The sequence below is a fragment of the Nicotiana tomentosiformis genome, chromosome 2 (genome assembly GCF_000390325.3).
Source record: "Nicotiana tomentosiformis chromosome 2, ASM39032v3, whole genome shotgun sequence".
Lineage (NCBI taxonomy): Eukaryota > Viridiplantae > Streptophyta > Magnoliopsida > Solanales > Solanaceae > Nicotiana > Nicotiana tomentosiformis.
In genome coordinates, this window is record NC_090813.1 from 95,538,624 (window position 1) to 95,610,712 (window position 72,089).

The window sequence follows — 72,089 nt, forward strand, 5'->3', positions numbered from 1 at the left end:
ACCAATTTCTAGGTTTTTCTTCAAAATCCCAAATGTCTACTTATTTCCATTAATTTTCACGCCTAAATTCGTATATAAACCAAGTATTTAACTTGCAATAGGTAGGAATCACTTACCTTGACATAGATGATGAAGATGGAGCTCCAAAATTGCTCCTAGGTCGGCTCCCATGGAGGAAATGAGATGAAATGAGCCAAACCCATTTTTCCAAACTTATACACTACCCAGGCGACCCTTCTTCGCGTTCGCGAGCCCCCCATCGCGTTCGCGATGAACAAAATTCTCAAAAGCCATTTTCAAACTCTTCTCAGACATCCTCTAGTATAATGGTCATAACGTTTTGTACAAAACTCCAAATCACAAATGGTTTGACATTTGCGAACTTCGCATTTGCGAAGCTCAGGTCGCAATTGCGACATCTGCAGCTGAGTAAAAGGGACTTACACGGGATATTTCATCCATTTTTCATATTTTCAAAACCCTAAACCTTAAGAGGCGATTTTTCAAAGACCAAGTCTTCCCCAAATCATAGGTAAGTGATTCCTAACTCTTTTCTTTCAATATTTTACATCTTATAATAAGATTTCAACCTAGAATCTGGAATTTTTATGGTGAAATTAGGATTTTTGGGTAGAACTTAGTAATTTCAAAATTTGAGGATTTAGACCTCAATTTGAGGTCGGATTCCAAAACTAATTATATATTCGGGCTCGGGGGTGAATGGGTAAATGGAATTTGGTCCGAACCTCGGGTTTTAACCAAGCGGGCCCGGGGTCGACTTTTGACTTTTTGGAGGAAAATTTAGGAAATCTAAATTTATGCAATGTAATTGATTCCTTTAGCAAAATTTGATATTATTGAGTCATTTTTTAATAGATACGAGTGGTTTGGAGGTGAATTCCAAAGGAAAAGCTGTGATTGAGAATTAAATGGCCTTCGGAGCAAGATAAGTGTTGTGTCTAACCCTGACTTGAGGAAATTAGGAACTTTAGATTACTTGCTAAGTGAAATTCATGTGAGCGGAGTATATGTGAGGTGACGAGTACTTATGCGCCGCCAATTTACCTATTTTTTCCATGTTTCTCAGTTTTTCTTATATTGTCTCATTTCTATGCCTAATTGCTATGTGTTATACTAGTGTTGTTCAATTTATCGTTCTTATCATGTTTACGAATTTTTTGGTGATAATTGAGTTTTTATTTCAAAGTTGAGATTGATGTTATGGAACCAAATGTTGAAGTAAGGTTTATAATTGTTATTCTATCTCTGTATTGTTATTTCTGCATTGCATTATGGTAAGGGAGAGTGTTAATGCACGAAGGGTGATGCCGTGCCATATTGTGAGTGTTAATGCACGAAGGGTGATGCCGTGCCATATTGTGAATGTTAATGCACGAAGGGTGATGTCGTGCCATATTGTGAGTGTTAATGCACGAAGGGTGATGCCATGCCATGATATGAGAGTTAATGCACAAAGGGTGATGTCGTGCCATTTTTATTAATTTTATGGCGAGATTGAGAGTAAAAGCATGAAGGGTGATGCCGTGCATTTTTCCTTTACTGTTTTCACGATTCCTGTTGATTCATGGTATATTGACTGCTCCGGTTATCATTCTACTGTAGTTCTTTATCTCGTATTTCCCTCAGTATGTTCCCCTCCCGACATTTCCTGTTTAGTTCTTCATTTCTGTTATTTGTATATACACTGTTTAATTGTACAAGTTGATTTGTAGGTGCCTTGCCTTAGCCTCGTCACTACTTCGTCGAGGTTAGGCTCGACACTTACCAGTACATGGGGTCGGTTGTACTGATACTGCACTCTGCACTTTTTATGCAGATTTTGATACCGGCTCGGGTTGATCGAGATTTTTCTATTGGTCCGCTGTCCGGAGATTCAAGGTAGATCTGTTGGCGTTCACAGACCTTGAAGTCCCCGTCTATCTTTTGTGTTCTACTGTTTCTTTCATTCAGACAGTTGTATTTATTTCAGACTATTACTTGTAGTAAACTCTAGAATGCTCGTGAATTTTGACTCCAGATCCGGGTGATAGTAATGAATACAGTTTTATGATATTCCACACTTATTATATTTTATCTTAGTTAATTATTGTTTATCACTGAATGGAAATAAGGAATTGGTTTAATGATTCTCTAACGTTACGCGCCATCACGGTCCCGTCGGTGGAAAATTCCGGGCCGTGACAGATATTTCTTGGAATTACGAATTTTCCGTCTCAAATAATTAATTAAACAAGCTTAAGAAGGAGTGTTAGTATAATTATCAAAATTTGGATTTAATGAAGGCGTTGCCTTATGCTGATTAGTTTTCTATCGCTGTTGATTGTTTTTAAGGTTTTATACACATTGTGTGGAGCCTTGGGCTATTTGTTGTGAAATTAATTGATTTTGTTATATCTTTGGAATTGATTGTTGTCATTGGGCAAATCGTGATATGAATTGATTTTGTTATGTTGCCGTGAGAATATTCCGTGTAAATTGTTGTGCTATTTCAGTTATTATTTTGAGAATATAAGGGTGGAATTCCACTGTTGATATAATGTGGGTATAAGGGTGGCATTTTACTGTTGTTGTGTGTGTTGGGATATTGTCTGGACGGAGCGATAAGTGTGGCTATAGGAGAGATAAGGGTGGCTATAGGAGCGATAAAGGTGGCTATAGGAGAGAAAAGGGTGGCTATAGAAGCAATAAGAGTGGCTATTGATATTGTCAGGGCTGAGGGATAAGGGAGGCTATTATAGGAGTGATAAGGGTGGCTATAGGAGAGATAAGGGTGGCTACTGTCAGGGATGATATGTGATGATGTGGAGTGGTTGGATTGGTGATTTTTATGTGATGTTGTGATTTTTCTTGTGTTTATTTTTATATCTTGTGCAATTTGTCTTGTTGTTAGTAAATTGATAATAGTCTGATTTATGTTGAAATTGGGAGCATGTGGCTATTACCAGGCAGATTATGAAAAGAAATGTGGGCACGAGGTGCCGTGAGTAAATAATGATGATGTTGGCACGTGAATTGTCCGTGTAGTTGAGATATGAAACGTGGGCACGAAGTGCCGGGGAAAATATGATGGTTTTATTATTGGCACGTGAATTGTCTGTGCAGATGTGATATGAAAAGTGGGCACGAGGTGCTGGGAAAATATGATGATTTGATTATGGGCACGGAATGCCGTAAAAATATGAAAGTGAGTTGAGACCCTTGTTTACGAAAAATATGAAATTGGGTTGAGACTCGTACTTTATGATTTTGAAATGAGGTGTCACCGGGTGACTTATATTTGAAAGATATTTATTTGAGGAAGTTATATTTGAAAGAGATTTGTTGAAAGAATTATATTTGAAAGATACTTATTGGAAGAATTAGATTTATTGAAAGAATTATATTTGACAGATATTTATTTGAGAAAATTATAATTGAAAGAGTTATTTGGAAGAATTATAGGTGAAAGATATTTATTTGAAGGACTTGATTTAATTGGATGTACTTGTATTTACTATTTGTTGAGCAATATTAATGGTGTTCTTGTTGCCCTGCTCTGGATATCACTGATTGATTTGTGTTGCCCTTATTGTTATTTGTTTCCTATTATTCTGTATACTATGTTGCACATGTTATTAGACTAGTGAGTGTTTTGACTGTACCTCATCTCTACTCCACTGAGGTTAGTCTTGATACTTACTGGGTACCGACTGTGGTGTACTCATACTACACTTCTGCACATTTATATGTAGAGCCAGGTATTGAAGATATTGGACTCAGACAGAGTTAGAGTGGGATCGCAAGGATTCAAGGTAGAGCTGCTTGGTCGTCGCAGTTCCTTGGAGTCTTTTCATTTTTATTGTACTATTAATTATTATTCAAACAGTATTGAGTATTCGATCCTTGAGATCATTTCATGTATTCAGTTAGAGTTCGTGACTCAGTATTACCAGTCTTGGGAGGTTGTTTGAATATTTCCGCTATTGGTTTCGACATGTGAATTCGATTATCTATTTCAAAAACAAAATGGCTTGAAATATGATTATAATCAGTTTACCTAGTCTTAGAGACTAGGTGCCATCACGACGCATGAGGAGGAATTTTGGGTCGTGAAAACACCATGCTATACTTGCACTATAGAGATTATCTTTGCTCGTTTAATTCTTTTATTTCGCATTATGACTTGAAACTAGACATGCGTAAAGTGATAGACTCGTTATTGTAGAGGCTTCACGAGTTTTATGATTTGTCACGAAATAATTGTACTCCTCTTATGAAATTGTGTCTGCGATATATATGTGTGTGTGTGTGTGTATATATATATATATATATATATATATATATATATATATATATATATATATATATATGTATGTATGTTTCATTGAAAGGTTTTTCATTAAAGAAATTATAACTCACACGTTTATTCGTGAGTGGGGTCAAGGACCCGTTAAAGCTTCATATTCTAATGGGATCGGGCCGTTCGCCTCGGCAGAATTTATGTACCATACTCTCATGGGAGCGGGTCGTTCACCTCGGCAGGTTAATAGATGAATCTATGGTTCGTGTCGTTCGACCCTCAGCAGTGCACAAATTATGATGGGATCGGGCCGTACGCCTCGGCATTTCTATAAAATATCCTCATGAAATTGTGCGTAACATTTGGCAAGAAGCCAGTGTATCTGTGAGTTCTTCCTGATTTGAAGTATAACGACCCATTTTAGTGAGGTCCACTATATATTTATATATATTCTCCGATTGAGGAGGAAATTTGCTAATTGAGAGCTTGAGCCTATTGTAAAGAGGAGAATTGTACCATGTATTTTTACTTGTTTATTTTATTTACTTACTCTGCCTCATATTGGTTCACCTCTTTACCGTACCTGATATTATTAGACTACTAGTGAGTGTCGATGTCGACTCCTCGTCACTACTCCTCCGGGGTTAGGCTAGATACTTACTGGGTACACGTTGATTTACGTACTCATACTACACTTGATGCACATCTTTGTGCAGCTACTTTTCTGTCTGGTGGTCCTTTGGCTGCGGAGGCGCGGATGATGTGGGGACTTACCGTGAGCTGCATTTCATGTTATGATCCGCAACCAGCAGAGTCTCCTTTAGAGTTATTTATATTCTCCTGTACAATTTGTATTCCGGACAGATGTTGTATTTTATTTTACTTGCTAGTAAATGCTCATGCACTTGTGACACCAGATTTTGGGGATGATTATGGGTTGTTCCGTATTGTTGTTGTGAAGATATTATCATCTACTCTGTAAAATTTTATCTCTTACTATTTAATTGAAGGAAATTTACGATTTCAAAAATACTAAAATGAGTAATTAAGTTAAACTTTTATTATTGGCTTGCTTGACAATGGTGTTAGGCGCCATCACGACCTTTTATGAATTTTGGGTCGTGACAGGTCGACACTCAGCTCTTTTTGTTTGCCCTGGCGATGGACGTACTGACGCGCCACATCCAAGGAAAGGTAACGTAGTGCATGCTATTTGCAGATGATATTGCATTGATTGACAAGACGCGAGGCGATGTAAACACGCAGTTAGAGGTATGGAGGCAAACCCTTGAGTCTAAAGGTTTCACGTTGAGCAGCATCAAGACTGAATACTTTGAGTGTAAGTTCAGTGGTGAGACTCAAGGAGGGGAAGGGGAGGTGAGGCTAGACTCGCAAGTCATCTTTAGGAGAGAGATTTTTAAGTACCTTGGGTGGGGAGATTGATGAAGGTGTCACACATCGTATTGGGGCGGGATGGATAAAATAGAGACTCGCTTCAAGTGGTTTGTGTGAAAAAAAGGTGCCACTGAAACTTAAAGGTAAGTTCTAAAGAGTGGTGGTCAGACCGACAATATTTTATAGGGCTGAGTATTGGCTAGTCAAGATCGCTCATGTTGAGAAGATGAAGGTAGCAGAGATGAGGATGTTGAGATACATGTGCGGGCACACTAGGTTAGATAGGATTAGGAATGAGGTTATTCACGACAAGGTGCGTGTGGCAACTATTGAGGACAAGATGCGGAAAGCGCGACTTAGGTGGTTTGGCCATGTGAGGAGGAGGAGCACAAACGCCCCGGTGAGGAGGTGTGAGAGGTTGACATTGGTGGGCCTACAGAGAGGTAGAGGTAGGCCAAAGAAGAGGTAGGGAGAGGTGATTAGGCAAGACATGGCGCATCTTCAGCTGATCGAGGACATGACCCTTGATAGGAAGGTATGGAGGTCGAAGATTAGGGTAGTAGAGTAGGTAATCTCGAGTGTTCATAACAGTAGTATTGGCACGCAGTCTCGCTTTCTGTTGGTAGTATGTTTTTATGACTAACCGTTGTTTTCTTTCATTGTTGATCACATTACTATCTTTTGTTTTTATTCTGCTTTTATATGGCTTTTTGGTGTTGTCCCTTCTTATCTATATTTTCATTAATATGGTGCTTATGCTTTCCTGAGCCGAGGGTGTATTGGAAATATCATCTCTATCCTTACAAGGTAAGAGTAAGGTCTGCGCATGCACTACCCTCCCCAAACCCCACAATGTGGGATAATACTGGGTATGTTGTTGTTGTTATAAAAATAAAAGATAAATAAATAAAACTCAAAAATATTATTGATAAATTTAGACTAATGAAGAATTTTGAAAAATATAATATAAGTATTAAAAAAATAAAAATATTTTCAGAGCAAATATATATATATATATATATATATATATATATATATATATATATATATATATATATGTGTGTGTGTGTGTGTGTGTGTGTGTGTGTGTGTGTGTGTGTGTGTTATTTTAAGAGAGAAATAGTATCAAAATAAGTCAATGACAAGTTAATATAAAGTTACATTAATAAATATATAGTACTATGTACTTGCTAATTTAATCAAGAATAAATAAGGAACAAACAATTTATTTGATTACTATATGATGTGTATCCTTTGATTTTGTATAAATTTTGTTATATTTCTACGCACTATATTAAATAATAAAACAACAACTATGATTTATTAAAATAATATGACATATTAAATTATAATTTTATAAAATTAATATTCTATCAAACTATCCGCGCATCGCTTAACACTAATTAGGTTGAATATAAAGTGAGTGCTTGAATGAAGCAACTAGGGGTGTTCGTCGGTCAGTACGGTACAGTATTTAGACATTTTGGTTCGGTATTTTCGATATTCGATTTCTTAAAATGCTATACCAATACTGTACCTAATTAAATTCGGTATGGTTCGATTTTTTTCTTTTCGGTTTCGGTTTATTCGGTTTGAATACTAACAAGTGCATAGAGTCATAGACTATAATATTCTTAATTAATATACTCAAAGGTACAAAACAGAAAACGTTTGTTGATAAAAGTTTTGTCCAAAACCAGCAAATATCAACCTACAGAGAGAAAACTGCACATAGAGGAATAAATTTAATCATTAGAAATGTTTCTTACTTGCTTAGAGTTAATTGATGAACTTAGAGAATAAAGGAAAGTAAAATTTCGATTTTTTATATTTATATTATAATTAATAATATGTGTTTTGTGTAATATAATATATATTTCGGTACGGTATCGATATTTCGGTATTTCATTTAAAAATATCAAATACCATACCTAATACCATATTTTTTAAAAACTTAAACCAAATACCATACTGAATACCAAAATATCGAATACCAAATACCAAAATTTTCAATTTCGGTACGATAATTCATTATTTATCAAATTATGCACAACCCTAGAAGCAACTACCAATAAAGATCTTAATTACATAGATAATTGTCCCTTATCTTTTCCTTAAGGCTTTAAGGCGGATCGTACGGCGGCGAGAAAGAAAGGCGACATCAACTTCTCTTCTGTCATTGAGAGCAATGAGTATCACATGTTGGCTTTTTTAGCTAGGCTTTAAAGGGTGAAAAAAAGCAACCTTAGTAATCTTGTTGAGTAAGGTTGGCTTTCTTAAAATATTAATGTAACTTATATATTACTCCTATTAGTAATAGTTAAAAAAATATTTAAATAATTTATTAGCTAATTTTGGTTAAAGAAGCATCACACACCAAAGTTTATAATTTAAAATCTTAATGAATTCAAGTCTGTAAAAATTGTGTACACTTTGTAATGATCTAAACATAAAAGCAATGCTTTATGGTATATAAATGTCTGAACTCAACTCCATTTCAAAACGTAATGCAATATAAATGTCTTCCTAAAAGCACAAACTCATATTGATACGATCCGAGATAAGCAAAGCAATGGAATATGAAAATAACAATAATTGAAGTAAAATTAATGGTAGGTTTAATTAAGATAATCGAAAGTAGCCTGAGTAATGAAATATAGAAGACAATCTAGAACCCTAAGTGAATGTCTCAAGCAACAATCGAAAAACTATCGGATCGCCTTCCAAGAACGACAAATTAGAAACTCTAGATATAAAGAAAGGAGAATAAGATTATCCTCAAGAACCTAATTCTTGAAAACAGGTTGTCACGACCCAAACTCCCTCCGTATAACGTCGTGACAGCACCTAGTCTCTACGACTAGGTAAGCCTAATAAATTGCGTAAATATAACAAAAACGAAAGTAAAACTTGACAACTAACAACAGTGGATAACTAAATAACTAATAACAATGCCGCTCGGCATGTACAATAACCAATACTCTATAATACACAGTCTTCCCAAAACTCGGAACATCGTAAGTCACAAGTTACAGAAGAAAACTAGTATCTCTATACACCAGAGTCTAACAAAAGAAGTACGAAAGGTAAATGACATAGAAGAGAATAGGGGGGGACTCCGAGGTCTGCGGACACGGCAGATGTACCTTGAAGTCTCTGTACAACAGCAAGCACTCTCAGCAAGTAGCAGGGCTGATAAGGAGCACCTGAATCTGCACACAAAAATATATGCAGAAGAGTAGCATGAGTACACCACAGCGGTACCCAGTAAGTGCCAAGCCTAACCTCGGTAGAGTAGTGACGAGGTCAGGTCAGGCCCACTGGCATATAATAAATAGAGCAGAAAAATATAACAGTATAACAAGAGACTGGAATTTAACAAAAAGAAAATACAATGATATAACAATGCAACACACAGGGATAAACAACAGGGGATCTCCCGAGATACCGTTTCGTAGTCCCAAAATAAATATGCAGGGAGAACTCCCGAGGTACCGCCTCATAGTCTCAAAAGTAAATATACAGGGAGAACTCCCGAAGAACCGCCTCGTAGTCTCAAAAGTAAATGTGCAGGGAGAACTCCCGAGAAATCGTCTCGTAGTCTCAAAAGTAAATGTGCAGGGAGAACTCCCGAGAAACTGCCTCGTAGTCTAAAAATTAAATATGCAGGGAGAACTCCCGAGGAACCACCTTGTAGTCTCAAAAGTAAACACATAGCTCAACCGATAAATACCAAAGTTAACAGCAAGAATTCTACAGTTAAGGCTGATAAAGAACAAGGAAAAATAGGAAATCAACTAGGCATGCTTTACAGAGTTCAAATAAGCAGTTAAAGCACGTAGACATGCGATATTAGGCTAATCAGGATAACTACGCATGTTGGAATAGCTCAATTAAGAATGAAAACAGACTAATATTCATTTAAACGATATAACTCAAATTAAAGGAAAAACATGTTACTACTCAGTAAAATAAATCAGGTTTTTCAATAAATAGCCCGTGTACGTACTCGTCACCTCACGTAGACGGCGCTCACATATCACGACACTACCAAATCCTAAGGGGATTTCCCCCACACAAGGTTAGGCAAGCCACTTACCTCGAACCAAGCTCAATCAATCGGTAACAATGCCTTTTCCATGAATATCCGACTCCGAATATCCCAAATCTAGCCAAAAATAATTACATATCATAAATACAAGTATAATAGACTAATCTAATTAATTAAATCAAGACTTTAACAAAAATTCCAAAATTCATCCTAAAACGTCGACCCGGGCCCACGTTTCAAAATCGGGCAAAAATTACAAAATTCAAAAGCACATTCACGCACGAGTCTGACCATACCAAATTTATCAAAATACGACCTCGAATGACCACTCAAAATCCAAAATCAAACTCTTCAAATCCCTAGCCTCAAACTCCCAAACTCCACCTTAAATACACACTAACTAGGTGAAAAAATAAATGGGGAAGCAAGATTATTGATCAAAAATAAGCACAATGGACTTACCTCAAGATATCCCTCAAAAATGCTCTTAAGAAATCGCCAAACCCGAGCTCAAAATGTCAAAAATGAGCAAAAATCGCAAACCCTTACATTTAAGTGTTCTGTCCAGAAATTTCGCACCTGCGGACCTCTAGTTGTACCTACGATGCAGCACCAGCGGAATTTTTATCGTAGGTGTAGAAATGACTTAAAGGGACTGGGTCTGCATCTGCGAGCAATGGGCCGCACCTACGTGCCAGCTCTTGCGGAATATTTCCGCTTCTGCGATCCATTATGCCCTGGCCCCCTTCCGCTTCTATGCTCCATCTTCCGCATCTGCGGATGCGCAAATGTGGTTATACCTCCGTGCCTGCGACCCCTGGTCTCTTCCTTCAAAACCTCACCTGCGTCAATTGGCTCGCTTCTACGGGCTCGCACATGCGGTCAATGTTGCGCAGGTGCGATCATACCAGGTGCAGCAGCTTCAGCTATTCTTCCAAAATCGAATTTGATCCGTTAACCATCCGAAATCAACTTGAGGCCCCCGGGACCTCAACCAAACATACCAACTAATCCTAAATCACCATACGGATTTAGTCGAGCCCTTAAATCACATCAAACGACGCTAAAAACATGAATCACCCTCCAATTCAAACTTAATGAATTTTGAAACTTCAAACTTCTACAACCGACGCCGAAACCTATCAAATCACGTCCGATTGATTCCAAATTTTGCACATAAGTCATATTCGACATTACGGGCCCACTCCAACTTCCGGTATAAGATTCCGACCCCGATATCAAAAAGTTCACTACCGGTCAAAATCTCCAAAAATTTGACTTTCTCCATTTCAAGCCTAAATCAGCTACCGACCTCCAAAACACAATCCGGATACGCCCCTAAGTCTAAAATCACCCAACGGAGCTAACGGAACCGACGAAACCCCATTCCAGAGTCGTCTTCATACAGTTCTGACTACGGTCAAAATCCTAAGACTTAAGCTTCCGTTTTATGGATTAAGTGTCCCAACTCACTCCAAAACTAAAAACAAGACCTCCCGGCAAGTCACATAAACGGAAAAGATATGGGGAAAGCAGTTAATAGGGTATCGGGGCTATTACTCTCAAAACGACCGGCCAGGTCGTTACACAGGTAATCCAAAGTTGAACTCGAACCAGAGGTTCCAAATCTCTCTCAAGAGTTTTCTTATGTCAAAATATGCTAAGTTGCTAATGAAATCACTCTAGGCTATTATAAATACCAAATGGGTAAAATAGGAAAAGATCCAAAGTTAATTTTCCAAATAAACTCGCCAGGACACATTGTAACCTCAACCGTAACACACAGCTAAACCGTGTCGAATTCCAGAAGCTTAATGTCTTTAGCTCTTCAGGCCCTCTTGAACCTTTGAAACCATGTCACACGGTTTGGCTTGGGGTCTTGATTCTTCAATTCTCAAGACTCCAAATTAAATATGGTATTCTTTGCATGAATCCTCCAAGTGGCTCTCCAAACATCTTCTAGTCAATTGTTCAAGATCATGCAGCTCACATGCATCCCTCGGGTATTCTTGAACTTGGAGCGAGTCAACAATCTACTAGATAATTCGGAGTCATCTTCAATATTCTCGGTTCTGCTCGGGCTATCTAGAATCGTATTAGTACGTCGTTGTCTGTTAAAAAAATTGAATAAGGGATACACGTCTCAACTTAAAGAGAGAAATAAACCTCTTAAAATTTTTGATGTTCTCCTCTTGAATAATAATTACTTTCTTATAGAATGAAGACGAATTGAAATGAAATTTTACTCATTGTTGACTTTTCACCCATTTTGTCCGTTCCACTCAATGATTAGGGGAGTCGATCAGTTCTTCGAGCTATCTTCGCCAGCAGCTTATGTTGAAAGTACTGAAATCAAAATATGTTTAAAAGATAGTTTGGACCAGCTTATAAGCTTATCCAAACACTCTTTATGTCGTCTTTCCAATTCGTGATGAATTGAGCCTGCCATTTATTCAATAATAATCACTATGTGATATCATGTCTCTAATCCCATGAGTCCAGTGTGTTTTCTGGAAATATAATAATAGTGAAAAGTTTGATTATCAAACGAAAGACAAAGGTGTGTATTGAAGCTTGAAAATTTGATTGATTTACACCGATCAATGCATTGGCTAATTAACATACAAGAGTCCTGATTTTGCTATTCAACACAATTCTTATGTAGAATGGTCTTGTTTCAACCCAACTCCTAGACTGTTGAAACTGTGAATAACTTGAACTCCTTGGCAAATTTGAAGTCCTGTTGCCTAAGATGATGAAGAGAGAAGACCAATCCCTTAGAGTGTTTTGCCTGTTTGGTATGGGGGGAAATATTTTTGGATCTTTTTATTTTTTATTTTTTATATTTGTTTGGTCAAAATTATTCTTTCTCTAAGAAAATAAAATTTCTTAAAAATCATAAAACTCGGTGGGAGTACGGTAAATAAGCTCCATAAGTGGTATTTTATGTTGATTGTCTCCTTGCCAACTCCTGTCACGATCCGAAATTTTCGCCGTCGGGATCATGATGGCGCCTAACATTTCACTTGCTAGGCAAGCCAACGTTGGAATAATTTATACATTTTAACGATTTAAATTTAATTAATGAAGAAGAACTGATTTAACTGCAATAATCCAAATATAAATGCGGAAGCTAAAACCGTAAAAAAAAATATCTGTTACAAATTCCTAAATCCGGTATCACAAGTGCACGAGCTTCTAGAGTAATACATACAATGGTCTAAAATAAATATAAAGTTGTCTAAATGAAAATACACAGCTAAATAAAAATAAAGACGGGGGCTTCAGGAGATGCGGTTGCTGAGCAGTTGTACCTCAAGTCTCTGTAGGCTGTCCGTCACGACCCAAAATCCGTTAAAGGTCATCATGGTGCCGGACACCACTGTCAGGCAAGACAACACTAAATAGTTAATTAAATTCTCGTTTTAATATTTTTGAAATCGTAAATTTATTTCAATTTATCTAGTAAACGATGAATCTACAGAATAATAACAATGTTTTCCAATTTCAATACTGAACATCCCATAATCATCCCAGAACCCGGTGTCACAAGTGCATGAGCATTTTCTAGAAATTTAAAATAAAATACAATAACTATCCGGAATACAAATTTGGACAAGAAAAAAAATACAATACTCTGAAGGAGACTCTGCTGGCTGCGGGTCGTACATAAGATGCAGCTCACCTAAGTCCCCGTAATAATCGTGCCTTTGCGCCCACAAGGATACTAGTCATATATATACCTGCACAAAATGTGCAGCAAGTGTAGTATGAGTACGTAAATCAACGCATACCCAGTAAGTATCTCGCCTAACCTCGAAGAAGTAGTGACGAGGGGTCGACTTCGACACTTACTGCGACCATCAATAATATAATTGGTCGTGGATTTATTAAAAATGACAGTAAACTCAAGAAAATCATGAATCAAGTAAACAATTCCTTTGTTAATAAGAGGTTACCAAACTCACATATCATTATTTATCAATTTATCTCCGACCAGGAAGGCAATATCATTATTTATAAATTTCAAGGCAGACAATACAAGCATGCGCAAATCATGTCGAGGTCGTACGGCCCGATTCAACAAATATTTAAACTGTGCACTGCTAGAGGGTCGAATGGCGCGAACCATAGATGCATCTATTTAATCTGCCGAAGCGAACGACCGGCTCCCATGAGAGTAATAGGAAATAACCCGCTCGCGAATCATACGTGCGACGCGGTCAAACATAATTTAACATTAAAATCATATCTCTTTCTTGATTCTTTTCAAAATAAGGGAAATTCAACTTGTAGCTCTTTAAGGAAATTACTCCACTCGCAAAATATACATACGACACGGTTACACATAGAATTCTTCAGTTATTATATTATTCCTCAATTCTTTTCGAAATTACGAAGTCCAAATGAAACCTTTTAAATCTTAAGTTCTTCAATTTCAACTCCATTCAAAACATTTAATAAGAAGACTCAATCTTTCTCCCTCTCAAGGCAAACAATAAACATAAATCAATAATAATATCAACAAGGCATGATGTGGGCCTAAAACTACCCGGACGTAGGCATAGCTAGTAGCTACGTATGGACTCTCGTCATCTCGTGCGTACGTAGCCCCCACAAATAGAAGCACATAATAATTTAGTTCACCTATGTGGTTAATTCCCTCTTACAAGGTTAGAAAGAAGACTTACCTCGCTCTGAAGTTCGATAACCGGCTCTAACGCTACTCTAACACCTCAAACCGATGCCTAGCGCTCCAAAAACAAGCCAAATTATGCGCAAACCAATGAAAATATACTCTAATACTCATAAGAATTCAATTTACTACAATTTCCAACTCCGCTTGAAAAATCGGTAAAATCACCCTCGGCTTACGTGCCCGGATTACAAAAATTTTCGAAGATAAATATCACCCATAGCATTACGAACTCAAATATATAATTTGTTCTCAGTTCCTTACCCAAATTCGTGGTCAAATTCCAAAAATACCAATTTCTAGGTTTTTCTTCAAAATTCCAAATTTCTACAAATTTTCATGTCTAAATCCATATATAAACCATGTATTTAACTTGCAATAGAGGGGATGCACTTACCTTGACATAAACGATGAAGATGGAGCTCCAACATCGCTCCAAGACCGGCTCCCATGGAAGAAATGAAGTAAAAATGGCCAAAATCCCGTTTTTTAAAAACTACACTGCCCAGGCGACCTTCTTCGCGATCGCGGGAACACCTTCGCAATCGCGAAGACCAAATTCAGTTGTCCCAACTTCTCTTCTACGCGAACGCGACAACGGAGATGCGATCGCGAACCTCTGCCTGATCAACCTATGCGAACGCGAGCCCAGCTCCGCAAATGCGAAGGCCAAACCTTCGTGCCTCAGATCAATGCCTTTCGCGATCGCGTACTTTCCCCTGCGATCGCGAAGAACAACTTCGCCAGCTCCCATTCAGCACTATGCGATCGCGTGCCCATCTACGCGATCGCGATGAACAACCCAAACACCAGAAACCAGCAATCATAAACAATGGGAATTTTGGTTCGAAACCATCCCGAAACACACCCGGGGCCCCCGGGACCCCAATCAATCATACCAACCAGTCCCATAACACAACACAAACTTTCTCGAGACCTCAAATCATATCAAACAACATCGAAATCATGAATCGCACACCAATTCAAACTTAATGAACTTTGAAAATTCAACTTCTATAATCGATGCCGAATCGGATTCCGACCCCGATAACAAAAAGTCCACTTCCTGTCAAACTTCTTAAAAACCTTCCAATTTCTAACTTTCGCCAAATGGCCCCAAAATGACCTCCGGACCTCCGAATCCACTTCCGGACGCGCTCCCAACACCAGAATTACCATACAGAGCTATTCCCAGGTTGGAATCCCAAACAGACATTGATAACATTGAAATGCACTTCAACTCAAATTTATGAAATTCTTCCAAAATGCCAATTTCCATAATAGGCGCTGAAATGCTCCCAAGTCATCCAAAACCTGATCCGGACATACGCCCAAGTCCGAAATCATCATACGAACCTGTTAGAACCTTCAAATCCCAATTCCGAGATCGTTTACTCAAAATCAACCCTTAGTCATATTCTTCCAACTTAAAGCTTCCGAAATGAAAATTTTCTTTCCAAATCAACTCTGAACTCCCTGAATCTCAATTTCGACTATGCGTACAAGTCATAATACCTGAAGTGAAGTTGTTCATGGCCTCAAGCTGTTCGTTACATTCTCTCCCACTTAAACATACGTTCGTCCTCGAACGTGCTAAGAACTGCGTTGGAGTTGTCTGAAATCATTGTTTAATACCTCGTGCACCTACCTATGCTACCACGACCCAGCTGAGCACATTAGCTTGAGCAAACCCAAAAATCCTCCTTTTTATCTAGTCAAATAAGCCTCAGAGCCAAATTCCAACATCTGAATCATCTACCAGGTCTGTTTCCAACATACGAACACCGTATCCATCACTACACGATGTACCAATATATGATTGTATACTCTCACTGAATTCACACCATGCACACATTATTCACATGCCCACAATGACATCCCCTGACAACAATAGCCGAAATTTCACGAATCCGATGCTCACAATGCACCTCATGGCATATATAAGTCTTGTTCCAACTCTTGAAATGCTACGACAGAGGAGATGTGTAGAACTCATAGCCACCTGCCGAATTACAATTTATGGAGTATCTCCTGCCGACAAGAACCATTACCTCACTCTGGACTGAATAACAATATTTACTCTTTAATATGCTTCATATAAATCTGATCGCACTGATCTCAGGTCCAATAATCTAGTCTCACCCAGTACAAGTTGCTCAGGCAATAAGCCACCTCAGACACTGCCAAAAGTCTCATATGATGCCACAATGTGCCAACAAGCTACAAACCCGAATGTGATACATAAGGAATCGAACTCTGGAAGGAACCACTCAACCCACGTAACTAATTTAAATAACCGTAAGGATGTTATGAATCTTCCTCAGAAAATGAGAAGCAAAACAAACAATAATAGATAGGGGAAACTGTACTCAATACCACATTATTGCGGTGTGCAACCCGATCCAAACAACATACCCATGGTGGCGTGCCACCCGATCCATACATAAAATCTAAATAAGGAGATACTTACCGAGCTAGAATGCTCATTATTACAAAATACACGAATATTGGCCACAAGCATGCTAAGTGCATAATATCATCCCTGGGGAGACAGATAGCGCCATACGCTACAAATTTCAGGCACAACTAAGGTGCGATATATGATCTGAATCTCGCGAGCCATCCTGCTCACATAACATCATTGTTACGCAGAACCTCAGCACATGTGAAATGTATCAAGCCATTTCACAACTCACACGGCACAATATAGCATTACATGAAAAAGCCGACGATGAAATGACATCCAACATCCGAATACTCCTCCATAAGGAGCACTATGCTAAAATGAACACATCCAGTCTGATACAGAGTCCATATTCATATTTAAGTCCTTTCATGGACCTCAAGTCGATTCTGACCGCACCGTACCAGGCTAATAACCTTTCAACGGTCCATAATAACACGTTTTCCCATAACACATAAGAACAACCATCATAACCGGGACAAGCTTCCACAGTCCACCACCAGACGAACTGAGCGTCCTCCAGGCACGAATTCCCAATTAGCGATATTACCACAATCTTCATACTTGGTTTCCATTCTTCAATCAATCAAGTGACTACACGTCACACTTATACAATCTTCCCGTGGGATATGCTCCCATGACGTTCCGCTCCAGGTAACAAGTCTGTACATTCATACTACCGGCCATACCAACGTTGTAAAGTGATTCAAGAATCTGTATTCAGTATGTAAAGCCTCTTCACACCAGGCACCTATCTCAGGTGACGCCAAAAACAATGCCAGCTGACTCTAACCATCTCAGTCATTTCTCGCCCATCTGAGCTTGTGACATTCTTGTCAACACCGAACCACAACCTTGATCCTCAACTTCTAAATCCCATGCTAATCACCGCACTTAATCGTGCCATTGCGCAAGAGCACCAAAAATTTCATCATAACTCTGGAACTACTAATAGGGTAAACACTTCATCATATAGAAATATTTTACTTAGCTCATTTCAAGAGAACCATTGCAATACGCAACCAAATTCCCATGACCACAGAAAATACAAACCTCGAGTAGTGGTTTAAACCACCATAATCCTTTCGGGATCCGTCTACACATAACATGCCATAATGCTCGAATGTCCCCAAATAAAATCAATTACGGCGGCCGTCAAACCTCGCACGTACCGCCACAAATAACATGCACAACTCAACACGCTGAAGGAGCTGATCATTGCCATCATCATGCCATTTCAATCATTGCTAACCAAACCCGACTTCTCTTAATTTAATCTGGATCTTCCTTAGAAATATAACAGCTCCTTTATCAATATAACAAACTCAATCCGCACTCATCCCGAGTGACCCCATTTCACAAGACCACATTATCTCAAAGCCCACGAACCATTTCATACCCTCCTTGTACGCATAATCGTGTCTTCAACTGATATACCCATTCTGGTGATTTTTTTTTCTATAAATCCAAAGTTACATACTCCCATTCCTCTCATGATACCCCATAGACCAAAGATAACACGGAACACTCCAAGCTCCTTTATCATAATCCGCTGCAAAGGCTCGATATTCAACCATACTATGGACTCGAAATTCTTAGAAACCACACCTTAACTTTTGAATCTACTAGGACCGTTATTGAAAGTCACCCACTCTGACTTGGTCCCGAATATAATCAACTCCAAGGCTCTGCTAGCACATGAGCACCCTCTCAAAGAAGCACATGGCCGAATCATCTTCCTTGTAACTCGCCTCTACACGAAGCAAAAATCTTGAGTCTTCCCAAAGCCTGAGCATGAATCGATAAGGCCAACTATAGCACACATTCCTCAAATCGCTTGCTCAAATTACCACTGATGTTCTCTTTCCTTAGTCGTAATAACCCATCAATATGCCGATAACCAGAAATCTTACAAATAGACGACCATGCAATCCAATTGTGGGCGGTGGGATTCTCCCACTTAGCTTGAAGCTACTATTGCATAAACTTGAAACCCACCAAGATTCTTCCTTCATCGACATGATCTAGCACAATCAACCCGCCAAATTCCTCAAAATTCTTTTTGTTAAACACTTCATGAATACTCTGAATCACTAGCCACATGCACATATTTGACCTCTTCCTAGATAGTCAGTAGAAATTCTCCGTAGGAGCTTCGTCAACACCATGCAACTGCTAACCCGCTCACAGGATATGACCCACCCATGGAAACTATATGCCGACATATTCCAACGTCGCTGCACTGGTATAATTACTACGAAATCAGTAGATCATCCTACCACCGAACCCATATGCTACCTTACCACTTTGGTCAAACACTCTCCTTTAAGCAACTACTCGACTTCTGTTTCTCACACTTGGCCTTCAATAAGTTTATCCACCGCAAGGCACCTCCCACATGTCCTTCCTCATCTTTCGCTGCCTAGTTGTTGCCTTAAATGAAAATCTACCTCTGTAGCACTTGAACCGATAGATCGCTACCAACTTTAAACCTTTTCGAAAATCATCTTTCTCGAGCCGTCAATACCAGGAATGCCGATTCGATCCAGAACCCCTGCACACTGCGACCTCTGATAGTTGCTATCTCAATACCATTTATAATACTCTGCCCCAAGGAGAATTGAAGGAAACCATAACACCGGCGAACTTAACACATTAAAACCAATCAAGGACGATGACGCCACGTCACAGGCGAAGATTCCACCACACTTGAAAATATCGAGTCCCGCTACTCCATCAACCCAAGTCTGAACATTCTTAGTTCGATTGCCTTTCCTTCGTCAGAAGTAAAATACTGAATCTCTGAACCATGCACCGAGCAAACCTCCTTTCAAGTCATTCACTGCCCCGAGACATAGGCAAGCATCCTACCATCACATCAATACTGTGCGATAACAACTTATGAGCATCATAGAAACCTGTGCATAGCCTCAAAGCTCTCAAAAGTACAGCTACTGAGCTGAAATGACAGAATATCCTTCCATAAGGCGACGACAATAGTCCAATCAACTACGCAGGGAGGAACATCCCGCACCACATCTGTAGTACCATTATAATTCATCAATTCTTGATCGATAGCAAGCGCTTCACGTCGCATAAGATTGAATGAAAAGGAAATGAAGGCATAAGCCTCAAAGGAATCAAATCGCACGATGAGGAATCAAGAAGGGAAGTGCTCCTAACAGCCCTGTAGCCTCTCGAAGATAAGTACAGATGTCTCTGTACCGATCCGCAAGACTCTACTAGACTCGCTCATGACTCGTGAGACCTACGTGAACCTAGTGCTCTGATACCATGTTGTCACGACCAAAATCCGTTAAAGGTTATGATGGCGCCGGACACTACTGTCAGGCAAGCCAACACTAAATAGTTAATTAAATTCTCATTTTAATATTTTTGAAATCGTAAATTTACTTCAATTTATCTAGTAAAAGATGAATTTACAGAATGATAACAATGTTTTCCAATTTCAATACTGAACATCCCATAATCATCCCAGAACCAGGTGTCACAAGTGCATGAGCATTTTTTAAGAATTTAAAATAAAATACAACAACTGTTCGGAATACGAATTTGGACAGGAAAAAAAATACAATACTCTAAAGGAGACTCTGCTGGCTGCGGGTCATACATAAGATGCAGCTCACCTAAGTCCCCATAATAACTGCGCCTCTGCGCCCTCAATTTGTGCAGCAAGTGTAGTATGAGTACGTAAATCAACGCGTACCCAGTAAATATCCCGCCTAACCTCGAAGAAGTAGTGACGAGGGGTCGACTTCGACACTAACTGCGGTCATCAATAATATAATTGGTCGTAGATTTATTAAAAACGGCAGTAAACTCAAGAAAATCATGAATCAAGTAAACAATTCCTTTGTTAATAAGAGGTTTCCAAATTCACATTTCATCATTTATCAATTTATCTCCGACCAGGGAGGCAATATCATTATTTATAAATTTCAAGGCAAACAATACAAGCATGCACAAATCATGCCATAGTCGTACGGCCCGATCTAACAAATATTTAAACTGTGCACTACTAGTGGGTCGAATGGCGCGAACCATAGATGCATCTATTTAATCTGTCGAGGCGAATGGCCCGCTCCCATGAGAGTAGTAGGAAATACCCCGCTCGCGAATCATACGTGCGACACGGTCAAACATAATTTAACATTAAAATCATATCTCTTTCTTGATTCTTTTCAAAATAAGGGAAATTCAGCTTGTAGCTTTTTGAGAAAATTACCCCGCTCGCGAAACATACATGCGATGAGGTTACACATAGATTTCTTCAGTAATTATATTATTTCTCAATTCTTTTCGAAATTACGAAGTCCAAATGAAAACTTTTAAATCTTAAGTTCTTCAATTTCAACTCCTTTCAAAACATTTAATAAGCAGATTCAATCTCGCTCCCTCTCAAGGCAAACAATAAAAATAAATCAATAATAATATCAACAAGGCATGATGTGGGCCTAAAACTACCCGGACGTAGGCATAGCTAGTAGTTATGTAAGGACTCTCGTCACCTCGTGCGTACGTAGATCCTACAAATAGAAGCACATAATAATTTAGTTCACCTATGGGGTTAATTCCCTCTTACAAGGTTAGAAAGGAGACTTACCTCGCTCCGAAGTTCCGTAATTGGTTCCAACGCCACTCTAACACCTCAAACCGATGCCCAACTCTCCAAAACTAACCAAACAATGCGCAAACCAATGAAAATATACTCTAATACTCATAACATTTCAATTTACTACAATTTCTAACTCCGCTCAAAAATCGGTAAAATCACCCTCGGCCCACGTGCCCGGATTCCGAAAATTTTCGAAGTTAAACATCACCCATAGCATTACGAACTCAAATATATAATTTGTTCTCAGTTCCTTACCCAAATTCGTGGTCAAATTCCAAAAATACCAATTTTTAGGTTTTTCTTCAGAATTCAAAATTTCTAAAAAGTTTCATATCTAAATCCATATATAAACCAAGTATTTAACTTGCAATAGGTGGGAATCATTTACCTTGACATAGATGATGAAGATGGAGCTCCAAAATCGCTCCAAGACCGGCTCCCATGGAAGAAATGAAGTAAAAATGGCCAAAAACCCCTTTTTTAAAAAACTCCATTGCCCAGGCGACCTTCTTCGCGATCGCGGGAACACCTTCGCAATCGCGAAGACCAAATTCAGTTGTCCCAACTTCTCTTCTACGCGAACGCGACAACTGAGATGTGATCGCGAACCTCTGCCTGATCAACCTACGCGAACGCGAAGGCCAAACCATCGTGCCTCAGACCAATGCCTTCCGCGATCGCGTACTTTCCCCTGCAATCGCGAAGAACAACTTCGCTAGCTCCCAGTCAGCACTATATGATCGCGTGCCCATCTACGCTATCGCGATGAACAACCCAAACACCAGAATCCAGCAATCATAAACAAGGGGAATTTGGTCTGAAAACATGCCGAAACACACCAGGGGCCCCGGGGACCCCCAACCAGTCCCATAACACAACACAAACTTGCTTGAGACCTCAAATCACATCAAACAACATCGAAATCATGAATCACACCCCAATTCAAACTTAATGAACTTTGAAACATCAACTTCTACAATTGATGCCGAAACCTATCAAATCACGTACGATTGTCCTCTAATTTTGCATACAAGTCACATTTGACATTACGGTTCTATTCCAACTTCCAGAATCGGATTTCGACCCCGATATCAAAAAGTCCATTTCTTGTCAAATTTCTTAAAAATCTTCCAATTTCTAACTTTGGCCAAATGGCCCCAAAATGACCTCCGGACCTCCGAATCCACTTCCGGACGCGCTCCCAACACCAGAATCACCATACGGATTTATTTCCAGGCTCGGAATCCCAAAAGGACATTGATAACATTGAAATGCACTTCAACTCAAATTTATGAAATTATTCCAAAATGCCAATTTCCACAATAGGCGCAGAAATGCTCCCGGGTCATCCAAAACCCGATCCAGATATACGTCCAAGTCCGAAATCATCATACAAACCTGTTTTAACCTTCAAATCCCGATTCTGAGATTGTTTACTCGAAATCAACCTTAGTCAGATTGTTCCAACTTAAAGCTTCCGAAATAAAAATTTTATTTCCAAATCAACTTTGAACTCCCTGAATCTCAATTCCGACTACGCGTACAAGTCATAATACCTGAAGTGAAGTTGTCATGGCCGCAAACCGCCTGAACGACGTGCTAGAGCTCAAAATAACCGATCGAGTCATTACAGTTCTATCCGAGCTCTCTAGTAGCCACCGCTGGGATCGACTCTAAAATCTGCACAGTGTGTAGAGTGTAATATTAGTACAACCGACCCCATGTATTGGTAAGTGCCGAGCCTAACCTCGATGAAGTAGTGACGAGGCTAAGGCGGGTCACCTACGCTACCACCTGAACGCAGTATATAATAATGACAGAAAATGAGAATACTGAACAGAATTAAACAGCCAACTAAAAATAATAATCACATCCTCAAGAATAAACCAGTGTCGACCAGAATTTACCAATATTTAATAATTCAGAGACAAATACCGAAAAAACCAACACAACTCAAGAAATGGAAACATATAGGTTGTTGCGGCGCGCAACCCAATCATACTAGACAACACAAAATCCTCCCTTATTTCACCGTAACGATATCAACAACATTAAATAATATATATATGTTGCGGCGCGCAACCCGATCCCACCATATATCAATATCAGTATCATAATTCATCTTTATTTCAACATGTCAATCCACCCTTATTCCACATATTGCGGCGAGCAACCCGATCCCACCGTATAGTACAAATTTACCCTTATTCCACCATATCAATCCACCTTTATTACACTTGCTACAGCGTTCAGCCCGATCCCACCATATCAGTACCATGTACTCAATGCACAGTTATATCAACTGTTCAGACCACAATAATCTTTACGATCAACAAATACCAAACTGAACCAAGTGGAAACCTAGTACAATATAGAAAATCTACATGAGTAGTACTACACAGCGAGACGAATCCGGTAATTGACAATTAGAATGTGCAAATAAGTCAATTTAAGCAAATAGAAGGGAATCATGAAACTATGTAAGAACTAACGTCGTGAACAGGAGAAGATTTTGAATAACAAGTAGCAATTAAGAATGGAAGGCATTTAGAGCATATAACAGTTAAGACATGAAAGGAAATAATTAAGGAAAAACGGTAAATCGGGGAAAACAGATAACTCGACGGCGTAAGCAGTCGTCACCTCGCATATACGTCGCTCACATGGGAATCACATAGCACATAGTCCGAGGGTTCCTAATTTCCTTAAGTCAAGGTTAGACACAACACTTACCTCGCTTCTAAGATCACCCAAAGCTCAACTACAGCTTTGCCTTTCAAACCAGCCTCCGAACCAACAATATCTTGCAAATTACCAACCAAACGATTCAAAATAAGCCTTCGGAAAGACCCACGATTGTAAAAGATTCAATTTAGGTCATTATTGAAAAAGTCAACAAAAGTCAACATCCTGGCCCGCTTTGTCCAAACCCGAAATTCGAACAAACACCCGATTACTCATTCACCTCCGAGCCCGGTTATGTAATTTATTTTGGAATCCGACCTCAATTTGAGGTTTAAATCCCTATTTTTCAAAAAATCCTAATTCTATCAAAAACCCACCAATTCCCACCGTGAAAACTCTAGATTTTAGGTTAAAATCTTAAGAAAAGTAGTGAAAGATTGAAAGAAACTAGTTTAGAATCACTTACCAATATTTTGGGGAAGAAAAGTTCTTTGGAAAATCGGCTCTAGGGTTCTTGAGTTTGAAAATTTGAAGAATGAACCAAAAATCTTGTCTACGTCATATCAAAAATGATAGACACTGGCAAACCATGAAGACAAACAATCTTACGGATGTAAATCTCTGCCAACCGCTCTAAAGAATAGGTAACTGCCATAGGAATGAAATACGCTGACTTGGTCAGTATATCCACAATGACCCAAACTGCGTCGAACTTCCTCTGAGTCTGTGGGAGTCCAACAACGAAATCCATAGTGATACGCTCCCACTTTCACTCAGGAATCTCTATTTTCTGAAGCAAACCGCCGGGTTTCTGATGCTTATACTTTACTTGCTGACAATTTAGACAGCGAGCTACATAAGCAACTATATCCTTCTTCATCCTCCTCCACCAATAATGCTGCCGCAAGTCCTGATACATCTTGGCGGCGCCCGGATTAATAGAATTCAGGGAACTGTAGGCCTCCTCAAGAATCAACTCACGAAGTCCATCCACATTAGGCACACAAACAAGACCCTGTATCCTCAAAACTCCGTCATTTCCAGCAGTAACCTGCTTGGCACCACCGTGCCACACTATGTCCCTAAGGACCAACAAATGAAGGTCGTCATACTGCCGATCTCTGATGTGCTCAAACAAAGAAGACCAAGCAACTGTACAAGCTAGAACATGGCTGGGCTTAGAAATATCCAACCTCACAAACTGGTTGGCTAAAGTCTGAAAATCTGATGTAAGCGGCCTCTCACCGACTAGAATGAACGCAAGGCTGCCCGTACTCGTTGCCTTTCTACTCAAGGCGTCGGCCACCACATTGGCCTTCCCGGGATGATACAAGATGGTGATATCATAGTCTTTCAATAGCTCCAACCACCTCATTTACCTCAAATTGAGATCCTTTTGCTTGAACACATACTGAAGGCTCCGATGATCCGTGAAAACCTCACACGACACGCCGTAAAGATAGTGCCTCCAAATCATCAGTGCATGAACAATGGCTGGCAACTCTAAGTCATGGACAGGGTAATTCTTCTCGTGAACCTTCAACTGTCGTGATGCATATGCAATCACCCTGCCCTCCTGCATCAAAACCGCACCGAGCCCTACACGGGATGCATCACAATATACTGTATAAGATCCTGAACCTGTGGGCAACACCAACATCAGCGTTGTAGTCAAAGAAGTCTTGAGCTTCTGAAAGCTCACCTCACACTTGTCTGACCATCTGAACGAGGCACCCTTCTGGGTCAACCTGGTCAACGGGGTTGCTATAGATGAAAACCCCTCCACAAATCGACGGTAACAGCCTGCCAAACCCAAGAAACTCCTGATCTCCGTGGCTGAAGTGGGTCTAGGCCAGTTCTGAACTGCCTCAATCTTCTTAGGATCTACCTGAATTCCCTCTACTGATACAATGTGCCCCAAGAAAGTGACTAAATCCAACCAAAACTCGCACTTTAAAAACTTAGCATACAACTTGTTGGCTCTCAGAGTCTGAAGTACAATCCTAAGATGGTGCTCATACTCCTCTTGACTGTGGGAGTAGATCAATATATCGTCAATAAACACAATCACAAAGGAGTCCAAATAAGGCTTGAACACTCGATTCATCAAATCCATGAATGTTGCGGGGTTATTTGTCAACCCAAAGGATATCACTAGAAACTCATAATGCTCGTACCGAGTCTGAAAGGCTGTCTTAGGGACATCGGATGCCCTAATCCTCGACTGATGGTAGCCAGATCTCAAATCAATCTTCGAAAATACCTTGGCACCCTGAAGCTGATCAAATAAATCATCAATCCTCTACAATGGATACTTGTTCTTGCTGGTGACTTTGTTCAACTGCGGATAATCTATGCACATCCTCATCGATCCATCCTTCTTCTTCACGAACAACACAGGTGCACCCCAGGGCGAGACACCAGGTCTAATGAAGCCCTTATCAAGCAAATCTTGCAACTGTTCCTTCAATTCTTTCAACTCCGGCGGAGCCATACTATATGGCGGAATAGAATTGGGGTGAGTTCCCGGAGCCAAATCAATATCCCTGTCGGGTGACATCCTCGACAGGTCTGCAGGAAACACCTCTGGAAACTCACGAACAACTGGTACTGAATCCATGGAAGGAACCTCCGCACTAGACTCGCGAACATAAGCCAAATAAGCTAGACACCCCTTCTCGACCATACGCCGAGCCTTCATATAAGAGATAACCCTCCTAGTAGAATGGCCAAGATTCCCCCTCCACTCTAATCGAGGCAACCCCGTCAAGGCTAAGGTTACCATCTTAGCATGACAATCCAATATAGCATGATCAGGTGACAGCCAATCCATACCCAAGATAACATCAAAATCGACCATATCGAGAAGTAGAAGATCTACACTAGTCTCAAGACTCCCAATGGTGACCACACACGAATGATAAACACGATTTACAATAAAAGCATCCCTTACAGGTGTGGACACATACACAGAAGCACTAAAAGAATCGTGAGGCACAACCAAATATGAAGCAAAATAGGATGATACATAGGAGTAAGTAGAACCTGGATAAAATAGAACTAAAGCATCTCTACTGCAAACTGAAACAGTACCTGTGATAACAGCGTTAGATAACTCAGCCTCAGGCCTGGCTGGAAAAGCATAAAATCGAGGCTAGGCCCCACCACCCTGAACTACGTCCCGGGGACAACCTCTAGCTGCTGGCCTCTACCTCTAACGGCTTGAGCTCCACCTCTAACATTCTGGCCTCTACCTCTGGCTGCCTGACCCCTGCCTCTAGCTGGCTAAGTAGGTAGTACAGCAACTGGTGCCGAAACCATGGCACGAGAGCCCTGATGCTGTGATGGGATGCCTAATAATCTCGGACAGGCCCTCCTGATATGACCATAACCACCACACTCGAAGCATCCATCTTGCTACTGTGGTTGCGGAAACTGAGACTGACCTGAACGGGCCGGATAACCACGGTAGTAACTTTGAATAGGAGGTGCACTGATAGGAGCTGGTGGTGCACTGTAGGCTGGGTGTCCAGAATGAGGCACATAAGGACCACGACTCCTTGAAGCACTGTGGGATGCCTGAAGCGCTGAATGAAATGGCCTGGGAGGATGGCCTCTACCAAAAGTACCCCTGCCTCCAGACGAGGCACCGCTGAACCCACCGAAATGACGAGAACTCTTGTCAAACCCCTGACCTCCTTGTGTAAGAACCATCTTGACTCACCTGGCGACATTAGTAGCCGCCTGAAAAGAAATCTCACTCCCAGTCTCCTTAGCCATCTGCAATCTGATAGGCTGAGCAATCCCCTCAATAAACCTCCTGACCCTCTCTCTCTCTCTCTCTCTCTCTCTCTCTCTCTCTCTCTCTCTCTCTCTCTCTCTCTCTCTTGGTAGGAAGTAGAAGAAGAGCATGACGGGCCAAATCTACAAAACGAGTCTCATACTGACTAACAGTCATACTGCCCTGCTGGAGATGCTCGAACTGACGATGATGCTCCCCCTTCAATGTGATAGGGAGAAACTTCTCTAAGAAGAGCTGAGAGAACTGGTCCCAAGTAAGAGCAGGCAATTCAGCTGGTCTGGTCAATAAATAATCTCTCCACCATTTCTTGGCAGAACCTGACATCTGAAATGCAGCAACCGGCTGAACTACTCCGATTGGATGAGCTACTGGAGTCTGATACTGGGGAGCCATCTGCTCCGGAGTGTGAGTAGCAGGAGTCAGTGCTCCTCCTCCAGCCTGAGAGACGGTTGGTGCCACAAGAAATGTACCGGCCTGGGCCACACTCTCCATAAGGCCCACCAAACGGACCAAAGCATCCTGAAGCACTGGGGTGACGATGAACCCCTCTGGGACCTGAGCTAGTCCGTCAGGCACAGCCTGGGCTGGAACCTCCTCATCAAACTCTATCTGAGGCTCCACTGCTGGTGCTGCTGCTCGAGCTCTTGGCTGAGCTCTGCCCCTGCCTCAGCCTCTAGCACGACCTCGGCCTCGACCTCTCCCCCTCGTAGGAGCTGCCACTGGGGGCTCTGGCTGCTGCTCAGCTGAAGATGCGGTATGCGTTCTCGCCATCTGCGAGAGAACAGAATATAAGGGTCCAATCAGCAATGATAGAATAAAATCGCACGACATAGAAGAATAAAAGTGAAATTGTTCCTAACTCCATAGCCTCCGAAAGATAAGTACAGACGTCTCCGTACCGATCCTCCAGACTCTACTAAGTTTGCTCATGACTCGTGAGACCTATGTAACCTAATTCTCTGATACCAACTGTCACGACCCGAAATTTCCACTGTCGGAACCGTGATGGAGCCTAACATTTCACTTGCTAGACAAGCCAACGTTGGAACAATTTATCCATTTTAACGATTTAAATTTAATTAACGAAGAAGAACTGATTTAACTACAATAATCCAAATATAAATGCGGAAGCTAAAACCGTAAAAAAAACATTTGTTACAAATTCCTAAATCCGGTTTCACAAGTGCACGAACTTCTAGAGTAATACATACAAGGGTCTGGAATAAATACAAATTTGTCTGAATGAAAATACATAGCTAAATAAAAATAAAGACGGGGACTTCAGGAGCTGCGGGCACTGAGCAGTTATACCTCAAATCTCCGGAGGCTGTCCAATTCGAGCTCTCTAGTAGCCGCCGCTAGGACCGATTCTAAAATCTGCAAGTGTGCAGAGTGTAGTATCAGTACAATCGACCCCGTGTACTGGTAAGTGCCGAGCCTAACCTCGACAAAGTAGTGACGAGGCTAAGGCGGGTCACCTACGCTACCACCTGAACGCAGTATATAATAATGACAGAAAATGGAAAGAACTGAACAGAATTAAACAGTCAACTGAAAATAATAGCCACAGCCTCAAGAATAAACCAGTGTCCTACAGAATTTACCAATCTTTAATAATTCAGATACAAATACCGAAAAAACCAACATAGCTCAAGAAATGGAAACATATAGGTTGTTGCGGCGCGCAACCCGATCCCACCAAACAACACAAAATTCTCCCTTATTTCACCGTAACGATATCAACAACAGTAAATAATATATATATATATATATATGTTGCGGCGCGCAACCCGATCCCACCATATGTCAATATCAGTATCATAATTCACCCTTATTTCACCATGTCAATCCACCCTTATTCCACCTGTTGCGGCGTGCAACCCGATCCTACCGTATAGTACAAACTCACCCTTATTCTACCACATCAATCCACCCTTATTACACCTGTTGCGGCGTGCAACCCGATCCCACCATATCAGTACCATGTACTCAGTAAACAGTCAAATCAACAATTCAGACCACAATAATCTTTACGATCAACAAATACCAAACTGAACCAAATGAAAACCTAGTACAATATAAAAAATCTACACGAGTTCTACACAGCGAGACGAATCTAGTAGTTGACAATTAGAAGGTGCAAGTAAGTCAATTTAAGCAAATAGCAGGGAATCATAAAACTATGGAAGAACTAACGTCGTGGACAGGAGAATATTTTGAATAACAAGTAGCAATTAAGCATGGAAGGCATTTAGAGCATATAACAGTTAAGATAGGAAAGGAAATAATTAAGGAAAAATGGTAAATCAGGGAAAACAAATAATTCGGAAGCGTATAAACACTCGTCACTTCGCATATACGCCGCTCACATTGCACATAGTCTGAGGGTTCCTAATTCCGTCAAGTCAAGATTAGACACAATACTTACCTCGCTTTAAAGACCATTCAAAGCTCAACCACAGCTTTGCCTTTCAAACCAGCCTCCGAACCAACAATATCTAAGCAAATTATCAACCAAACGATTCAAAATAAGCCTTAGGAATCACTCACAATTGCAAAAGATTTAATTTAGGTCATTATTGAAAAAGTCAACAAAAGTCAATACTTGGGCTCGCTTAGTCCAAACCCGAAATTTGGACCAACACCCGATTACTCATTCACCTCCGAGCCCGGTTATATAATTTGTTTTGGAATCCGACCTCAATTTGAGGTTTAAATCCCTATTTTTCAAAAAATCCTAATTCTATCAAAAACTCACCAATTCCTACCGTGAAAACTCTAGATTTTAAGTTGAAATCTTAAGAAAAGTAGTGAAAGATTGAAAGAAACTAGTTTAGAATCACTTACCAATATTTTGGGGGAAAAAAGTTCTTTGGAAAATCGCCTCTAGGGTTCTTGAGTTTGAAAATTTGAAGAATGAACCAAAAATCCCGTTTACGTCATATTTGACTAGTTGTAGATGTCGCATTTGCGACCTAGGGTTCGCAAATGCGAAGAACTCATCGCAAATACGAGAATCATCACACCTCTGCTTTCTTCGCAAATGCGAAGAATAGTTCGCAAATGCGAAATCTCGCTTGATTGCAAATGCGACCCAGTGATCACAAATGCGAAGAATCCCCCTCCCAGCTCCCATCGCAAATGCGAAACATTATTCGCAAATGCGAACTCTAGCCTCCCCAGCTACTCTTCACAAATGCGATGAGTAGATCACAAATGCGAACCCAACAATGGTCGCAAATGCGATGATTGATCTCGCAATTGCGAGATCTGATGCCTGCACCAAAAACTGAAGCACACTAGTAATGTTTTAAGTCAAAACCTATCCGAAACTCACTCGAGCCCTCGGGGCTCCAAACCAAACATGCACGCAAGTCCTAAAGCATCATACGAACTCGCTCCCTCGATCAAATCATCAAAATAATGCCTAGAACTACGAATCGGACACCAAATCAAAGAAAATTTTCAAGAAAACTTTAAAACTTCTATTTTCACAACTGGACGTCTGAATCACGTCAAACCAACTCCGTTTCTCACCAAATTTTACAGACAAGTCAAAAATATGGTATTGGACCTATATCGGGTTGTGGAACCAAAATACAGACCCCTTATCTAAAAGTCAACTATGGGTCAAACATTTCAAATTCATTAAGCCAAAGTCCGATATCTCAGGTTAGGTACTTTCGAATTCGATTTTGGGCATACGCCCAAGTCCCAAATCACGATACGGACCCACCGAGACCGTCAAAATATAAATCCGGGTCCGTTTGCTCAAAACGTTGATCAAAATCAACTCAAACAGTTTTCAAAGCAAAATTTCATATTTTTCACAGTTTTTAACATAAAAACTTTTCGGACACATGCCCGGACTGCGCGCGCAAATCGAGAAGGATAAAAATAAAAATTTTAAAACTTCGCATCACAGAATTAGGTTTTTAAAATATAAGATGACCTATCGGGTCATCACAACTCCCAACACCCCTACCCGACCCCTTTCACCCACCCCTGATAAATGATAAGTAGAAAAGTGATACGGACCAAAATAAATAGTGCAGTGGTAACAAATGCAAAAAATATTTACTTCCATAATCTCATCGATTTTTTATTTTGCAATAACTCATGATTTAATCCCATGTTGATGATAAATCTTTGGCATGTAAATTCAGTGGATGAATATTACCTCTCAATGATCTTAAATCGAATCCCCTATGCCAACCCCTTCAACCGCGACCCAACTCACCCCAGCCCCCTCACACCACCCTATCACCTCCCCTCACCCTACCTTGCTTCCACCTCTATCCCATAGTTTCTACCTATATTATATATATAAATATTTCTAAAATAATGTTTTCTGCTTATTTACCGAACACTAAAAAAAAGATAAAAAATTATTTGTTTCCAATAAATATTTTACCAAACGCACCTTTAATATGTTTCAAATAAGATCATTAATTATTTGCTTTATTATGTTGGTTCGTAAAAGGAGAAAATTTGGGAAACCACATAACAAATCGAAAAAGAAAAGAGAACTTATTAAAACATACTCCCTTCTAGTTTGAAAAAAGTACATTTTGTCCCATTACCACAGTTTGATACCGAGAGAGCAAATGCTAATGGACATGACTGTCATTTCAATCAGGTTTGAAGCCCAAAATGGCATTCTTCTTCTCTTTCACTTCTATCACGCCTATTTTTTTCTCTCTTGAGAATGACTTCATCTTGGCCTATTCCCTTGTTTCTTTATTTCATTTTCTTAGATTAGAAACTTTTTGCTATGAAAACTCCTTATCGATTTTACGTGGCTTATAGAGGTTTTGCTTTCCCTTCTCAGTTGAGTAGGAATAAGTCAGTGGATTTTGTGCACGCTTTCACCATTTGATTTTCTGTCAAGAAAATTTCTCGTTGATGATTATATATGATATTATTAGCTTGGACAAAAAAGTTCTTGCACCAGTTATCAACCTCTATTTTGAAAGTGTCCGACTCCATAAAAAAGAAGCTTTTTAAGAAAACATATTTTTAGAACAATAGTTAAGTTTAATAAGTTTGGAGGAAGATAATAATAAAATATTTCTTATCATGAACAAATGCATTATAATATTTAGTTTACTTGTTTTAGTTGATGACCAATATTTAGGTGTATTTGCTCATTGCAGGCAAATTCAGGATTCTAAGTTTAATATGTACTATAAGCTAGTCGCTTGTGTTATTCAAGCCAGTCATTTGTGTCAATACAATACCTTGGTTCTGTTGTCAAAAAATTTATTGATATAGATACGAAGATTTGAGTAGTTTAATTCAAAATTCTAAAATATTAGACAAGGTTTAAAACTTGAAAAATAAAATAATAGCTTAAAAACTTGAAAATGAACTTACTACAAATTCTTGTGGCCTCGAATGTGATGACTGATGAGCCTTGTCGCATCGCTAGCTTATAGGTATTTGTTTGCGCATGGTCAGGATCTAGTAGTTAGAGTTCGGATTCTGTTTCTAATCATCTAATTAAATCTGCTTGGTGAAGATGAGCAACCTGATGATAAATCTGCTCTTCATCAGATTTATGTTAAAGTTTACGAATTTAGAAATGTCCAGAGAAGGGATGTTGCCCTTTTGTTGAAGTGTTTACGCCAGTCAATATCAAAGCGTTTCATATTTAATCTGTAATTTCTTTGAAAGGTCTGCTTACAAGTGCTTGTTGAACCGCCCAAAATAGTAGTCCCATCGAACTATCCGCCCATGAGTTACCAACGGTAAACAAGATTTGTAATAGGTGACCTACCTTATTTCTAAGACTATATATTTCATTTATGATGAAAAAGTACTTATAGTTATCTTTGGGTAAAAATATTTTTAAGTCGTTAGTGTATATAATTTAATGTCATTTAAATAAAGTTTCAGGAAATGAGCGAATGACAGAGGAATTTTTTTTCGCGGACCTCTCTTTGAGTGGCGTTCTATAGATAAGGTGAGTTTAGGATACCTTTTGGGAGTGTGTGTTTTGTATTTTTTATTGGGAAAAGGCCCAAAAATGATTTTGTGGTATTTGAAATGGATCAATTATAACTCCCGTTTAAATTTGAATCCAAAAATGACCCTGCCGTTATAAAATGGGTCTAATAATGCCCTTGTGTTATTCAAAATGGATCAATAATGCCCTGGAATTTTATTTTTTTTAAAAATACTTTTAAAAACTGAAAAATATATATTCTGTAAAAACTAAAAAAAGAAAGAAATTTGTAAAATATATATTTTTAAGTCTTTTCGGGTTTTTTAAAGTATTTGTTTTGTAAAAATTAGAAAAAAAATATTTTTTAAAAAAACTAAAAAAAAAACTCTACTAAAGCAGTGGACTACATATGCATTAGTTTTAAAAAAATAAAAATATTTTGCAAAATCTTTTTTTTTCAATTTGACGGTTCAATATTTTTTCGGTTTATTTTTATACCGACATATAACTGTAAATGAATATTTAAAAACCGACTAAACCGGCATAATAGTACCGTGCCGAACCAATTTTTAGTTTTTTTTAATAAAACCGTATATTTTTTATATAAATCTATAACTGTACCGATAATTATGGTAGATTTTTTATTTTATAAAAATAAATCAAAAAAAATATTGAACCGTCAAATTGAAAAAAAAAAGATTTTGCAAATTTTTTTTATTTTTTTAAAACTAATGCATATGTAGTCCACTGCAAAACAAATAGTTTTTTTTCCCAGTTTTTTAATTATTTTTTTTTTCAGTTTTTACAAAACAAATACTTTAAAAAAAACTGAAAAGATTTAAAAATATATATTTTGCAAATTCCTTTCTTTTTCTAGTTTTTACATAATATATATTTTTCAGTTTTTAAAAGTATTTTTAGAAAATAAAATTCCAGGGCATTATTGATCCATTTTGAATAACACAAGGGCATTATTAGACCCATTTTATAACGGTAGGGTTATTTTTGAATTCAAATTTAACCGGGGATTATAATTGATCCATTTCGAATACCACAAGGTCATTTTTGGGCCTTTTCCCTTTTTTATTTTCTGTTCCTTTTCTCTCTTTCCCTGAATTTCATTTAAGACTGGGCTTTTGGGTTGGTGAGGAAACAGTAGTAAGTGGGCTGGGGAAGTGAGCTAGAAAAAGCTGATAGGAGAGCTTTACAACGTCTTGTTAAACGGGCGCTATAACAAACTGTGAAACGAACAGTTTGTTGTGGTTCAAAATAATTGATTTTTTGTTTTATTAGTATACGTAGATTTGTTATAAAATTTAAATTTAAATACGAATAAAATTTTTTTCGAAAATATAGTTATAAATGGTAAATTCAGTGTATATGTTTGTTGTGTCGCATAATTTGTTAATCAATATTATTATTATTATATAATTTTTAAAACACTTTTTAAAATAATTTTAATCATAAAAAAAAGGTTATTTATAGTACTATTATGTAGTACTATTTATAGTATATTGATTTTCGTACTTCAAATTTTGTCATTATTTTTTTAAAGGACTTAATTTATATACACTAACAACTTACCCTTATATTATCAGTGAGTTTACTCGTTATGCCAAGTTATATGTCTGTCAAGTTACTAATCTTATTTATTATGAACAGTTACGTACACATAATTATCATTTATGTGATGTGATAATAAAAAATTATTTTATTTTGTCTATACATAAAATTAAACTTTTTTTTTTGAATGATAAGAGTACCATGGCTGACCCAGCATGTGATTTATATCATTCACGTGGGGAGTTATCCTTTATTGCTTCACATTTTACACTTGAAACATGTGATGAAATACAACAAGTGGACCAAAATTGTGTGGAGTTTATTTCGTATGACTTTCGCACTGTGAAAGCCCACAACAATATTCCTCTTTCATTTTCTGTGGTATGACCTACCAAGATTCGTAACTTTTCCATGTCTTCTTCTCATTCAAACTGTGTTCTTTCAATGAAAAGTTTAGCTGTGATCTTGAATTCTCTTTCTTTTTCCACTTTGCCTCTTCTTTCCTAAATGAAGAACGTTGAAATATGTGAATATCTTATCCGGAAGCTTAAAGCTTTTCATACGCCAAACATTCGAAAATTCTTTTTATGCAGTAGTGAGATTCGAATGCATGGTCACTTTTAATTACCTGCTCTTCTCTGGTATCATAGTTGATTTGTGTGACTATTTCTTTAAAAATTTAAATTATTGAAAATCAAAAGCAACTGTAATTAATTTAATTATTATACCTTTAACAAAGAAAACTCTAAAATTTCCTTTTTTCTAAATATGTGAGTGTAATTAAGGGGAGTATACGCATTGTGGAAAGTGTATATGCTAATCAAATTCATCTTCTAACAGCCAGCCAATTCTTGTGTAGATAGACTATACGACAATAATGTAAAAAGAAACAACTAATGAATCAAGACAATTGTCCAACAATGATCAACTTATGCTACATAAAACGACAAATGACGTGAAAGATCCTTCCTAAATAAGTATCAAACTAAACATCAAGTATGTGTAAGTCAATGAAGTGCCAAAGTGGGTTGTTTTTTCCATTAGTACATTAGCTGCGCGTAAAAAAGTTACACTGATGGATAAGCATACTTTTGATTAATAGGGCATGCAAATTTTGAGGGTGGAATAAGGATTTAAACGTTACGAGTTCTAAAGTGTAGGATAGTGACTTTAGGTATTTAATTTGGATTCTAAATTTAATTTTTGTACATATTTAATGACTTTCTTAATATCAATACAGAATTTAAACTAAAGCTATTGAATTCGATGTACCATACATAACCTTATCTCTGCCCCTAATTACTTACTAATCAAAATGATGAAGCAACGTGTTATGAAAGTTGATGTGAACTGATAGAGACCATGTGAAGACTTCCTTCTAAATACTTAAAAGTTAGGCTCACGTCGGACTTCATACATGCAAAGCCATGCACAGATATAGTTAATTGTGGAAAGCCAAAGATTGAAATTTCTCAAAATAGCTTGCCTTTCCACACGTCCATTTCTTGTGAATTCAGTTCGGTATATGTTGGCAGCCCGTACATATTAGTAATTATGAGTGATTTTACGTTGAATTTAATTTATATATTGATACTGTACGAAAATTTTACTCTAGGTAACGTATTTCACTTTTTGTAATTTACTCTTTATTGCCTTTCCCCGTTCATTTCCTGTTTTATTTTTTAGTTTACTAATTTCATTTTGATGGATGGTAATACAATTTTCTTTTACAATGACAACATATAATACATGTCCCATACTTCTTTTGCAGACATGCATGTATGAATAGATGTGGATTCAGAATTTAAACTTTATCGGTTTAAATTTAGAATTCTATCACATCCCATCGAATTTAATGAGTTCAAATTCGATCAAAATATATTATTTGTACATATTAAATAATTTTTTAAAATATATATACAAAGTTTAAGCCGAAATGATGGATTCGGTGGAACTCATAGCGTCTATTCTAGCTACGCCCATGTGCATGAATCATGATGCATGCATGTGTCCCTGCGCCCATTCAAATGGATACCGTGCACAGCTACCATTCCTTCTACAGAAACTAACTCTAGAGGTCCCGAGAAATAAAACAAGATCAAATTAAACCTCTCAAGTGATTACCACAGGTTCGCATCACATTTTCGATCTAGAGGCAGATTAAGACAAACATAATTATTGCATGTTTGTTTTAGGAAAAACTATCCATAGTATAATTAGAAAAAAAAGGAAGGAACTAAACCCTTTTCCAAGTGTTCATGATTTGATGGATTAGCTGATCACCGTCATTTCCCTTAATTACATTTTCCCTACTTCTAGAATCCCCCTCTAGCATGCTCGATACACAATACTGTAAAGATATTTTACAATAATACTAATGTATAGTTTAACATGTGATAGCAAGTTAGTTGTGCATCATTTTTATCAAGTTACAAAATAGTGGAGTAATTCTTATCATAGAAATTTATCTGTAATTACCTTGTACTTAAGTAACTTGATTGTGTATCTATTTACAATACTGTTAAAACATAAAAGTTAAACTCATAAGTTTTATAGTTGTATTACACAGTGACTCATGAAGCAGGAGAGACATGGGAATATGATTCGGAATTTTTAACGCTTTACATATATAGCTATATATTAGTTGGTTGCATCATTAAGCAATTGCATGGACCAAAGGTCCTCCATGCTCCAAATATTTTCATTTGTTTCAGCTGGAAAATTGGCCTGAAAATTAGTAGTGCCCATATTATTTCCATTGTAAGATGGTGGAGAGTAGGTTTCAATGGTATTATTTCCAGTAGAAGCTTGGCTTGTGCTTGCTTGCTGATGATGGTTGTGCTCAGAATTTGATGATGGTCTAATATTCATGCTTTGATCTGCTTGCTTAATGTGCTTTTGAATCCTTGTCCTCCAGTAGTTCTTTATCTCATTATCTGTTCTTCCTGGTAAATGCTTTGCAATTTTTGACCACCTATTCAAAAGGATTAGTTTAAATTCTTTACACTATATAAGTATATAAAGTATTTGTACAAAAGTCACTTAATTATAAGGTAATTACAGATAAACCTGTATGATAAACGTTACATAGTTACGCTGGTAACCCGATAAAAATGATAACATGTCATAGTACTAGGTTAACTTAATTACATTAGTAGTGTCAAAAATATTATAAAGTATTTGTACAAAAGTCACTTAATTATAAGGTAATTACAGATAAACCTGTATGATAAACGTTACATAGTTACGCTGGTAACCCGATAACATGTCATAGTACTAGGTTTTATATATATATATATATATATATATATATATATATATATATATATATATATATATATATATATATATATATGGTGGATCTACGTTTAAGGTTATGGGTGGTTGTGCTCAAGCACCCATTAACTTTGGAACTAAACACTAATATTTAGATATAAAAGAAATTGGTAATTTATCTAAATATATTAACTGAACACCCAATGTCAATAGCAAATTTAGAGGAAAAATAGTTAAGCACCCATGACTTAAAAATTATGAATCCACCACCAATATATGGGATCTTCTAAGATTTTGGTAATTATTTATAGCAATATGGCTGTGGAATGGAAATTAGAACACTAGAATACTCCACATTGATACACTCCCTCCGTTTCAATTCATGTGAGTTTGTTTGACTGAGTATGAAGTTTAAGAAAAAATAAAGATTTTTGGAATTTGTGGTCCTAAACAAGTCAAAAAGGGGGTCCTGAGTATTTGTGTGATTATAAAAGCTTCTCGTTAAGGATAAAATTGAAAGTTTAAGCTAAATTGTTTCCAAATTTAAAAATGAATCATTTTTTTTGGAACGGACCAAAAAGAAAATAAGTTCATATAAACTGTAACGGACGGAGTAAGTGTTTTCAGTCACGTTTAATTTGTTGTTGAAAATTAAGGGTGTGTCCATGTTCTGTGGCTGAAATTCAAGTCTAATTTTGCCTCCACTTCTTATATATAAAGGAAACTCAACAATCAAAATAACTTTGATACTAAGGAAAGCCACAAAAACCCCAACTTCCAAGTAAATTCTCACTTCTTATATTCTCTTATTCCTCCAGAAGAATAAAGAGTTCAACAAAATACATTACGATAAGAGTCAGCGGCCCTGGTTGATGAACGTCAGCAATGGAGACAATATAAATTGGTTAGCTTATAACCTTTTGGTAACGTAAATTATACATTAGTACTAGACACATGATACGATAATTAGTTCTAGTGTTTTATCTAAAAACATATAATATTAGAGAAGATATATTTTTAGTTATTTAATTACGTCTTAAACATCCTTTCACGTGTGAGCTTGAATATTTCATGGCACTAAGCACGTGAAATTTCTTTTATAATATGTGAAGGTAAGAATAGAACGCATCCTAGTAATACCGGCCACCCACTTAAAATATTGGTCCAAAAACTAGGAAATAGAATGATCTGCGAACAATTAAAAAATGAAGAATTAATGAACCTCCTTGGGGCTCCCGACAACACAAAGGAAAAGAATACTTTCACCGATAAGTAAAAAGAGTTTAAGTGCTAATTAACAATAAACAATATTAATATAATCAATTAATTTTTTGATAATTACTACTTAATTGATAATTTAATAAAAATAATAACTAACCTGTCATTAATAGAAAGCCAAGCAAGAAATTTAGTTCACACTGAATGATTTTTGTGGGTCAATCTTGTTAATTCTTTCTCCACTTTTCTATCTTCTCTTTCAAGAATATCAAAGCAAGAAGTCAATGTGACTCTTCCTAATCTCGCCTTAATCTGAGCTTTAGCTAGTTTTATCCAATCTTCCCACCCCAGGCATTCGAGCTAAAGGTTTCTTATTTAACAGCTAACGATCTACTATTTTTGAAACTTACTGCTTTTCTTTTTTACTTCATTTCTAGGACCCGGTTCATATTGGCAGAGCTAGAATTTTTATCAAGAGGTGTCAAAATATAAATAGTTAGATATATCTAAAAGTTAAGGGGAGTCAACGTATAGTAAATATATATCAAATAAAAAATATTATTTAGCAATATATTGTAATTTTCCGGCAAAAGGGTGTCTGACACCCTTGATTTAATGTGGCTCCGCCACTGGTCCTGAGAATTATAATCTTGAAAGTAAAATATGTTACCTACAACACATAAATTCTTTACAACCACGTGTATATAACTTAAACTGAGACTGAAAAAACCTAGGGTAGGAAGAGGGGGCCCTTGTCTTCATAAAAAGCCAAAAGAATAAGGTAGCTGTCTGCTTCAATCAAAGCAACTTAGAGAAAGAGCTGCTGCTTCGATCTTTCAACTCATAGATCAAAGGCCGTAGCATGTGGTTCAATGGGTTCTTCTTTAAATGGAAACTACTATCCTTTGGCTCAGCTCGTTCACAATATGTCATGGGTTTAATTAAAATACTAACAATATTAGAGAACTTTGGGGCACTTAAAAAATAATCATATGTAATTATGCATTAAAAAGTGAGATTAGTAATCTAAAACATAAGATGATAATACAAAAATATACTGATAGTGTAAAAATGTATGAAATCAATAAGTCATATCCACTGGTATAATGCAAGGCTGTATCCCTGTCTTTGTTTAGTATTTATAGTGGCCAAATGAATTTGTAATTAATCATATTATTTTTCTTTGTATATTGTAAAGCATAGTAATAAATTAATGTAATTACTGCAAAAGTGACAACGGTTTGTACTTTCATGTTAATCAACCTGGACGGAATACCCTTTACGTGATTAATCTTAAAGCATTTTAGACTGTCAAATCAAGCCGTAATCCCAAAAATGGTTGAGGAAAAGTAATTCAAATCTTCCCAAAAATAGAAAATATTAGAAGATCGATGTACGAAGTTACATCTGTAGAATAAAATCTTTGAACACAACTTACACGTCGTATGACTAATAATTAAGTCCGTCAGAAGTTATATGTATATTCTTTTTCATACTGTAAATTAAAAAAAAACAATTTCTTGGTATTAGATTCCGCACGTTGCGAATTCTTCCTCACTCTCTCACATGCCGAATCTAGTTCTATGAACAGGTTATGGACTTAAGAGATTTTAGGCTACGAGTTCATAACCAAATTGGGAAAATTTCTCTTTGTCCACTCAACACAAAAGACACACATATGGGAGAATCAAAAAACTTGAAGGAGAAAATTCCACCACTTTTTTATAATTTTCTACTCAACTATATATATATATATATATATATATATATATATATATATATATATATTTCACTTGATGTAATAATCAAAACACTAGAAGCAAATTTATTAATTAACTCACTTATTTCCCCATTTGGCATGCAGTTCCATAATCAAGAGTTGTTCTTCAGGTGTAATATTTCCCCTCCGAACATCCGGCCGGAGATAGTTTAGCCACCGGAGTCTACAACTTTTTCCAGTACGCTTGAGACCTACCACAATTTAAAAAAGTAACATTTAATATATGTAAACTCAAGAAAAAAATATTAGGAACTACTAAAGTTATGGTCTAGAGGTATATATATTAGTGGGAGGGAGTCTTCTAGCCACATAATAGGTGTAAGTTCAATTTACACCAGAGATGGAGCCAGAGTATATATGAATTCACGGGAATCCAATAACTTTCGTCTATATCTTGTATATATACCAATTAAGATATTCATTAAATATATTTAGTTGTAAATTCAATTATTATTGTAGATTAACTTGAGGCCGTTGTAAGAACCTATAAATTTCAAATCCTTGATCTGTCTCCTATTTACACTATTCTTTCCCTTTACCCAACCCTGATTCTCGTGTAAGAAAATTTTCTTTTAATAAAAGGAAGAAATAAAAGAGAGGAAGAACAAGTGTACATGACGAAACGGTATTTAGGGTTCTTTTTAATAAAAAAAAAAGTTAGTCCTAGTTAATTAATTTACCAGCAGATCGAGCAAGGGAATTCCAAACACCATCACCATGATTAGCTATGTAATTGATGAGAATCAAATCTTCTTCCATAGTCCAAGGACCTTTCCTAACTTCAACATCTTGAGAATTGCATGTTCTTTTATCCATTTTTTATGAGATTGGGAAAAGGGGAAAATAAAGGAGAGAAGAGAGATAGGGTGGTTTTTAGATGTGGGATTTTGACGAGGAACTAATGTTAGTTGGACTGATATTTATAGGGGCCAACTAAGATGAGATTTTGTACTAGTAATTCAGTCTTTAATCAGCCAGGCACAAAATAACTTTTGGCCTAAGTTGCTCTAAATAAATTTCTAGGTGCCTTAATATACTTAATTGATACTGCTAAAATATAGAATTAAATTATACGTGCATAAATAACAGTCATTGATGTGTGCATGCATGGTCTGAGCTTAATTACTAAACACAAAACAAATTAAAACAATATTCTGATAATTTAATTTTTTATTTTTACTATATATATATATATATATATATATATATATATATATATATACACATACTTTTGAAGTAGTCTTTCATTAAGTTATATCAATATCAGAATAAATAAAACTCTGCACGTGCATGCTTATGCCTACGTGTTAGTTCATCATTGATCGCGGTGCAAATTAAAACTTCGTCCAACCATAGTTTCCTAGTTTCCGAAGAATAAAGTGACAGCGCGTTCTATATATATATATATATATATATATATATATATATATATATATATATATATATGATCGCCAAATTTGATGCCCCAACTTATATTTTATTGTAGCATATTACGTTATTCAATTGCATTCGAAATGTATCTATTGTTGTTCTTTATCATGTTTTACATTTCAAGAGTTTAGTCTCACTAGATTGCTAACAGGAATTAAATGAATTGGAGAAAATTTGAAGTTCCCAAAGAACATTAGATTATTACTATATAGAATCCAACGCAAACAAAGCCTCAATTAAAATATTGCTAACAGGAATTAAACGGATAAAGATACTCGTTGACCGCAAATGCACCAAAATCTACCAATAAGCCCAAATTTTGTCAGTTTTTTGAAATCGATCCCCATCATTTAGATTTAGATCCTAAAAACACAACGGACCAAAGTCGTATTGATTAATAATAATTGCAATTACTATGCAGTATATAAGGTTCGTACTCTCCAAAATGTTTATTAGTCTTTGTCTGTTAATAAAATGATTGAGGTATTAGTTGAGAGGTTATAAAGAATCTGACAGTCTGTGTTCAAAACAGGAAAATTTTGGTAAGAGGTGCATGTTAATTAAATAAGATTCCCTTTAATTTGTTTTTAAAGCTCGTAGTAACCTGCAATTGAATTAATTTACAGACACGCACCACTAAAATTTGCAATGGGATGGATAAAATCCCTCCACTCGTAAATAAAAGTCTCAAATTCGAGTTATGGAAGTAGAATCCGGATTAGTCAGATCCAATGAGAATATTAAAAACCGAGTAAAAATTATACAGACACGCGTAGTGCTGCAAAAGATCCAAATGATTTGTGATGACTCTATATATATACTTTGCAAATGATGCATTGAACTCCAATCAAGACCTATTTCTGGTAATCTTGTACAAACCAAATTCCTCTCCGTGATTTGCCGTTGTTCCTTCTATCATTATGCTTTTGAGTTTTGTGAGTTTTTCTACTCCATGTGCAAAAGCCTCCTACTATTTAAGAGAAGTTTTCGTGTTGATTACATATTTTATTCTACATGCCAAAGTCGATCTGATTGACGAATCGATTTGAGAGATAAGAGCTGATATAGCTTATTGGTAATGAGTGTAACGATAATACTCACATCATACTAACTCCTCTTTGTTTTATAGGTTTGCCTAAGTTCGATCTTAGGCCTTTGGAAGGGAACGAGGACGTATCCTAGTCCGTTGATCCCCCCATTACGGGACAGCCGGGGGCTGCCGCGGAGGAAAAGAAGGAAAGGAAAAGAAAAGCTTTGGGCTCCCCGGGTCCTGAGGTGAAATCAAAGAAGAGGGTGGCTCGCAAGCCCAAGAAGAGCACCAGCTCCAGGGTGCCAGACTCCGATTCGCTTCTCCAGCTCAGGGATGAGCCGGAAGAAAACGACATTTTTATTATCCACGGATCGCCCCCTCCCGGGGAGCAGGAGGCAGCCGAGGGGGAGACTCGTGAGGCCGACCTCCCTCAGATTCGAGAGGTCGACATGGAGACCGGGGGTGGGACCCCCCGAGATGCTGGCCCACTCCGAAGGAAGCGCCCAATGTAATAGAGATTATAAGGGCGCCCTCCTACACTGAGTCCATGCTCGAGGAGGCCCAAGCAGGGAAAGAGAAATCCAATAAAGGGGTTCATGGCGTGGATGATCCTCTTCATTCTTTCTTTGATGGCGTAGATTCGTCTACTTTGGAAGATTTTTCTAGGCTGGGAGACCTGGAAGACCTGAAGAAGGATACATCATCAGAAGCTGGAGACGAGTTTGAGCCCAAAACTGATTAATTAGTTCCTTGCTCTGAGTGTGGACCTCGGTCGCAAGAGATCGGTTATCCTCACTGTTCTGGAGGATGCCCGGGTTTTATCTGTTCCCGTGAGAGTAGCCAGTTACCTCCGATGCATGACGATCGAGGAGGACCAGGAAAAAATGAAAAAGGTGGACGTGCCGTGTCTTTTCAACGAGGTGCAGCAGGCGCTGAACTGGGTAAGGCGTCATTACATCTTTTTGAAATTTACTTAGGTTTGGATATTTCTCACGACTTTCTTTGTTTTGAAGGCCTCGGTACTTCATCATGAAAGATTCCTCCGGTACTGTGTCAAGGTCAATCAACTCGAGCTTGAGCTCAAGGAGCAGGCTCAGAAAAGGGATACGTACAAGATCCTCATCGAGCAACAAGACGGGGTCATTAAGGACCTTCAGGCCGAGCTGGATAGAGCTCAGAAAGAGGCATCGGTCCTGAGGCATGAGCATGCCGATTTGGTTAAAAAGGTAAATGTCTTTGAAGTTATAAACGAGGAACTAGTCGTAGTGGCTAATGACAAAATATCGCAGGTCCAGCAGAAGATCGACCAAATCGACCAACTCCGAAAGGAGATGGATGAGATCCAAGTCATGCTCGATGGGTGGAAGAGCAAGATTGATATGCTGGCCTCAGAGAAGGAAACCGCCTAGGCAAAGCTGTCTTCAGTAGAGGTTCAACATCGGGTGGTGAAGGAGAAGGCTGATAAACAGGCTTAGCTAAATGAAGATCTCCGAGCACAACTGAGCTCGGCCTCCGCAGAACAGGATGCCCTTGGTAGAGAGCTCGAAACAACAAGGTCCAAGCTGGAGAAAACCTCTTCCGATGCCAAAGAAATAGTGGCCCAATACAAGGCCGATATTGAAGCAGCAAAGGTCCTCCTGAAGACCAATACCGAATATGTGAGGCGTGTGCCTCGAACGGAGACCCTCGAAGAAATTCACGCCCGAGGCTTCGATTTGTCGGCCGAGATTAAGGAAGAAATAAAGCTCGAGGCCAAGGCAAAGAAACTTTTCGAGCCCGAAGGTGCAGAGGGATCCGAAGGCTCCGGTGGTTCTGGCGGCGAATCGGGCACCGACGAAGATCAGGCATAAATGCCTCAGAACTTTTTTAGTTCTTGTATTGTGTATATTTTTTATTTATTTTGATGTCATTTTTTATTGGCCTTTGTAAAGACATTCCGGAATATATAAATTTTTCCTTTTTGGCAATTTCAAGTCTCTACTTCATTAGCATCTTTTCATAATTTCTATTCTTGCAAATGCCTTAACATAGAATCTAATGTAGTAATAAGTCATTTGTTTTTCGGAGGTCCGAACAGAGCCTGACTTCGATGCAATTTTTATTTGCTCGAAGCTTTGAAAACTCGGAGAGACCGGAATTTTTCCTAAGATGCTTAAGTATTTTTAGACGATGCTTTTGCCGAGGGTAACCTTTTGGCAGGTTTTGAATTTTTATTGAAGGCCTTATGTTTTGATCACGGGTTTTAGACGTCTCCGAGCCGTTTTTAGGGTTGTCATAGCATTTTAGGTTTAGGCACTACGTAATGGTTTTTGTGCTTTGGGGATTTGATAGCCTGAGTTTCCCGAACGTATTTCAGACGACAGTCCCCGAGTGGGGGTAGCCCTTGGGCTCGATAATCCCCGCATAGGGATATTCCTTAGGCTCGGGTAGGGGTAGCCATTGGGCTTGATAGTCCCCGAATAGGGATAGCCCTTAGGCTCGATGCTTTAAGAGGAAAAAATACGTAATAGCAAGGTGGAACCATTCTTTCATTTTTGTGTGTAAACTACATGATCGAAAGCATGTAAAAACTTGTATTATGGCTAAAGTGGCCTACGCGGGTACTATTCACTTGACCGTTTGGCCTTTACAATAAATCCTACCCACCAAGCCTAGGTTGTTTAAGTATAAAGTTGTTTTCTTTTCTTGCTAAGAAGCTTAACCAGAGGGTGATGGCCCCCAGTATTCGAGGTCGATCTTGAGAGGGCTCGGATACTATTAATTCAACCATTGACTCCGATTTAAAACTGGTCTTCGAATCTAAGTTAGCACGATTTACTATTGCCTCGTTAAAAACCTTGCAGGAAAACCCTTTTGGGACAAAACCGGTTCAAGAAAAAAAGAGTGTTACGCGTGATTTAAGACCTAATAGTCACATTCTTCTTTGGTCGTTGCCTGCAAGTGTTAGTCCGATTCATAATTTTATAAAAAGCTAAATGAGATCGTACCTTAGTAGTAGTACCGTTTTAAGTGCTTCACGTTCCAGTTGTTCGGTAGTTGTGCATCGTTTCCTGTTTCGAGCTGTAATCTCGATGACTCGATATAGTCCTTCCCAATTCGGCCCAGCTTCCCCTCGTTCTGATTCTGGGTATGTAGTGTTACTTTTCTTAACACTAAGTCCACGATCTTGAAGTATTGGAGGTTGGCTTTTCGGTTGTAATATCTTTCTATCTGTTATTTCTGGGCGACCAACCGGACTAGGGCGGCCTCGCGCCTTTCATCCAATAGTTCCAGGCTCATGCTCATGGCCTCACTATTTGATTCTTCTGTCGCATATCAGAACCCGAGGCTCGGTTCTCCCACTTTGATCGGTATTAGCGCTTCAAGGTTGTATGGTATGCCCTCAAGACTTCGGGCACAATTTCTTTCCACTTCCCTTTGGCATCGGTCAATCTCTTTTTCAAGTTTTGGAGTATGGTCTTGTTTGTAGATTCTGCTTGTCCGTTCCTACTAGGGTGATAGGGTGTGGAGAGTATCTTTTTAATTTTGTGGTCTTCGAAAAACTTGTTTACCTTGCTGCCGATGAATTCTTTCCCATTATCGCACACGATCTCGGCAGGTATCCCGAACCGGCATATTATGTGGTCCCAAATAAAGTTAATGACTTCTTTTTCCCGGACTTTATCGAATTCTTGAGCTTCGACCCATTTAGAGAAATAATCAGTCTTAAACAGTATGAATTGAGCCTTACCAGGTGCCCATGTAGGGGACCGACGATGTCCATTCCCCATTTCATGAATGACCATGGGGACAAGACCGAATGAAGTAGCTCTCTAGGTTGATGGATCATCAGTGTGTGTCTTTGGCAGTCGTCGCATCTTCGTACAAAGTCATTTGCATCTTTCTCCATGTCGATCTAGTCATAGCGGGCCCTGATTATCTTACGAACTAAAGATTCTGCCCCATAATGGTTTCCGCAGGTGCCTTCATGGACTTCTCTCAAAACATATTCGGTATCTCCCGGTCCCAAGCATATGACGAGCGGGCCGTCGAATGTTCTTCTAACATAGTCCTTTCAGACAGGCTGAACCTGGCCTCCTTCGTGCGTAGAGCTCTCGATTCTTTAGGATCCGGGGGCAACTTCCCAGTATTCAAATAGTCTATGTATTTGTTTCTCCAATCCCAAGTTAAACGTGTTGAGTTTATTTCGGCATGACCTTCCTCCACTACCGATTTTATGAGTTGTACGACCATTCCTGAGCTGAATTGATCCTCATCAACCGATAACCCCAAGTTAGCCAAAGAATCGGTCTCGCTATTTTGATCTCGGGGTACGTGATGTGGGGTCCACTCCTTGAATTGATGCAGCATTACCTATAATATGTTTAAATACATTCGCATTCGTTCGTCTTTTACTTCGAACGACCCTTTGACTTGATTTACCATAAGGAGGGAGTCGTAGTTGGCTTCGACCACCTCCGCCCCAAGGTTTTTAGCCAATTCGAGACCTGCAATCATGGCCTCATACTCGGCCTCATTGTTAGTTAATTTTACATTTCTAATAGATTGCCTAACTACGTTACCCGTAGGCGACTTCAGCACGATGCCAAGTCCGGACCCTTTTGCGTTCGAGACACCGTCCGTAAAGAGGGTCTAGACCCCCTAGGAAGTCCCCGAGGATAACAATAATTCCTTTTTGACTTCGGGTCTTAAGGCCGACGTAAATTATAGTCGGCCACGAAGTCTGCCAAATTTTATGATTTGATGGCAGTTCGGGGTCGATTTTCGATATTGTACCTGCTAATTTCTACGACCCATTTAGCCAACTAGCCCAAAAGCTCGGGTTTGTGCATTATGTTCCTTAGTGGGTAAGAAGTTACGACACATATGGGGGTGGCATTAAAAATATGACTTTAACTTTTTGGAGGCTCTTAGCAAAGCGAGCGCCAATTTTTCCATGTGAGGATTCCTTATTTCGGCCTCGCCTAGAGTTCTACTAACATAATAGATAGAAAATTGCGTACCTTCCTCTTCTCGGACTAAGACTTGACTTACCACTACCTCGGATACCGCTAAGTACAGGTACAACTGCTTATCCGCCTTCGGAGTATGGAGCAAGGGTGGACTCGAAAGGTATCGTTTGAGTTCTTCTAAAGCTTGTTGGCATTTCGGGGTCAAAGATAAGTTATTCTTATTCTTCAATAATGAGAAGAACCGGTGGCTCTTATCGGAAGACCTCGATATGAAGCAGCCCAGGGAGGCTATGCGCTCGACTAGCCTTTGAACGGCCTTGACACTGTCCACCACGGTGATGTCTTCTATAGCTTTGATTTTATCGTGATTGTTCTCAATCCCTCGGTTGGACACCATGAATCCAAGGAATTTTCCGGATCCGACCCTGAATGTATATTTCTCCGGGTTCAGCTTCATATTGTATCTCTTTAGTATGTTAAAGGTTTCCTGCAAATGTTTCAAATGGTCATTTGCTCGCAGGGACTTAACTAACATGTCGTCAATATAAACTTCTATTGACTTTCCTATTTGTTCTTCGAACATCCGATTTACTAGACGTTGATAGGTGGCACCGGCGATCTTTAGTCCGAACGACATTACGTTATAACAATAAGTGCCGAATTTAGTGATAAAGGAAGTTTTTTCTTGATCGCCCGTGCCCACCAGGATTTGGTTGTACCTGGAATAGGCGTCGAGAAAGCTGAGTATCTCGTGCCCGACCGTCGCATCGATCATGAGATCGATGTTAGGCATAGGAAAAGAGTCCTTAGGGCATGCCCTGTTCAAGTCTTTGTAATCTACGCACATTCTTAACTTATTCCCCTTTTTAGACACTACCACTACGTTAGCTAACCAATCCGGGTACTTAACTTCCCGAATGGAACCTATTTTAAGGAGTTTGGATAGCTCGTCTTTGATGAATGCATGCTTGACTACGGACTGAGGACTCCTCTTCTGTTTAACCGGGTAGAACTTCGGATCCAAGCTCAGCTTATGAGTGGTTATTTCTGGCGGGATCCCTGTCATATCAAGATGGGACCAAGGAAATAATCTATGTTAGTTATAAGGAATTCAATGAGTTTTTTTCTGAGCTCGAGAGTTAAACCTGTGCCCATGTATACCTTCCGATCTGGCAAGTGTTCGATCAATATGACTTGCTGTAGCTCCTCGACCGTTGATTTTATGGCATCAGAATCATGAGGGGTGATGAACGACCTAGGGATTCCGTAATCATCATCCTCGCCTGCTTCTTGCTTCTCCAGTTCGGTCGGGGCCGGTATTGGTGATTGCTATTTAGTTTCTTCCTTCCTAACCGACTTCGTGTTCTTTGATGTCGAGAGTGCGGACAGCGAAATCACCTCATCGACCGCGAACATTTCTTTTGCGGTTGACTGCTCCCCGTAAACCGTCTTGATTCCTCCCAGTGTGGGGAACTTCAGTGCCCGGTGTAGTGTCGATGGTACTGTCCTCATGTTGTGAATCCATGGTCTACCGAATAGAACATTATATGTCATATCCTCCTTGATCACATAGAATTTTGTTTCCTGAATGGTCTCGGTTGTGTTCACTGGTAGGGTTATTTCCCCTTTAGTAGTTTCGCATGCCATGTTGAATCCTTTCAAAACCCGGTCTACCGGCACTATTTGGTCTTGTAGACCCAACTGCTCTACTACCCTAATTGTTTGGCTCGCAACCGAGCCCGAACTCGGTACTACTACTGGTTTGGCCATTTATTCTATCTTTAATTTGAATCATTTAACGCTGCTAATCACTTGTATTGAATTGGTCCACATATCCTTAAAACCGCGTATAAATTTAATTATTTAAAGTTAAATTTTTTGGATTATAATTTGACCTAGTTTGCATCCATCATAAGTTTCTTCTCCTGGTACATCCCGTCAAAAATAGTGTCTGTAGAGTCAACATCAACTTTTTTCACCACTACTAAAACAAATCATGGATTTGAAAGAAACTCATTCGTCCTTCATTGAACAGTGCCCAATAATTAATTGGGGACAGTCCTTTTGAAATTACATTTAGACAAACAAACATTCTGTCGACGTCCCTATTTAAGTGTCGAGTTTCGCTGATTAAGGATAATTGAAATTCTATTTTATTGGGTGGCTTCACAAGGGAGAGAAAGTCAGCATTTTGAAGAATTTTAGTTTTCCTTTAGTGAAACAGCTGAGCCTAATGATACCTTTCTGACGAAAATACATTGATACTTTTTGATAAAACGATAATTCCTTCGGTTCAATTTAATTAATTTTTTAGTATTTTATTGTGTGGTTCATAATATTTGATTTTTCAAATATCAAGAAAAAATTAACTTAGGAGTATTTATTATATTTTCAATGAACTAATTAAGGCTAATATGGTCAATTTCATTATTAATTAATTCTAAAAAGTGAATTTCTTAATATGTGTAAAAACAAAAAAAAAATCAATTAAAGTGGACGGTAGGAAATATTTAAGGAAACTAAACACAGATGTAAGAGCATACATAATAGAAAGCAAGGAAAAGATGTTCTTTATTAACAGTTTGGATCTTCCTTATTTACTGTCATTTACTAATAAAACATGTAGGAATAATATGTCCTATTTTTCTTAATTCAAAATACTAAATAAGAAACAAAAATAAAGGAATCTTTATGTCGTTTTACCCGTTTCAAAAAATGTACGCCCTCTGGGAACTTTACCAGGACTAACTTAAGATATTGATTGATGATCAGCACAGAAACAGCCAATTCCTCATCTAAGTGCTGGCAATTATATTAAGGGGACAAGAGAAATGAAGAAGAAAGCTTGATTTTGATATATAATTTTGTGGCAAACCATGTTTCCTTCGCTTCTCTAAATTTTCGTTTTCCTTAAAATAAAGTTTGGCATGCATGAAAAGTATTGGAGTATAATTTATGTTGCTTAACAATCTTTCTCCGCCATATGAATTAAGAAATAAACATAAATTGCTTTCAATTAAAACCTTAATTAGTTGCGTCTTTATAGTACTTACTTTAACCTATTTAACGTTAGCTGTGTTTTAAAGTACAACCACTTAACGAAGGCCCATAGAAGGTAAAATCTAAGACCTTCGGTCCTGTAGATGCGGCAAATAACACAGGCTAGCCAGCTTTCGGACTGATAATTAAAAAATAGTTAGCGTTTACAAAGTCATTGAAAATAGTCAATATTTTGCTGGAACACGAAAAGTTCCAGCATAATATGCGAGATTATGAAGCTCATGCTTATAAACTTGCAGCATATTATGTTGGAACTCCAACACTTTATGCTGGAAGCTCATACGTAAAAAATTCGAACTCTAGCACATTATGCTGGAATATTTCCGGATTTTTATGGGTGTTTTTGTTCAGATTTTATTTTTACATGAAAAAGTGACTAAATTTTGATTACTTTTGAAACTGTGGCTATTTTTCAATTACCAATGGTAAATCTAACTATTTTTTTATTTTTTCCGGAATTCTCAAAAAATAATTAGATTTGAAGACTTCAACTTGATCGGTCAATATTTCTTTAGCGACGAGACGACCCTTAGTTAGAGTTAGATAATTCATGTCTTCATACTACTCTAACAAACTTTTAAAATTTTGACAAGTGACTTAAAAGTCTTCTCCAATGAAATAAAATCTTTCTAATTTAGTTCAGTGGTAAGTTCTCTTGAGCAGTCTTAGTCCTAGTAGATCTTTAGATGATTGATTAAGTGCACTTGGAGTTTGTGGAATTAGGTATAATCATTTGTCATCCACACAGAAATTTTATCAAAGAAAAACAAGAAAGGGACAAAATAGAAACAATACAATTGACAAAAGTATGGTTTACACTAAATTAATGAATCTTCATTACAAGACTAGTTCCTAACAAATCTCACCCCTTAAATGGTCCTCCCCTTGGATAATTAATACATCATCAACCACTCATTAACTTTAAAATTATCGTATGGACCTATCTTCTTAATCTTCCTATTCCAAACTATATAGAGCTTGACACTTCCTTTCTAAAGTTTTTTGGAAGCAATACTACTCTCAGCTAAGCCTTTTTTTTTTTTTTTTTTGGTGACCATAACTTAATGTGATGTCTTTGTAGGATATGCGATTATTATTTGGATATAACTAAGGCCACATATTTCTCTAATAACAATTTTTTATATATTAAAAGTTTTGTTGAATTATCTTTCCTTAAGCCAGTTTAAAGGGAAAAGAAAAATGACTAAATCACGGAAGAAATCCACCTTTAATGCTTGAAAACGACACATTATAAGAGTTTGTTTTTTCCAATTGCTTGTTAACTCTGATGAATGCGTTTATTTAAATATAACTAAAATTTAAGGACTAGCAATTCTGAGTAACGGACACATTTTGACAAAGCAAGAAGAAAACAGAGAAAATAAAAATTAGTTTGGGGCAGAAAGCATGCAACATGAAGGTTAAAAAAAAAAGAAAAAACTTTTTTGCTCTGAGGAATGAGTTTATCTAAAATTATTATTTTTAAAAAGATAAATAAAGATAAAGCAATTCTGAGTAAACGAATCATGACTTGTTTTGACAAATTCGAGAAGGGAAAGGAGAAGAGAAAAAAAGAAATAGAAATGGGGATAAAGCAGCAAAAGCGTGTGAAGGTCAGCGTGAGGCTGACACGTGGATGATATGACGTGTTGCACTCGAGACCAAGACTACTTACAATTCGTACCAATAGCGGCTTACAACTCGTACCAATAGCGGCACTGAGCGGCCGGAGATTGATTGAAAAGGCAGGCTCAGCCGGCCCTCTCCCCTCTCCGCCCCTATTTCTTAAAGCTACGACATCCCACCAATTCCCGAATCGGTTCTGCTAGTTGGATCTACGGTCCCTTGGAGCGAAGGGTTAGGTAGGTAGTATGGGCCCTCTGATTTCCAATTATGTGTTGTGCGGCTCCCGCGAAGCGAATGAAGCAAAGCTCGAATTGGAGTGTTACTAAGATTACATCTTAACCTTAATACATGCAAATTTTAACGTTATCTTAGTGCTTTGTAGCGGTTAAGTAGAAATTGGGGTGTCCTTAGATATAAAGCGAACGAAATAAAACCCATAAATAAAGTAAGGCCATAGAAAATGAGATGTTTAATCGATAAGGGTGCACACTGCATTTGCCTTTAATTCAAAGATATTGTAAAAGTTTGGGCAAAATACATAAGTTGTCACCTCTGACCTATGGCCCAAATCTCCGTTACATATTTTTTCGGAACGAATATTACTTTACATATCCAACCTTTTTCAAAGTGTATCTAAAACACAATACTTTTTTCTTAACCAGTTTTTCAGAATATGTGTAATATCACGCACCAATCAAACAGTGACACGTGTTATTTTAAAAATAAAATAATTAAAATTACAGTTATACCTCTCATCTTCCCATCTAAACTACCATGGTTGTCTTACTCCTCTCTTCACCATCAAACAACATAGCCTCTTCCTCCACCTTTTACTTAATAACAAAGCCATCATTAACTAACAAAAATCACCAGAAAACATACCCAAAACTTCAACTTTTCCGCTGAAATTGAATCAAGCTTTAATGGTTGGAAATAATTTCGAAAAATTCTTGCTTCCGAAAAATTCGGCTTCGCCATAGGTAAAGCTCAAGTTAAGCTTCTCTTCAAAAAAAGAAAAGATCTTTTATGCAAAAGGTTGAGGCAAGCTTTTGGCGGAGTTACATAAAGTTTTAACTGCTGAATCTAATCTAAATTTCTCGATAAAAGATCTGGAAAAAAAAAATTAAAAATTAATCAACGAGAAGAGATATAAGAAATCGTGCTATGTCTATTTGAGAAGAAGAAGATCGGGTGGTGGAGCTCAAGGAGTAGCCATGGCAGAATTTAAAAAAAGGAAGAAGATGACTCAATTTAAAATATTAAAAAACTTAAAAAATTGACATCTGACACAAAATTCTTCTGTTCACGCGACTCATTCGTTGGGAAAACACGCATTGTCCACGTGGGCAAAGTAGTATGTCTTAGATACACTTTGAAAAGGTTGAATGTGTAAAGTAATATTCGTTCCCAAAAAGTATGTAACAGGGATTTGGGTCATAGTTCGGGGGTTAAGTTATGTATTTTGCCTAAAATTTTGCAATATGAAGTCTTTAATCTTGGCCTCTTATATATTTTGTGGCTAAGCTAATACACGCTTTACATGTATATAAGAGTTGGAATATTCAGTGGAATTGAAGAAAGCACATGGACAATTAAGAATGGAACTATAAACCACAAGCTATAAGAAGTCTCTAATTAATTGAGCTTTTTGCTGGTTAACTCTTAAATGTCAAGTATTTAATTAGTATCGAGACGTAGAAGTCATCCTTCTAATAAGGAGATGAAGAACACTTTATGATGGCAATTTGTAAAAATTATGTTGAAAGAAACAGATATAGAAGATTCAAGTAGTCTTCAAATTGAAACATAGTTGATTGATTATTATGTTCATTGTGTTGAAATACTACAAAGAGCTTTCTATAGAGGATCCTCTACCTCCAATGATTTTGAATTGAAATATAGTTGATTGATTGTTATGTTGATTGCGTTGAAATATGATTTTAACTATGCAAGTATTAATTATCTCAAGAGTGAAGTTGTTGGTGCCGTGGCCGCTCTCAAGAGTCAAATTTTTAGCATAAAAACAGAACTAGCTCTCGACGTTTCTTTGTATGATTTCTCACTTTGGGTTCACATCAACACTTCAACGTGTCCAAAGAATTAAATATAGTCTTCTAGAAGTCACTCATAATGAAACCTATGCATCATAACTCAATTATTTTCTAAGTCAAAGAAGTTAATTTAGAAACTCACCGTAGAGAAAAAATGAGGTACAATAAGAAAGAAGATTAGAGGAGCTCATTGCTCATTCCTCTGGTGCATGTTTATTCATATGTGTTTTCATATCAAAACTGCTTTATAGTTAGAGAAGCAAGTTTTCCAATACATGTGGATATAGTTTTTAAAATTTTCATATTTGACCTGTTGCAAGTAGGCAAGTACATATAAAATTGATCAGTAAATATGCATATATAGATTTACTTAACCCAGTAGGCAGATCTTGCTTGTTAGCAATACACAAGCAAATTTGCATTCCTTGCTTCATCATGTGACAAGGTCATGGGCCTTATTAGAATTCATTCTTATTTAAGCCCTTTTACCAGTTCATTACCATGCCAATACAACCAACCTAGTGGAAAGAATACGCCAAACCTAAGGATGGAGATTACCACCTATGTCTTATATCTGGAATTCCTACTAATCAAAGAAGGGTGCTCAATCAATCAATTTGTATATATGATACTTTTTCCTATATGAAAAACATAGTGCTTCTGTCTAAAAATAAGAAGTGATTGAGCACCCAGTGGAGTCTATATATGTAGGTTTGCCGTTTCACCTATTCACTGTAGAATGTTGATACCTCTCCCATTTTAAGTACTTATATTGCGTCAAATTACATAAATGACTAACGACATAGGTATAAAACTACATCTGCAGGCAAGGTGACAACACGATTAGTTGCAGTCAGAAGGTAAGAGAGATGGCATATCTGCCGATTGAGCAACTCAGACATGCACAAAGATGGATGAACACAACCTTTGATCAGATCACTCTTCTATGGAATGACTGCAGGAAATTTAACCAAGACAAAAGACCTGTTGAGATCTAGAACCTTCAATCAAGTTTAGGAGCAGAAATGGAAAAGTTGAATTGAGCAGAGAATGAACTCATTTTTCTTTTATTGAAATCAACCGTATCTCATTCGTGTACAGTAGCTATGTACAAGTAACTAACTTCCACTAACTCTCTCTATTAACTTAGGTGGTGACAACTGTCACCTAACAATTTTAACTGACTAACTGAATTAACTAATGAAGCCACTTAACAGACGTGACTCCTATACGATCCTTCAACACCCTCCCTCAAGCTGAGGGTTGAAATACATCTTTCAACCCCAGCTTGGATAGCAGATAATCATGTTGTGGCTTTCCTGGACTCTTAGTAAGTAGATCAGCTTGCTGTTCTTTTGTAGAAACATGTTGCGTCTTCACCATTCATTGAACAATTTTTTCACTAACAAAGTGACAATCTATGTCAATGTGTTTGGTGCGTTCATGAAATATGGGATTGGCTGTAATTTGGATTGTAGCCTTGCTGTCACAGTATAGATCAATAGCCAATTGAATCTCCACTCCTAGCTCTTTGTGTAGGTGATGTTTCATTGTTCTGCGGCCGCACACAGTATTGTACGGTCTGCACTGTGAGCTTTTTTGCCTTGTTTTGGTCCTTGCCCATTTTTGACTCCTTTATGAGTTGATTTTTACTTCTTTGGCTCGTCTCCCAATATTCCTGCACGAAAGCACATTTTATTAGTTCCCGAGAATATCTTTAAGCATTTTTGAGCTAAAACGCAAGTAAAAGAGAGCAAATAAGCGGTCAAAATCCCTACCTATCAACTCCCCCAAACTTAAGCTTTTGCTTGTCCTCAAGCAATTAAGGCAATTCTCACCTCCACTAGAAAAAGGGATATTCCAGCTGGCCTAAGATGAATCAATCACACATCAATTGGGACCAACAATTACCCACAACACGTATAAATTATCAACAATGCAATGATTTGACTTTTTGAGTATAATAGTTCTAATATGACACTAGAGCATCAAGAGTTGACTTTATTCATCAAGGAAGCTCGCTCTTTCATGTAGGTTGATGTTTGGCATATTTCGATATGTGTTGATGTTACTTTACCCATGTTTTAACCACTTCTTGATGTTATTTAATCTTTAAAACTCCCAACATGGTGTAATTATTGGTTTGATGACTAATTAAGTTATGTGTGACGATTTAAGGTGTTCGGAGTGCAAAATATGAAGAAAAGGTGGTTTAGCCAGAGGAAGAAGGGTTGGATGCGTCGCATCCAACCTAGGAAAACATCATCCTGCGTGCAACCTTAGCAGTGAAGTTGGGCCATAGCGTTCGCCATCGCGTGCGAAACTGGGAAGTAGAAGAGAAGGCTGGATGCGTCGCGTCTACCCTCACATGCAAAGTTAAGAAATGGAGGACGAGGTGGATGCGTCGCATCCGCCTTAGCATCAACCCCTGAAGCCGATTTGGACTAGAGTTAGGAGAACTCTAGATTACAACTTTTGGACGCAATATATAAGCTTTAAAACGCCTCTTGTAGAGGAGAGACGGGGGGAAGAGAAGAAAAAAGGCTATAACCAAGTTCAAAGACCACGGAATTCGTCTGGAGTTTTATCCTTTCTTTCTTTTATTGATTTTTATGCAATCTTATGAAATTTGGGATGATTGCCTGAATATGAGTGGCTAAGAACCCTATTATTCTAGGGTCATGGGTATACATGAATGTTGATGTTTGAAGTTTAATTTGACGACGTTGGGTTTATCATATTGGGTTGTTTATTTAATTCTGTTTCTAATTATTTTGCTGAGTAATTAACAGTGAAATACTATCTACGAATCTAGAGTTGAACTCGAAAGTGGGAACCCTAGATTGCATATAGAAGTAAATAGAGTAAGTTTTCAAAACCCGGGCATCGGGGAAAGGATTCGCGATTAGGATAGACATATACCTAATTGCCTTACTCGGTTAAAATACAGGAATTGTAAATGAGTTCTTGTTAAACTTAATTCCATAGACATATAGGTATTAAGTTAACTTGAGCATGCGAGTAAGAACTCGACAGATTCTTACGAGTGAAATTAACCCTGTGAATCAACAATTCAGATAAATCAATTAGCTATTTTAAAATACGAATGCAACATGAATGTTAGATGACCCGTGACCCTGGAATATTATATCCTATTGATTGTTGAACAAAACTATTTAAGTGTTGTGTTGAATTCTTAGCGATTCATTATTTGATCGTCCGTAGGTAGTAAGTTAGAAAATTATATATTTTGTTAGAAATATCTTGAATCAATAAGCTATTCGAGTTTGAATTAGTCAAAGTTAATCATAAGTCTTCGTGGGAACGATACTTTATTCACTACTTTATTACTTGACGACCACGTATACTTGCGTGAGTGTGTTTGGCCGTAACAAGTTTTTGGCGCCGTTGCCGGGGACTTAGAAATTAGCTACGTGACTAAGTTAAGCTTTTATTAGATATTTGTTTTCAAGTTTTAATTTTCAGTTTGCCTGGTTTGTGTCAACGCAGGGTCTTCTCTCGAATGCAGAGGAGTAGAAGTGCAAACAACCTCATTCCTCTTGATCCAGAAATCGAACGAACACTACATAGAGTGAGAAGGGAACACGAAGCTAGAACGAGAATAGAAAGAGAGTTGGACATCGCAGTCCAACCACAACCAATAGATATGGCAGGCAATGAAGAGCGTCCGGTAATTGAAGCCGCAAGGCCCAATCTTGCGAATATGACTCAGGCTATTGTGAAGCCTGATATCACTGGGCATTTTGAACTCAAACAGTATATGGTACAGCTGATTCAGTCCACAGGACAATATGTGGGTCTATCTCATGAGGACCCGCAGAGGCATATTCAGAACTTCTTGGAAATCACGGACACTTACAATTATCCGAACGTCTCCAAGGACTATGTCAGGCTGACACTATTCCCTTTTTCACTGTTGGGGGAAGCTAAAGAATGGTTGCAAAAGGAGCCCGCGAACTCTATCCACACTTGGGATGATCTAGCAAGGAAATTCCTGATCAAGTTTTTCCCAACTAAGAAGACAAAGTCGCTGAGGAGCCAAATTCTTGGGTTCCAACAACGGGATGGCGAGACACTTCGTCAAGCTTGGGAAAGATACAAGAAGCTACTCAGAGACTGCCCGCATCATTGTCAAACTGATGAGGTATTGGGTCACACTTTTGTTGATGGGTTAGATGAAGCATCAAAGATGAATCTTGACTCAGCTTGTGGGGGTAGTTGCATGGCAAGACCGTATAGTGAAATACAACTCTTGCTAAATAATTTCACTGCTAATGACCATAATTGGCAAGGAGAGGGGGATTCACGAAGGGGAATTAAACAGAAGGCCGCCGGTTTGATTGAGCTTGATGACTTTTCCGCCATGAGAGCCGATATAGCAAAATTGGCAAATCAGATGAATAGAATGACAACACAACAAATGCAACATGTACAGCAGATGTCTATTTGTTGCGAACTATGCGGAGACAGTCATATGATTGACATGTGCCCCACGAATCCTGAATCTATATACTATGTGGGGCAACAAAACAGAGGTCCTATGAATCAACATGCGCAATATGGGAACACTTACAACCCAAACTGGAGGAATCATCCTAACTTCTCATGGGGCGGAAGTCAACAGAATCAGTATAGGCCTCAAGGGAATTTTACTCAACCTCAGAAGCCACCCCAACAAATGGAAGAAAGTACGAATGACTTGCTGAAAAAGTTGTTGCTAGACAATCAACAGCTCAGGACCGATTTCAGAAATCTTGAGAGGCAAATGGGGCAGTTAGCAGCAAACCAAAATACTAGACCTACAGGCTCACTTCCCAGTGATACAGAGAAGAACCCTCAAGTTAATGCAGTTACACTTAGAAACAGGAGGGAACTAGAGGAAGTGCCAAGGAAGATAAAAGAAAAACCTATACCTGGGGGGAGTTGACACCTAAGGCAACACAAGAGTCAAAGGAAGATGATGCAAGTTCAGAGCGAATGGAGGTTACAAGGCCACCACCACCTTTCCCCCAAAGATTGCAGAAAAGGAATGACGATCGCATGTTCAACAAATTTCTCTCCATGTTGAGTCAGGTTCAATTAAATATTCCATTAGTGGATGTACTTCGTGAAATTCCAAAGTACGCTAAGTACATAAAAGACATAGTGGCTCATAAGAGGAAATTGACTGAGTTCGAGACGGTTGCACTTACTGAGGAGTGCACATCAAGGGTCCAAAACAAGCTTCCCCAAAAGCTTAAGGATCCTGGCAGCTTCACCATTCCAGTACAAATCGGTAATATTGACGTGGGACGTGCTCTGTGTGATTTGGGTGCAAGCATAAATCTGATGCCTTTATCCTTGTTTAAGCAATTAGGTCTGGGAGCTCCGAGACCAACCACCGTGATGTTGCAATTAGCTGATAGGTCCATAGCCTACCCCGAAGGAGTGATTGAAGATGTGCTGCTGCAAATTGGAAAATTCATCTTCCCAGCTGACTTCATTATTCTAGACTTCGAGGCTGATGAACAAGTTCCAATCATATTGGGACGACCTCTCTTGGCTACTGGCGATGCAATAATTAAAGTGAGAGAAGGGGAAAATGATTATGAGAGTGGACAACGAGGAAGCAGTCTTCAATGTCTACAAAGCAATCCAACTTCCCCGCCACTATGAGGAGCTCTCTATGATATCTGTGGTGGAGGTGGATGAGAAACTTCTTGACACGAGTGTATATCTAGACGACTGTTTAGAAAAAGCAATCATGATGTTTGATAGCTTGGAGATGGATGATGAGGTTGAGGAGATGATGCATATCCTAGATACATCATGTGGTTACATGCAAGGAATAATCCCGTTTGAGCCCCTGAATAGGCCAAGTGGCCCCCCACCAAAGCCGTCAATTGAAAAAGCTCCAAATTTGGAACTTAAACCCCTACCCCCTCACCTTCAATATGCTTATTTGGGAAGTTCTGACACTTTACCTGTTATTATTTCTGCTCACTTGTCTAAATTACAGGAAGAAAAGCTATTAAGGGTGCTACGTGAGCACAAGCGAGCAATTGGGTGGACAATGTCTGACATTAAAGGCATTAGTCCAGCTTTCTGCATGCACAAAATCCTCATGGAGGACGGACACAAGCCAAGTGTAGAACACCAACACCGACTAAATCCAATCATGAAAGAAGTGGTAAGAAAAGAAGTGATTAAGTGGCTTGATGCAGGTATTGTATTTCCAATCTCTGATAGTAAATGGGTAAGCCCCGTTCAATGTGTGCCGAAGAAAGGGGGGATAACCGTAGTAGTTAATGAAAATAATGACTTAATTCCTACAAGAACTGTCACTGGATGGAGAATTTGCATAGATTACAGAAAACTGAACAATGCCACCCGGAAAGACCACTTTCCCCTTCCTTTTATTGACCAAATGCTTGATAGATTAGCTGGCCAGGAATACTACTGTTTCCTTGGATGGTTATTCGGGGTATAATCAGATTGCTATAGCCCCAGAAGACCAAGAGAAAACTACATTTACATGTCCTTATGGCACGTATGCGTTCAAGAGAATGCCCTTCGGTCTTTGTAATGCACCTGCGACTTTTCAAAGGTGTATGATGGCTATTTTCACTGACATGGTTGAAAGATTTGTAGAAGTATTCATGGACGATTTTTCTGTGTTTGGATGTTCTTTTGATAGTTGTTTGATGAACCTTGATAAAGTGCTAGCTAGGTGTGAAGAGACGAACTTGGTGCTAAACTGGGAAAAGTGCCATTTCATGGTACGTGAAGGTATAGTTTTGGGGCACAAGGTTTCAAAAGATGGTCTACAGGTGGATAAAGCAAAGGTGGAGACGATTGAAAAATTGCCCCCGCCGACATCCATCAAAGGCATTCGCAGTTTCTTGGGTCATGCAGGTTTTTATCGTCGTTTCATTAAAGATTTTTCGAAAATTTCTTCCCCTTTGTGCAGGCTTCTAGAGAAAGATGTTACCTTCAAGTTTGATAATGCATGTCTGAAAGCATTTGAGGAGCTGAAGGGAAGATTGGTGACTGCACCAATTATCATTGGCCCCGATTGGGCACAACCATTTGAGTTGATGTGCGATGCAAGTGACATAGCAATTGGAGCGGTGTTGGGGAAAAGGAGGGATAAAATCTTTCACTCCATTTATTATGCAAGCAAAACTATGAATCCAGCTCAGATGAATTATACAGTGACTGAAAAGGAGTTGCTTGCAGTGGTGTGGGCGTTTGACAAGTTCAGATCCTATCTAGTGGGAACCAAAGTCATCGTCTACACAGATCATTCAGCTATCAGATACTTATTTGAAAAGAAAGACGCCAAGCCGAGGCTGATTCGTTGGGTCCTCCTCTTGCAAGAATTTGACTTAGAGATCCGAGATCGAAAAGGGACAGAAAATCAAGTGGCCGATCATTTGTCCAGATTAGAAAGTCGGGACCATGTAGCTGAAGGAGGGTCAATTAAAGAAACATTTCCGGATGAGCAAATATTAGCAGTCACCTCAGGTGAAGCCCCATGGTATGCAGATTATGTGAATTTTATCGCAAGTGGGGTGACGCCACTAGAATGGACAGCTGACAATAGAAGAAGATTCCTACATGATGTAAGGTTCTACGTGTGGGATGAGCCATTCCTATATAGGCAGTGTGCAGATCAGTTGGTGAGAAGGTGTGTTCCTGAGGAAGAGATGAAGGCTATACTACATGACTGCCATGCGTCACCATATGGAGGTCATCACGGCGGGGATAGAACCGCCCAAAAAGTGCTACAATCAGGTTTTTATTGGCCAAAATTGTTTAAGGATGCACATGCCTTCGTTAAAAATTGTGATAGATGCCAAAGAACTGGAACTATCACGAGGAAGCACGAGATGCCCTTGCAAAATATTCTGGCGGTAGAACTTTTTGATGTTTGGGGGATTGATTTTATGGGACCATTCCCATATTCTAACGGGCACAGATACATCTTGGTGGCGGTCGACTATGTTTCTAAGTGGGTAGAGGCCATTGCTCTTCCTACTAACGACGCAAAGGTTGTGGTAGGCTTTGTAAAGAAGCACATCTTCACACGTTTTGGGACTCCAAGAGTGTTGATAAGCGACGGGGGAACTCACTTTTGTAACAAACTGCTGAATAATATTCTTGCAAAATACGGAGTCAAGCACAAAGTTTCCACTGCCTATCATCCCCAAACGAGTGGTCAAGTAGAAGTTTCCAACAGAGAGGTCAAGCAGATTTTGGAAAAGACAGTAAGTATGAATAGAAAGGACTGGGCCGGGAAGCTGGATGACGCATTATGGGCATATCGCACTGTGTACAAGACCCCAATAGGCACTTCTCCGTACAGGTTGGTTTATGGGAAGGCCTGCCATCTGCCCGTCGAGCTTGAACACAAAGCATATTGGGCGATTAAAAAGCTAAATATGGAGATGGACTTGGCCGGTGAGAAGAGATTGCTACAACTCAACGAGCTTGATGAGTTTCGATTGCATGCGTATGAAAATGCCAAATTGTATAAAGAGAAGACCAAAAGATGGCATGATAAGCATATCCAACATCGTGAGTTTGAACCAGGTCAAGAAATTCTACTGTTTAATTCAAGGCTAAAGCTTTTTCCAGGAAAGCTTAAATCTCGATGGTCGGGTCCGTTTGAAGTGGTTAGTGTGAAACCTCATGGTGCGATAGAATTGTGTGATAAGGGGTCCAATACGACATTCTTGGTAAATGGCCAAAGAGTAAAACACTATTGGGGTGGTGACATTGCACGTCACAAGACCACAATGGATTTAGTGGAGGCATGAAGAACATGTTGCGTCGTGCCGCGACGTTAAATCAGGCGCTTCTTGGGAGGCCACCCAAGTTAGTTAGTTTATTTTTATTTTTATTTTTATTTTTTTTGTAGGAAATAAATAAATAAAAAGTTCCCCAGATATGAGAAAACGAGGCGGATGCGTTGCATCCCCCTCAGCAAAATTTTTTTTTTTTTGACGGGCCAATTGCTCAAGGCAGTGAAGTCTGCCTATCGCGTCCGTGTCGCGTCCGAAAATTTTTTGAAGGAAGACAAGGGGATGCGTCGCGTCAAAGCTCGCACGCACAGGTAAGTACTATATATTTTAACACATCTTAAGATAACGAATTCGTTAAAAACTCTTCTTGCGACGCATCCACTCGTCTCTTTTTGCGACGCCTACGAACGCAGAACAGATTTCTTTAATCGAAATTGCAACGCATACAAACGCGACAGGTACACATCATCCTCTTCGTTCTTCCGTTGGCTTCTCTCCTAATTCTTCTCTCTTCCCTCCCTCAATGGTAGCAACAAGTAGGTTTTGCAATTTCAAAATTTTTTAGGGCTGTCGTTCTTGGTCGTTGTAATGGTTGCGAGATGATAAACTATAATTCCCTTCATCTCGTCAAACTTTGGGAGGGTAGTTGCATTGCTCAACTGATAGAATGAACTAGGCACACTTGTTGCATACCACATGTTCGACGAATTGTCCCTGAGGAAAATTTAGGCGTCGGTGAAGTCTGAGTAACCGAGCAACATTGGTGTATGCTTGAGAATAAGTGTGGGGTCGAGTGAGGGGCTATGTGAAATTGAATTTTTGAAGAGAGTTATCACATACTTGCTGAAAGTCATGAGCTACAATTCCATGAAGTAGTGAATGGCATGACTTTACGAATAATTGGAAGGGCAAGCTGTTGCAATTGCTTTCAAGCTGATCTTCGCTGTTTCATCTGCTAATTGTTGAATTCTTTGCATTGCAGGTACTTAGATTCGTAAAATGACAGCAGTGAGTAAACCATCCAAGCAACAAGACAAAGATGGTGACAAGCAACCGCCCAAAAAGCCTACCGGAAGGGCAGCGGGCGGTCCAAATCCACAGAAAAAAAGGAAGCGGACGGAGAAGGAAATGGAACTGCTGCCTAGGCAGTTAAGTGATGATTCAGAGCAAGAGGAGGAGGAAACATTAGTCAGGAGGACAGTGAAGAAGGGTATTACACCAAGCAAAGGAATAGAGATAAGAGAGCCTGTGACATACCAAAGAAAAGCTTCGAAAATGAGTGATCCGACTGATAAAGGGAAGGAGAAGATTACTACAGAATCTGAATCCGATTCCGATTCGGACAATGACCACCTACATGTCAACATGAGTGATGAAGACGAGGGTGAACCCATAGACCGAGTTGATTGGGAGAAATACTTTGTTAATGAGAAGGCATTCCGAGCCTATAAGAAGATACTGGTTTCAAAGAAGTATATTCCGGAAAAGCCGATAAACATCGGACCACTTAAGACAAAGTACTCAGAGTTTCTAAAGTCAATTCGAGAGGTGCAAAAATGGGGACCCATCTTGAAAGGTCACGGCAAAGCCAACCTCACCATTGTTAGAGAGCTCTACGCCAATTGGCGTCACGCCAGGGGAAACATTGTGCGAGTAAGAGGGGTAGATATTAATGTGTCAGCTGAAGCTCTGAATAACTTCTTAAGGGTGCCACACACACTTACAGATAGGTTTGACTCCATATGCAAAACACCAGATTATGCACACATTAAGTCTGTCCTATGCCCTACCAGGAAGGATGTAGAATGGAAGCATGGGAGTATGGAGTACCACTCTATAGCCAAGGAATTCATGAGTGCGTTAGCACGTGTGGCTCTAAATTTCATATGTAACCGCCTGATGCCATGCCAACATAAAACTGATGTCCCTCGTTACCGCGCACTCGTATTATATGCTTTATTAGAGGGGATACCACTCAACTTAGGAGCCATCATGCATGATCAAATGCAGCGAACCAGGATGAATTACAAGTGGAGGCTGTTCTTTGCTAATACCCTAACGGCTTTTTTAACAGAGATGGGAGTACTATGGGACAAGGAGAATGACGACATTGAGGCTAAAGCTCCAGGACCATATGATGTCACTCATGTTCTAGAGCCGAACAAGGGAAGGTCTTCTAAGCTCACCATTCAACAATTATTTGAGCAAATGCAAGCAGATATGCAAGAGAACAGGGCTGAGCTGATAGCGACTCGTGTCGAGTTGAGTGCCACCAGGGATGAGTTGAGACAGACTCGTGCGGATCTAAGCCGAGTTCAGACCGAGCAGGCCACGATGATGAAGGAGATATCATTACTCCTCAGAGCTCTGGTTCAATGTGCAGGTACAGACATCTCCCAGCTGATTGCATCATCCACTGCCGGACCATCCACTCCTGTTCCTCCCATAGTCACTGAGGCTCCACTCAACAGGCCTACTGAGGTCGCTGTAACACCTGCTACAGAATCAGCACCAGTTGTTGATGATAGGAATGCTATGGATGCAGATGCTCCTCCACAGACTGCGGATGAGCCCTCCACCTTGACTTGAGGGAGTTCTTCTCACCCTACTTTACCTTGTTTGTGTGCGTTGGGGACAACGCACAGTCCTAAGTGTGGGGTGGGGGTGATTTATGTTTGATGTATGGATGAATGTACTAATATATTCACTGGATTAATGGCATAAAATAGCAGTAAATTCATCTATATGGAGTAACTATCAGTTTATCATTATTAAAAAAAAGAAAAAAAGAAAAAAAAAGAAAAAAAAAATGAAATATATATATATATATATATAGTATCTTTGTAGATAGTAATAATCCCCTGTGGTTTTTCTTTGTGCCTCGGTTCTTTTCCATGGGATGTAGTTTGAACCGGGTAATTTTGTTTTCTTTTTAGAGTAGAGTAGGAATGTAGGGAATAAAAGGAGGAAGAATGATGAACCTAGGTGACCTTGACTTGGTTGATAATGGCATATTTAGGCTTTTACATATGTAATATCTTCCCTTCTCACTCTGAAATTAATGATGATGCCTTGTTAAAATGGATAGCATGTTTTGTGGCGCCTATTTCTCATTTTCTTGACTTGTGTTCACTTTGCGCTTAATGCTTAATATCTCGTTGCTCCGTGAATACTTGCATTGTTTGAGAGTCGGAATGTGACCGTCCTTAATGAGTCATGTGCCATGTGTGGTAAGGTTTTTGTGTAGTCCATGTAGTGTACTTGTGTCTAGAACTTGCCCGGTATGTGAGTTGAAGCGAAATTTTAGGTGATGCTCGGTTTGAAAAATAATTTTAGGCTTTCTTTGATCTTTTTGAGCTTATTACTTATCACAAATAAAATCTATCCCTAATTAACCCTTTTGAGCCTGTAGACCTTTTATTTGGTACCCACATTACAAGCCTATACCCTTTTTATTCTTAATTGACATTGTTTTGATCCTTTTACCTCGTCAAGCACTTTAATTGTTAGATGAGCGCTAAAAGAAGTAAGAAGCGACTAAGTGTGGGGTGACTTTTGAGTGGAACCAATGAAAGAAAGAAGGGTGCACTTATTTTGTAAAATAATACACCACTAACGGAAAGTGAAAGAAAAAAAAAGAGAAAAATCTGGAAAAAAAAGAAAGAAAAATATAAATGAATAAATTGTTGTCTTGTTCTTGCTAGTGGGTATGAATTAAAGTAGTGCTTAAAGAAAGAGGAAATATTGTTTGGAGTGATATTATTGGTGAAATTGAAAGGGTGTTGAAGAATTCGCGCTTAAGTTATTTGATGATGTGTTAAAGTGCTTAGGAGGGTGAGTCACTATTCCTTAAATATATCCTACCCGTCCCTTAGCCCACATTACAACCATGAAAAAGTCCTAATTGATTTTAGATCGAGCGAGCTTACATTAGTAGAGATTTACATTAAGGGCAAGCCTATGGTACCAATTACATGCATGTGACTTCTTTTGTGAGAGTGAGCAATTTTCTTTGTGAGCATGAGATTCGAATGTGTGGATTGATTTTACTCTCTCTGCTTTTGTTGTGAGGGCACATGGTTTCACGAGGGATAGGTAACGTTATTAGACTTCTCTATGATGTTGGTTGTTCAAGCCATGAGTGCATTGTGACATTGAGTCGGTTTTTGAGGTTAGGATTGTTGTGGGCATGTTGTCTTTGTTCGAATATGTTTAAAGAAGGGCATAAGAAAAGGGAAGTGTGTTGATGCATAGTCTAGAGCCTAATTGTAGCAAATAACCATGGTCATAGATGTAGTGTACTTTGAATGATAAGAGCTTAATTTTATTTTGTTTACTATAGTGATGGTTTGTTCGAGGACGAACAAAGGTTTAAGTGTGGGGTAGTGATGTTTGGCATATTTCGATATGTGTTGATGTTACTTTACCCATGTTTTAACCACTTCTTGATGTTATTTAATCTTTAAAACTCCCAACATGGTGTAATTATTGGTTTGATGACTAATTAAGTTATGTGTGACGATTTAAGGTGTTCGGAGTGCAAAATATGAAGAAAAGGTGGTTTAGCCAGAGGAAGAAGGGTTGGATGCGTCGCATCCAACCTAGGAAAACATCATCCTGCGTGCAACCTTAGCAATGAAGTTGGGCCATAGCGTTCGCCATCGCGTGCGAAACTGGGAAGTAGAAGAGAAGGCTGGATGCGTCGCGTCTACCCTCACATGCAAAGTTAAGAAATGGAGGACGAGGTGGATGCGTCGCATCCGCCTTAGCATCAACCCCTGAAGCCGATTTGGACTAGAGTTAGGAGAACTCTAGATTACAACTTTTGGACGCAATATATAAGCTTTAAAACGCCTCTTGTAGAGGAGAGACGGGGAGAAGAGAAGAAAAAAAGGCTATAACCAAGTTCAAAGACCACGGAATTCGTCTGGAGTTTTATCCTTTCTTTCTTTTATTGATTTTTATGCAATCTTATGAAATTTGGGATGATTGCCTGAATATGAGTGGCTAAGAACCCTATTATTCTAGGGTCATGGGTATACATGAATGTTGATGTTTGAAGTTTAATTTGACGACGTTGGGTTTATCATATTGGGTTGTTTATTTAATTCTGTTTCTAATTATTTTGCTGAGTAATTAACAGTGAAATACTATCTACGAATCTAGAGTTGAACTCGAAAGTGGGAACCCTAGATTGCATATAGAAGTAAATAGAGTAAGTTTTCAAAACCCGGGCATCGGGGAAAGGATTCGCGATTAGGATAGACATATACCTAATTGCCTTACTCGGTTAAAATACAGGAATTGTAAATGAGTTCTTGTTAAACTTAATTCCATAGACATATAGGTATTAAGTTAACTTGAGCATGCGAGTAAGAACTCGACAGATTCTTACGAGTGAAATTAACCCTGTGAATCAACAATTCAGATAAATCAATTAGCTATTTTAAAATACGAATGCAACATGAATGTTAGATGACCCGTGACCCTGGAATATTATATCCTATTGATTGTTGAACAAAACTATTTAAGTGTTGTGTTGAATTCTTAGCGATTCATTATTTGATCGTCCGTAGGTAGTAAGTTAGAAAATTATATATTTTGTTAGAAATATCTTGAATCAATAAGCTATTCGAGTTTGAATTAGTCAAAGTTAATCATAAGTCTTCGTGGGAACGATACTTTATTCACTACTTTATTACTTGACGATCACGTATACTTGCGTGAGTGTGTTTGGCCGTAACAAGTTTTTGGGTAGTTGCATGGCAAGACCGTATAGTGAAATACAACTCTTGCTAAATAATTTCACTGCTAATGACCATAATTGGCAAGGAGAGGAGAGACGGGGGGAAGAGAAGAAAAAAGGCTATAACCAAGTTCAAAGACCACGGAATTCGTCTGGAGTTTTATCCTTTCTTTCTTTTATTGATTTTTATGCAATCTTATGAAATTTGGGATGATTGCCTGAATATGAGTGGCTAAGAACCCTATTATTCTAGGGTCATGGGTATACATGAATGTTGATGTTTGAAGTTTAATTTGACGACGTTGGGTTTATCATATTGGGTTGTTTATTTAATTCTGTTTCTAATTATTTTGCTGAGTAATTAACAGTGAAATACTATCTACGAATCTAGAGTTGAACTCGAAAGTGGGAACCCTAGATTGCATATAGAAGTAAATAGAGTAAGTTTTCAAAACCCGGGCATCGGGGAAAGGATTCGCGATTAGGATAGACATATACCTAATTGCCTTACTCGGTTAAAATACAGGAATTGTAAATGAGTTCTTGTTAAACTTAATTCCATAGACATATAGGTATTAAGTTAACTTGAGCATGCGAGTAAGAACTCGACAGATTCTTACGAGTGAAATTAACCCTGTGAATCAACAATTCAGATAAATCAATTAGCTATTTTAAAATACGAATGCAACATGAATGTTAGATGACCCGTGACCCTGGAATATTATATCCTATTGATTGTTGAACAAAACTATTTAAGTGTGTGTTGAATTCTTAGCGATTCATTATTTGATCGTCCGTAGGTAGTAAGTTAGAAAATTATATATTTTGTTAGAAATATCTTGAATCAATAAGCTATTCGAGTTTGAATTAGTCAAAGTTAATCATAAGTCTTCGTGGGAACGATACTTTATTCACTACTTTATTACTTGACGACCACGTATACTTGCGTGAGTGTGTTTGGCCGTAACAAGTTTTTGGCGCCGTTGCCGGGGACTTAGAAATTAGCTACGTGACTAAGTTAAGCTTTTATTAGATATTTGTTTTCAAGTTTTAATTTTCAGTTTGCCTGGTTTGTGTCAACGCAGGGTCTTCTCTCGAATGCAGAGGAGTAGAAGTGCAAACAACCTCATTCCTCTTGATCCAGAAATCGAACGAACACTACATAGAGTGAGAAGGGAACACGAAGCTAGAACGAGAATAGAAAGAGAGTTGGACATCGCAGTCCAACCACAGCCAATAGATATGGCAGGCAATGAAGAGCGTCCGGTAATTGAAGCCGCAAGGCCCAATCTTGCGAATATGACTCAGGCTATTGTGAAGCCTGATATCACTGGGCATTTTGAACTCAAACAGTACATGGTACAGCTGATTCAGTCCACAGGACAATATGTGGGTCTATCTCATGAGGACCCGCAGAGGCATATTCAGAACTTCTTGGAAATCACGGACACTTACAATTATCCGAACGTCTCCAAGGACTATGTCAGGCTGACACTATTCCCTTTTTCACTGTTGGGGGAAGCTAAAGAATGGTTGCAAAAGGAGCCCGCGAACTCTATCCACACTTGGGATG

The 72,089-nt window shown here is 38.5% G+C and overlaps 2 protein-coding genes and 1 long non-coding RNA gene across 3 annotated transcripts; 2 read left to right on the forward strand and 1 right to left on the reverse strand.

Moving 5' to 3' along the window:
* Positions 1-38,060: 38,060 nt before the first annotated feature.
* Positions 38,061-42,707, reverse strand: LOC104106896 (MYB-like transcription factor EOBI). The gene is made up of 3 exons (XM_009615551.4): positions 42,494-42,707; positions 41,875-42,004; positions 38,061-38,513 (listed from the first exon to the last, which is right to left on the reverse strand). Exons 1-3 carry the CDS (start codon positions 42,627-42,629, stop codon positions 38,180-38,182), a joined length of 600 nt encoding a protein of 199 aa, XP_009613846.1. The 5' UTR covers positions 42,630-42,707; the 3' UTR covers positions 38,061-38,179.
* Positions 42,708-44,125: 1,418 nt separating this feature from the next.
* LOC104106895 (uncharacterized) lies at positions 44,126-46,209 on the forward strand. Its single transcript, XM_009615548.2, has 3 exons — positions 44,126-45,215; positions 45,288-45,500; positions 45,564-46,209. Exons 1-3 carry the CDS (start codon positions 45,132-45,134, stop codon positions 45,681-45,683), a joined length of 417 nt encoding a protein of 138 aa, XP_009613843.1. The 5' UTR covers positions 44,126-45,131; the 3' UTR covers positions 45,684-46,209.
* Positions 46,210-56,491: 10,282 nt separating this feature from the next.
* LOC117279340 (uncharacterized) lies at positions 56,492-57,061 on the forward strand. Its single transcript, XR_004509751.2, has 2 exons — positions 56,492-56,670; positions 56,790-57,061. It is a non-coding gene; the product is annotated as an uncharacterized lncRNA (long non-coding RNA).
* Positions 57,062-72,089: the final 15,028 nt, after the last annotated feature.

Excerpts from the sequence above, each read along its gene's own strand:
- LOC104106896 (XM_009615551.4), bottom strand. The coding sequence starts at position 42,629 with ATGGATAAAAGAACATGCAATTCTCAAGATGTTGAAGTTAGGAAAGGT. Across the intron at positions 42,005-42,493 it reads TTCCCTTGCTCGATCTGCTG|GTCTCAAGCGTACTGGAAAA; the intron begins GTAAATTAATTA and ends AAATTGTGGTAG. Across the intron at positions 38,514-41,874 it reads CATGCCAAATGGGGAAATAA|GTGGTCAAAAATTGCAAAGC; the intron begins GTGAGTTAATTA and ends CCTTTTGAATAG.
- LOC104106895 (XM_009615548.2), top strand. The coding sequence starts at position 45,132 with ATGACGATCGAGGAGGACCAGGAAAAAATGAAAAAGGTGGACGTGCCG. Across the intron at positions 45,216-45,287 it reads TGCAGCAGGCGCTGAACTGG|GCCTCGGTACTTCATCATGA; the intron begins GTAAGGCGTCAT and ends TTTGTTTTGAAG. Across the intron at positions 45,501-45,563 it reads ATGCCGATTTGGTTAAAAAG|GTCCAGCAGAAGATCGACCA; the intron begins GTAAATGTCTTT and ends AAAATATCGCAG.